The following is a 72,089-nucleotide window of genomic DNA, read 5'->3' as shown; positions in this document are numbered from 1 at the left end:
TCTTCTGTTGTGACTGTATACCCTGAGTGCTTTGAGAAATTTTTGCTTGCCGTTGTGAACGTTGGAAGCCTTGTTGGGTGAATTTCCTCTTTTGATTTGGCATGAATCCTCATTCCGAAGTTGAGGTTTTGGCAGCAAGATCTACTTCCATGAGTAAGGCCGACTCGAGGGCAAGGGCATACTCTTTATGTCGGAAAGCAGTAACAATGCCTCGAATGCCTTCTCTTAATCCCCAAATAAACCTTTCCACCTTCTTCTCTTCTGTATCCACTAGTCGAGGAACAGAGTGAGACAAGTGATCAAATTTTTGTTCATACTCTGCCACCGACATGTTCTCTTGACGAAGATTAAGAAATTCCACTTCCTTTTGACATCTCATTGTCAAAGAGAAATACTTGTTGTAAAAAGCTTGATTGAATTGTTGCCATGAGACTGTACCTTTGATTGTTCTTTGTGTGGATTCCCACCAGAACTTTGCATCATCTCTTAACATGGAGGTGGCATAATTTACTTTTTGTTCTTCTGGGATGTTCATGGTGGAAACTAGTTCTATTTCTATCCAATTCAATGTTATAGTTGGATGCACGGATGATTCGTCAAATATTGAAGGATGGAACGTCCTGTATTCTCAAATCATTTTTTTTTAACTCATACCTATGTTTACTAAATTATATGTTCAAAAATTCCACTTACCAGCGTATTTGGCATGGCTATGGGCATCACTTAACAGGCCGAACCATCAAACACCACGACTCTTCTAATGCAATAGAGCCTATTTGGCCCAAACGCTCTGATACCAAACTGTGACGACCGGATCCTTACACATTATGATCCAACCGCTACGACATGCATACTTAGACTTTTCTATCATGAGATGAGTTTGGTGAAAATTTCAAAGAACATATCTAAATTTTATTAATTAGATAGAAAACTATATAAAAGAAGTTTATTTATCAAAACACCAGGATCCATAAAACAATAGCATGGTGGTACAAAATGCATATGCCTATAATAGTGAGTTTGATGGTTGGCCATTTGAGCGACGACCAATTCTGCCATCTACGCTGTGTCCTTACCTACAAAGTCTGTAAAAATATAGGATGAGTATACAATATACCCAGTAAGTAGTTCTCACGTAGGGTAGTGACCAAATGCACAATCACAAGCAACATGTCATGAAAACATATGGTTGGGACCGAAAACATATAATAACATGTGGTGGTCGGTTATGCTTCCAACATAAATCTCTCCGCCCTGATAGGAAGATGGGGATCTAAGCAAAAACTAACCCATCTGATGATTAGTGGGTCATGCAGTCAGTAGGGCCAGAGTCGCATCCAACATCAACCATTAGCATAAACGTAATATTGGACTAAAGGGGTGCAACCATACATACCTTGCTAGTCCCTAGCGTAAACATAACGTAAGATTAAGCCTGGAGGGGTGCAACCATACATGCCCTACCAGCCCTGGAAGCATAAATTTCTCCGCCCTGATAGGAAGATGAGGACTTAAGCGGAAACTAACCCATCTGATGATTAGCGGGTCATGCAGTCAGTAGGGCCAAAGTCGCATCCAACATCAACCATTAACATAAACGTAAGGTTAGACTGGAAGCATAACTTACACCTAATTAAAACTTGATTTTAACTTAATCGTGAACAAACATAATGCATGGGGTCCCTTGTAGAGAAACGTGTTCTAAACATGTAATGCAATATAACCATTAACATAATCATGCAACATAATAAAGGTACACTAGCATAGAACACTTAAAGAGAGGGTGAGATAAACTACTTACCTTGACTGTGATCTAATTATTCCTTATTATTCTTTATGATTTGATCAGTAGAGCTTTCCCTTTTTTAAATCAAAAGAAGAAACTTGGGCAGAAATTTCGGCAGCACCTTACCCAAGCTTTTCTCTTTTAATCTAACAGAATTTCCTCACTCACACTTATTTTTTTACACGATTCTTTGTTACTGAGATTTGTTTGAGAAATCTTCGGCAAAGGGTCCTATTTATAGGAGTTTTCAGCTCTTCTTAGTGTGACAAATCATCCTACAGGTGGCTTCTTTAAAATTACTTAGGGTTTAAGGATTCCTCTCAATAAGGCACCTAATCTTGGCTAACATTTACCCTTACATCATCATTCTTTGTTTGTATTCAATTTTAGGGTTTTTCTATGTATAATCTATAATATCGTGGCCAAATTCAACGCATAATTCGCGCTTCTATCCAAATCTCGCTCACTCTGCTCTCAGAATCTCGCTCTCTAGTTTTCTCGCTAGGAATTCGCTCTATCCACTCTCGCTTTGTCCAAATCTTGCTCCATCCAAATCTCGCTCTCCCTGCTCTCAGAATCTCGCTCTCTTCAGCTTTCTCGCTGGGAATCCCACTCTCTCCACTCCCGCTCTCAAATTTTCTCTTCCGTCTCGCTCTCTCCAGCTTTCTCGCTACAATTCTCGCTCTCTCTGATTTTTCCTTCAATCTCACTCTCTCCAGGGATCTCGCTCTCTCTACTCTCGCCAGCCTCAATCTCGCTAGCCTCGCTCGCTGGGGTTTCTCGCTCTCCAATTCTCTCTTCGATCGCGCAACTCTCTTCTCAGTATCTCGCTCTCTCCAGTTTTCTCGCTGCAATTCTCGCTCTCTCCAATTTTCCTTCAATCTCGCTCTCTCTACTCTCGCTTTCTCCAATTTTCTCTTTAATCTCGCTCTCTCCAGGAATCTCGTTCTCTCCACTCTCGCTTTCTCTAATTTTCTCTTCAATCTCGCTTTCTCCATCTTTCTCTCTCTCTCTCCAATTTTCTTTTATTTACTTATTTATTTATTCATCATTCAATTAGAGTCTCGCTCTCTCCACCTTCGTTCTTTCCAATTTTATTTTATTTTTATTTATTTATTAATATTATTATTATTATTATTATTATTATTTTCTCTGCTTCCTAATTAAGGTTAGGGTATTTATTTTTATCATCCAATAAATTTCAATATTTAATTTCCTGTAGTGTATGCGTACAAATCTGGGTTGTTACATTTTGTCTCCAAAATGATAGGCATATTGAGTCTTCAAATTAGCCACTCTCACCCATACAGAGCAAAGGACAATCCTTCGTGGACAGGAGGTCATAATACACTCAAGATTAAGATTAAGTTGCCTAGGTCATCTTATTAAAATAGAAACCTAACTAGTCAACCGAGTTACATCTAGTGGTTACTATTTCACGATCCAGTCTTATGCAAACTCATTGCATAGAATACCACACTCGTATGTCAACTACATGAACGTGTTGGACCATTGAATTTGAATCAAATACAAAGTGGGTTGTATACATATTATCAATAGGATAAGGTACCCAACCTTATCCTTATATTATAGAACCTTTAGGCTGTATCTTGAACATTGATCCCCGTATGTCTCACATACAGTTTGAGATTCATAAGTTAGTCTAGGATATTAGTTTATTGGATTTAAGGTTATTAAGACAAAACAAATACAATACAATCAATAACACTTATTGAAATAACATTGATAACTCTTTATTGATGACAATCAATTATTTACATTTTTATCTATGAGTTTTAAGGCATAAAACCCAACAGTTTCTTCATAGTCCACTCCTTCGACCTGGTTATAACCTTTTGCCACTCATCTAGCCTTGCACCTACCGTCTACACATCGCTTTCTCTTTTAGATCCACTTACATCCTGTGGTTTTTACCCCCAGCAGGTTTATTTACAAGTGACTAAACAGAATTGAAGTCATATAGACTCAATTTCCTGATTCATGGTTTTAATCCATTCATCTTTGTCCACATCAACCATTTCCTGCTTGTAGGTCAATGAATCCTCAACGTCATCATTTGGTATGACGATTTGATTTTCTATTAAACTAAAATAACGAGCAAGTTGGGTTATGACCCTCCCACTACGTAGAGGCTCCCCCAACTTTTTGAGAAGGATGTGCATGACTAGATGAAGCAACATCAACAACTCTTGTTGAAGTGCTTACTTCTTCAACAATCCTTGTTGAAGATTCATTAGTTCCATTGGAAAGCTCATTTAGTACGATTTTTCTCCTTGGTTTATGCTCCCTAATGTGGTCTTTCTTCAAGAAAGTAGCATTTGTCAATACAAACACTTCGTTCTCTTCGGAACATAAAAGAGATCACCTCTAATTTCCTTTAAGTTGCCTACAAAGAAGCATAACTTTGAATGTGCCTCCAATTTCTTTGGATTAGCCACTAGCACAAGTGATGGATACCTCCAAATCTTGAGATGTCGTAAACTACTTTTACGACCACTCTATAGCTCAAAAGGTATTTCAGAAACACTTTTTTATGGAACTTGATTCAAGAGATATGTTGCAGTCTCCACTACATATCCCCATAACGAGTTAGGTAGAGAAACATAACTCTTCATTGACCGAACCAACCATGGATAACAGGGTTTTGTTTCTCCTTTCTGTATACCATTTTGTTGAAGTGTACCAAGTACTGAGAGTTGAGATGTGATTTCATGTTTTATCAAATAGTTATGGAATCTCATATCCATATACTTTCCACCTCGATCAGAACGAAGTGTTTTTATCTTTTTATCTAATAAATATTCAACTTTAGCCTTATACTCCTTGAACTCTTAAAGTGTATTAGACTTATGCTGCATTAGGTAAACATATCCATATCTAGAATAATTATCTGTAGAAGTGGTGAATTATTCATACCTTTTTCTTTCCTTAGCATTCATCAGATCACAAAGGCCTGAATGTACAAGTTCCAGGGGTTCTTTGGCGCTATAACCTTTTCTAGTAAAAGGTCATTTCATCATTCTACCTTAAGGACAAGATTCATATACAGGTAGTCCTTTTACCAACCTCTTAATCCTATTGAGATTTATGTGACACGATCTTAGATGCCAAACATGGGCATTTTTTTAGAAGCTTTTAATATTTTATTTTGTGTGGTTGCAGGGTTGAACATTTCAACGTTATGGAGCATATTAGATGCTAATCATCTTAGCACATAAGTTGTTTTCATTTATTGCGGAACAAATATTAATACCATTTCTTGAGATAAACGCTTTATCACAAACAAAAGATATATTATAACATTGTTCAAATATACATGATAAATAAATCAAATTCCTCTTGAAATAAGGAACAAAATAAACATTGTTTTAACAATATATATTTTAAATTGAGAAACAAATTCAATCTCTCTACTGTAATCACCGAGACTACTTGCCCTATTCCAACCCGTAGAGTCATGTCTCCAGCCTCCAGTTGTTGTTAGGAACCAATTTCCTGTAATGAAGAACAAACGTGGTTAGTAACTCCTGAATGAAGTATCCAGAAAAAGTCGTCATTTTCCACTAAACAAGTTTTTAGAACTAGTAAATCATATTTTCCTTCTTTTGCTTTATTTTTCTCGACCAAGTACTTTGGGTAGTTTCTTTTCCAGTGCCCATTTTGGTTACAATGAAACATGATCCCTTTGCAACTAGCCTTTTTACCCTTTTGGGCAGTAACTGGTGGGGTAGCTTTAATCCCCTTACCATATTTCTTCTTCTTCCATTTCTTGGAGCCTAAGGAAGAAGGCGTAGACTTAGTCCAAAGGTAGAACCCTTGTGGAAATTTTTGGAGGAGCTGGCAAAATTTGTCTCCCCATGGTGCCCTTTGAATTTCATCAAGGACTCGTAAATCTGCAGCTCGTTGAGAAGGGTGGTAAGATTCTATTCAATTATGTTCATGATGACATTGATGCAGAACTGAAGAAAACTCTTCGGAAGAGTCTCTAAAACTAAGCTTACTTGGCTGGATTCATCTATGATGGTTCCCTTCATCTCGGCCACGTTGAAATGGACCATCATGTTAAACACATGTTCCCTAACAAATGATCCCTCGTTCATTTTGGCGTTGAAGATGAACCTGAGAGATCATGCTTGAGATATGTGGATAGTTGCCCGTACATCTCATATGATTACTCCATAATCTTGCATGCTGCGTGTTGGGGTTGATGCCCTAAATCTCGTAGGGTCTTGTAGTTTGTAAACACGTGTATAAAAAAACATCTTTAATGTAATAATATGAGATATTTTCTTCACTATTGTCTATGAAATACGAGACATTTTAGTTGCATTAACCATAAACTAATAAACTAAGATCCCTAGTTATCGTTGTAACTTAAGCATGTATGTGGAGACATACAAGTGGATCATGCCTTACGTGATAACCTAAATGGTTTGTAGTATATGGACAAATGAGGGAAACCTTATCCTGGTGACACTACAGATATGGTCTGCTTTGTAGATGTTATAAGTGTTATAAAGTGCTACAGATGATCTGATCCTGATCATTCATGTGGAGATATATGAGCAAGGGTATCATATACAAAAGAGTTTATATAAGATCGGACCACGAAATGTTTAATCTTGATATATAACGCCGTTCATGACAGAGACTTTCATTTCATTAGGATGACCTAGGTAACATGACCTTAATCTTGAGTGAGTTGGGAACTCTTGCCTATGAGGGCGATTCTTTGATTTGCATAAGTGCGAGTGGCCAGATCGACGACTCAAACCTACCACTTCGAAGATTCGTCTGATTGGAAAGCTGGGAAGTCAGCTACACAAGACGAAATTCACTCCTTCCCCGAAGTAGGGGTAAGTGATAGATTGCTCCCTTAAGGGTTGATTCCAGGGCCTAAACAATGTGGCACCACACCTTCTCATGACCCAAGAAGTGTTCAATCATAGTAAGACTATGATGTATTGTTCATTAGAGGAATCAGTTGTACTTAAGAAGTTAGGTGTAACTACAGGGGTAAATGGGCAAATTGGCCTAATTATACTTACGAGCGATTTGTGAAGGGTTATCGTACTATTGATTGGTTATATCCAATGGACACAGAAATATATTTGTAGTGCGAAGAGTGCAACTGTCAGTCTTTAATGGAGTGCCCGACAGTTAACGGATGGTGGATATCGTGATTAAAGAGTTTAGTCAGTTATTCACGTACCGTTGGAGCTTCAAGCTACAGGTCCATAAGGTCCCTTTGGTAGCTCAATGGATTCAAGTTGAAGTTTTTGGGTTAGTTTGAAGTGTTCAAATTAACAAAAGCGAATTTGATTAAATATGATATAATTAATTCAATTATATGTGATATAATTTATTTGATGTATTACATACATTGATTTGAGGAATTAATATAAATATGAGTTATATTAAATGTCATAAAGTAAAAAAGAACTATGGTTTATATACTACATATGATGTGATATTAAAACTATAGGTTATAAATATAATATGATAAATTAGTTATTATATTTATTTATAATAAAACAATTATATGGTAATTGTTGGTGGTTATTCTTTTCTCCATCAATCAATTGCAAGTGGGAAGTTTCTTTCAGTTTTAATAACTAAAAAATAAAAGTGAAATTTGTTTTCATTTTTCATAATCGCAAGACATTCGATCGGGTGAATAGCAAAGCTATACGATAGCCTTTGAGAGATCAAACGACGAACGAGTTTACTAGATGGCTACCTCTCATTTACTAAATAATTGAGTATCCAACTCTATACGATAGAGGCTTCTCATTCTCTCACTTACTCGATCGTTTAATTCGATCGTATACTTCCTCCTTCCTTCTATCAAATCCACACAGAGCTCACACCTTCTGAATTCTCACACCGAGAATACAAAGGCAACCGAGTGGTAGTGTCGAGTGTTGTTGTTCGAGGGTCGAGGATCTAACAGTCGTGATTGTACTGGTTGTTTATCGCATTCATGCTCGTGATCGAGTTTACTGGAATGCCTGACTAGTGTAGATCGAGGGAATACTTGAAGAAGAGTTCTTCAAAGGTATATGACTCGATTCCCTTTGTTTTTAATTGAAAGCATGTTGTAATTTACTCGATGATGCATAACTGTTGTTGTATATTTGTAAATGCTTTATTCTTTCACAATGGGTTTGGAACGATCTTGCTTCCGCTCAATGGTTCTCTTATTTAAGAGTTCCTTCACTGCGACCATAGTCTCATGCTTTCTGGCAAAGACTTTAGTTAAGTTTGTCAAAATGTTGACTCAGGTATTGTCATTGGCCTTTGTCCACCTATCATGGCATCACAAACATTTTGAGATGCATTGAGTTGCAGGGCTGGAGGACATTCCTCTATTAGAAAAAAATTGAGGTTGTCGATGACCAAGACTGTATTTATCATATTTTTCTAGCTAGTGTAATTTTTGTCTGTTAACTTATCAGCACCAATTAAGGAAATTACAACGCTAGTTATGATTATAAGTTGTTGATACAAAATAAATTACTGAATGTAAAAACTCATGTAATCCAATCAATTTAACAAAACACTTAATGAACCCTAAAAACATTTGATTTTGCAATAATACTTCAAGATTTAGAATAAATGTCACTTAAGAAAGGTGTACAGTTATTCCTTCACTAAATTAAGACATTCTCAATTAAATATTACTCCAGAATATCTCTTATTCCTATAATATTTAACTAACACTGATTTGATCAAGAAATCATTAACTACTTATCGTTTTATTGTAAGTATTTTCTTGTAAGTGTAACACTTTATTTTCAACCCTATAGCCCCACCCACAACTAGTGTGCCTCAGGGAAGAACATAATTGGTACATTTGACTATACGATCTTATCCATTTTTAGAGTTCGCTCTCTCCCTTTCCATGTAAACACCTTCTTAAGGCAAATGTTCCCAGGGTGCCACGGGGCTGAGCATGGAAAAACATTACAAACTAATGAAGAAGGTCGTAGGATGTATTGACACATGTCTTTTTTCCACTTACTATAAACATTTTCTCTATTCACCTTGATATTGACTCATGCAAATACGCTCCTAAGGGAGGGTGCGCTTGGGACATCACAAGGCCAAGCATGGATCTCACAATGTGAACTTTTAGTGAGAACGTGAGTGAAAAAATGACATAACATATATTTTTTTCCTCCACTAAATATTTTAAAACTTATGATTTATTAACTTAGATAAATCCGCCTAAATAATTTACTAAATGCTTGTTAATTTGCTTAATATAACATTTATATTTAATAGTTTAACGATATATGATTTTATTTATTACACATTTTAATAAATCGAATCATTTATTGCATGCTTACAAAATATTTCTCTAATTCACCTTCTAGGTCGATTCCCAATAGGCATGATCCGTTTCCATCAGTTTAAATACCCCAGTCTTGACAGAACATTCCTTAGACAAAGATCTCTTATAGACAATTATTGTATAAATTTAATCTTTTATTAGTCAAATTAATCCTATTAAAGGGAAAAATAAAATATTAGTCTATTTCTAATCATATTAGAAATACTTGAACATAGGTCTAGGTAAATTAATTTTACACCATTTAAAATTAATTGAAACATATGTTTGCATGCAATTCTTGATTATAGATTTTAATTCCAATCATTAAACTTATAACGCTTATAAAATAATAAAGTAATTAATGCCTATGATCATGCATCCAGTGACATTCAAGAAATATAGCACTTATATTTACTAGTAATATCATGCTCAATGCAATTTCAATTTCATTATATAATATCCCTTATATTATAAACTAAGCAAATAAACACATCCATCATACAACCATATAATATAACTTTTATACTATAATATGATGCACGGACATGTTAATTACGCATGCAATCATATAATATAATAATTATATTCAATATGATGCATGAACATGCTTATTATATCATGCAACTATATATTATAACAATTACAATAAATATAATTTATTATAAAATGTTTATCCTATGGTGGGATTTTAACTATATGACATACATTATGCAATAAATATAAAGTTAATCACACATCACATGTAAAATTAATTAAACGGTAAAATTGGACAAAATATTGGCATTCATAAGAATTAATTAAATTAATATAACATTTATATTAATTTAATTAATTAAAACAAATAAAATTACATAAAACAAGAAAAAAAAACCTAAAAACTGCTCCAAGTTTCACGCTGGCCTTGAACCCATGATTTCCAATACGCAGGGCACGCGCGTGTGAATTTCTCAGAGCGCAGTGGTGCATGCTGTGAGACAATGCCATTGTGCTCTGGTTTTGATTTTGGAGATGACACTGCGACAAGAGCGTTGCAGTGCTCGACAGAATTTCATGGAGAGAAAAGAGAAAGAGTGGCTTGTGCATCTTTTCTTCTTTTAGACAAGTCTAGTAGCCTCTCATAAGGAATTGTTATAGCAAGCATGAGTAGCCCTTTCGCGACTCAAACAACTGGTACGCTTTTCAGCTCAGAACCACCGACTCAAACAGGCAAGGGCTCTTTATTTCTTGCAATGTCAGTTGTTCACCTTTAGTTAGAAGTAGAAGTAGAGGGTGTGACTTACAGAACGGTCTCGAGAGGTCTTCTTCGCATCGGTGAAATGAATCTCTGTGGACTGGAGGTGAAATAGAGAAGGAAAGGTAGTTAGGCGAATAAGGAGATCTCTGACTATAATTGAGAATACGATAGGCCTCCGCTAGGCAATCAGAGTACTACTATTATTCTATTATTCCACCAGGGCCTCCGCTGACACTTCCCCTAGCAGTTAGGCCCCTACTTTAGGTATAGACTTTCTCGAACAAAGGAGAATGAAAGCTAATATTTCACAGTTTTCATTATTTTGAAGCATAAGTGTTTGCACAAATGCTTTTGAATCAGCTCAAACAACAGCTGCTGCGCTCTATGACGAGTGCCACAACACTCTATGCGAATTTCTTCGAGCGCCACTGTGCTGCCAGAAACTATTGCTTTGCTTCAACTTTCACTAGAAATGCTTCAAATTCAAGCCTCCTTCACAACAAACTCTTCACCATGAATGACACATACTTACAGATCCATTAGTAAGAAGTCAAATGCCAAAAAGTAGCAAGCCCTTACAACTTTAAACGATTTAAAGCAGGAAATTTAAGTGCCAAATTTTTGTAAACATCCAATTCGCAATCCACAAAACCTTTCCAAAACACGTACACAATAGGGATGAATGCCACCACTTAGACACATTGTTATTATCTGGGAACAAGGAATTTGATGTGTGGGCTCGAAATTTGGTTTTGGTAGAAGGAATTTTACAGGGGAGGAAAAGTTCTGAGATGTGTGTGAGAGAGCTCTGTGTTTTCTCTTACAAAAACTTACCATCGGTAATTTTTAAAAACCATAGGATAAGAGAAGAGTGAGGGAGATAGAGTTACAATAACTCTTTTTCAAGTTCTGTAAATGTAATTCCCTTGTCATGGGGAGTTATAATTATATTATTAAATTAACATTAATACAATACATAGATTATGGTTAGTTATATAATCAACAAACCATATAATATGTATTATAATCATATTATAATGCAACTCTTTCTTATAACTTATAGTTTCAATACGAATTGTATTCAAATTAAATTTTAACTTATTGTTTATATTCAGATCTTATTTATATAATAATATTTGAATCTCATTCAAATATTTCTCTCTCACATATTATATAGTTTTAATTATAAATCATATTTATAATTAACTATATATTAAAATATATCGATATACATTATACATTATATCGATCGTATTAGTATAATTAATTACTTAAATTCTCATAAATGATTTGAACAATTCAAATTATTTCAAAAACAATTATTCTTTATTTTTATCCTTAGTGAGCTAACAATGGGACTTTATGGACCTACATATTAGAAGCTTTAATGATATGAGATTAATCCATTAAACTTTTTAATTAGATTAATAAACATTCATTAACAACCAGTCACTTCACTAAAGGCCGACAATTGCCCTCTTCGTACTGTACATATATTTATGTGTTCACGATTATAACCAATCATTAATGAGTTGACCCTTCACAAATTGTTCATAACTACAGTGGAGTCAAATTACCATTTTATCCCTGTAGTTACATATAATTCTTTAAATGTCACTCATTCCTTTAATGAACAACCAGTCTATCGTTCAACTATAAACTAATCTCTCTCGAGTCATGAGAGGGTGAGGCCTTATTATTCAAGACCTGGAATAGATTATTAAGGGAATAATTTATCTACTTACCCTAACTATGGGTATGAGTGAATTTCATCTTGTATAGCTGTGTTCCTAGCTCCTTACTCGAACAAATCTCCAAAATGGTAGACATATTTAGTCAACGAAACCGGCCACTCTCACCCATATAGGTCAAAGATTTGCCCTCATAGACAGAAGTTCACAACTCACTCAAGATTTAGATCAAATCACCTATGGTCATCCTAGTAAAATGTTAGTTTCTTCAAGTAACGATGTTATATAGAGAAACCAATCATTTTGCAGTCTGGTATGATATAAACTCTTTATACAGGATACCCCTAATCACATGTCTTCACATGAATAATATGGATCATATCGTATGTAGCGCTTATAACTCATGTAACAGTTACAAAGTTGGTTGTGTCCACAATATCACCAGGATAAGGCATCCAACCTTAATCATATATTACAAACTTATTAGGTTATTACTTGAACATGATCCACTTGCATATTTACCATATATACTGTTCAAGTTCCATTAAACAACCTTGAATCTTAGTTTATTGGATTAAGTTAATGCTATCTAAATGTCAAATAAAATAATTATTATTTTATTAAATAATTAATCTATATTTACATACTACAAACTTCAAGATTCATGAGATTTAGGACACTAAATCATCAATGAAAACTATCACGAAGGTGCCATGAAATTCCCTGAATACCCTATTCATCAGGTTCATAAATACTGCAAGAGCATTAGTAAAGCCAAACGACCTTACGATGAATTCATAATGCCCATATCTAGAACGAAAAGCAATCTTAGGAATGTACTTACAACTGATCGAACAAGTCATCAAGCCTAGGAAAAGAGTATTTGTTCTTGATGGTTACCTTATTCAACTCTCTATAGTCAATTTATAAGCGTAATGAACCATCCTTCTTTTTGACAAATAGTACTGATGCACTCCATGGCGACACATTCAGGCATATGAAACCCCTATTCAACAACTGAATCTCAAGCTCCTTCAATCCTACCAGTGCCATTCTATAAAGAGCCTTCGAGATGGAAGTGTACCTAGCTCCAACTTGATAGTAAAGCCTATCTCCTGATACGGTGACAAACCTAGGAGGTCCTCTAGAAAAACATCTGGATAACCTCTTACCACTAGCTTTGAAGTCAAGGCGACCTCAGTTTCTCTGTTGTCAACCACACTGGCCAAGATACTTCAAGTACTTTGATTAAGAAACTTGTTGGTTTTCATAGCTGAAATTACTTTGGGCAGGACCACGGTCCCAATCCCTTTAAACTTGAAACTGACTTCCGTAAGAGGATTGAAGGTCACCTCCTTGTGGGAGTAGTCTATACTGGCATGGTTAGTAGCCAACCAATCTATACCCAATATTTCGTCAAAATCACACATGTCCAAGACTATTAAGGTCACATCTAACGCATTGGATTATTGCGTTTGTATCAAATACAAATTGGGTCGTATCCATAATGTTACCAGAATAAGATACCCAGCCTTATCCCTACACTATAGACCCTTCATACTGTATTTTGAACATTGATCCCTATATGTCTCCACATACAGTTCAAGACTCATAAGGTAGCTTTGAATGTTAGTTTATTGAATTTAGGGTTATTCAGATGAAAATAGGCAAACAACACAAACAATAATGTTTATTGAATCAACATCTATAAATCTTTATTCATGATAGTCAATTAATAACATTTACTATCTATGAGTTTTAGAGCATAAAACCCAACATGCAGAACATAGCCTCATGTATGCCATGTTCTATACTAGGTCAGATATTGCCATGCAGTGGAAATAGTCAGTAGATATCAATCTAATCTAGGATTTGATCATTGGACGATGGTTAAAACTATTCTTAAGTATCTTAGAAGAACGAGAAACTATATGCTTGTATATGGAGCTAAAGATTTGGTCCTTATAGGATACACTAACTTTGATTTTCAGACTGATAAGGGTTATAAGAAATCCACATCAAGATCAGTGCTCACTCTTAACGAAGGGACTATAGTATGACATAACATCAAACAAGGCCGTATAGCTGACTCTACCATGGGGACAAAGTATGTAGTTGTTTATGAAGCTGCTAAAGAAGTTGTCTGGCTTAGGAATTTTTGATAGATTTGGAAGTTGTTCTAAACATGTCAATTCTTGTCACCCTATATTGTGATAATAGTGATAGTGATATTGTGCCAAACTCCAAGTAACCTCAAAGCCACAAACGAGGAAAGCACATCGAGTGTAAGTATCATCTCATTAGGAAGATTGTGCAGCCAGGTGATGTGATTGTCATGAAAATCGCTTCGAAGCACAACATTTCTGATCCATTTACAAAGTCTTTCATAGCTAAAGTTTTTTAGCATCACCTGGAGAATCTGGATCTACTGGATATGCACCATCTTGTCGCAAGTGAGAGAATTTTGGGGTATAGTGGATGCTCTAGTTTATTGTCTTGTACTTTATATTGCATCTTGTACTTTACACACCACTCAATTTAGAACGAGTGGGAGATTGTTGGATTTAGTATCCTAAATCTCATGGATCTTGTAATTTGTAGTATGTAAATACAAATTATTTATTTAATAAAAGAATAAGTATTTTTTTTTACATTTAAATAGTATTAACTCGATTCAATAAACTAATATTCAAAGTTGTTTAATGTAACTTGAACAATATGTGGTAGACATACATGTGGATAATGTTTAAGTAATATCCTAAAAGGTATGTAGTACATGGTTAAGGTTGGATGCCTTATCCTGGTGACACTGCAGATATGACCTACTTTGTAACTGTTACATGAGCTATAAGTGTTACAAATGATATGACCCATATTGTTCATGTGAAAACATGTGATTGAGGGTATCTTATATAAAGAGTTTACATAAGACTGGACCGTGAAATGATTGATTTCTCTATATAACACTGTTACTTGAAGAAACTAACATTTCACTTGGATGACCATATGTGACTTGACCTGAATCTGAGTGAGTTGTGAATGAGTCTATGAGGGTAATCCTTTGATTTGTATGGGTGAGAATTGTCAGTTTCACTGACTCAATATGCCTACCATTTTGGGGATTTGTCCGAGTACGGAGCTGGGAACACAATTACATAGGATGGAATTCACTTATTCTCATAATTAAATAGATAAATTTCTCCCTTAATTATTGATTCCGAGTCTTGAACAATGAGGCCCCACCCTCTCATTGGCCCAAGAGGGGTTAGTTTATAGTTGAACTATAAACAAGTTGTTTATTAGAGGAATCAGTAGCATTTAAAGAGTTAAATGTAACGAGTAAAACGGTGATGGGAGTTACATTTACAGAAAGTGAGAGGGATTTATTGTAACTCCCTCCCTCTCACTTTTCTCTTATCCCGTGGTTTTCAAAAATCACTGATGGCAAGTTTTTCTAAGAAAATCACAGAGCTCCCTCTCACACATCTCAAAATTTTACCTCACCCGTAAAATTTCCTCTACCAAAACCAAATTTGAAGCTCACACATTCAATTCCTTGTTCCCAAAGAATAACATGGTGTCCAAGTGGTGATGTTTATCTCTATTGTGTACGTGTTTTGGAAAGGTTTTCATTGTTTAAGCAAAGAGGTGTTGTTGTTCAGATCGGAAAGGATTTTTGTGAAGAAATGAAACTTCAAGGGTTAGTTTCCTCTCCTCTAAACATTTTGTAGATCGCATGCTTAGGCTTTACGAATGTTTATCCTGCATTTTAAATTTGTTAACTTCTACGTATTTTATTATTTATCAATTGAATTTCAAATTGTACGGCGTTCACACGCTTCTGCAAGGAATTCTATTCCTTCAATCTTGGTTTATTCCAAGACAGAGGCAGAAAGCATTTACAGAAAGTTTTGGGAACTTTGAGGTCGAATAAGTTATATGCTAAGTTTTCTAAATGTGAGTTTTGTTTTAGGCAAGTTTTCTTTCTAGGACATAGGGGTGTACATGGTCCGGGTTGGGCCTGATTGGAAGAATTTTGTGGATCAACCCAAAAATTCGAGTTGGCTAATAATGAATTCTTTTTTAGAGGGTCAACCCAACCCAACCCAACCCAAAAATTTCAGGTTAGGCCGGGTTAGGTCACCGGTTCTTTTTTTTTTTTTAATTTGACTATTTTTGTTTTAACTTTTATTGTATATATATATATATATTCGGGTCGGGTCAGGTTGACCCGACCCTGAAATAGGGTAACCCGGGACCCAACCCGAATTTAATATTTTTTAACATTTTTAACCCAACCCAACCCTTGCGGTTTGGGTTGAGTAGTCGGTCAGGTTACCGGGTTTTTTGAACACCCCTAAAACATGATCCTATATATATATTATTAATTAAATAACTCCATATTATTGTGAATTTGAAGACCACAATGGGAATATCGATATAGATAAAATATAATATATAATATATTTATATAATAATATTAAATATATATAATATAATATAATATAAAATAAAATAACTAAAATTATGAAATTGGATAATATGAAAATTAGTAGAATTTTGAAGTGGAATTCTCACCAATATATGTGTGATTTTAAGATCTATCAAATGCCACTATTTATAGGCAAAATTGGATTTATATGCACATGAAGCATGAATAATTCCAAAGCATATGGACAACATGAAGAGTGACACATGGTTTTTGGGACACTAAGCAATCTGCATCTATTTATTATTATAATATTCATAATACATATGACATTTTAATTTGTCTCACCTAAGAGGTTTAAGATTGTTTTTTTAAACGAGAAATTAACCATCGACCATTTAATCGAAGACTTTCCTAACACAAATTTTAATTGATTATTTTTTAAATATTAAACGGGGACTAGTTATTTCATGGAAAACATGATCCTTGCAAATCGTCAACAAAGAATCTCCACATGTATCCTCGTAGAAGTAATAAAAACGAAATTTTGTAGTGATGGGAGATGAAGAAGATGATAGGAAAGTCATCCCATCATCTCTTCGCCACCGGTGGATCCACATAGGAACCAGAAGCATGTGTCCTCTCTATTTATAGATTTTTGCATTTTTAATATAAATTTTAAATACGATTTAAAAAATATATATAAAAAAATCACTATGCTTACCGAAGTCGGTTGTACATCTTACACATAAAATTTAATATCATTTTAAAGTCAAATTCTGTGCAACTTCCATGTAGTAGTAGCTGCGCCCCATGCACTCAAAAAATTAATTTAGGATAATAATAAAAAAAAGAATTTCGGTTTTTTTTTTTTTTTAAAAAAAAGCTTAATTTAAATTTTCTAGTGATCACCTTAAATTTTACCATTTTTTTTTGTTGTTTAAAATTTTAAATACGCACATATAAATATGGGTTAGAAAAACTAAATTCTATTTTTATTTTCCCTGATAATGCTTAATTGTTTATACACAAATATTTTTTTAGTTTCAGGCGGGTTTAGTAATTATTTAATTATTTGTTTTAAATTTTTAAAAATTAAGACATATAAACACAATTTTTGCATATAAATATTTCTACTTTATTATTTATTCTACCATTATTTTAAAATTACATACATGTTAATATAAGTTTAATTCTTAGATTTTAATATTATGACTAATAGATAGGTAAACTTTTAATTTTAACTTTAATAAGCCTCTTAAAAATTTCTAATTAATATATTAACTTTCAATTATATAAAAATCTCATAAAATATAAAAAATACTTAAAAGTTAGCAATTATATTAGACAAAAAAATATTTTTGTTCTAACTAAACCTTCAATTTTCAATTTTATAGTCAATAGTTATATTATTTTCTTAGAAAAATATTCAGTACTATGTATTAGACACACAATAAGTTCAGGAACTACATATGACACAAATTGAAATGTCAATGGACTAAAATTTTAACATGTACTATGTCACTATCCATATGTTTGTTAGTTTTGCTCATTTTGACAATATTATATGATTTCAATGTTATGTTATTTATATGGACTTAGACTCCTTACATAAAATCCTGGATCCGCCGCTACCTCTCGTCCTAGACATTTCTATTACTCAATTCATCTTATGCTATTTTCAATGGTTGAAGAAAGAAGATTTGGACCATTTGCCTTTTTGATGTAATAGTTAATGCTTAAAACTCATAAAAGTTACAATAAAGCATTGGATTAATGGTATTTAAAAAAAAAAAAGTAATATTTGGATGTAGCTTTTTATATTTCATTTCAATCACACAATTAAAAAAATATATCATTTAAAAAAAGGAAAAAAAAGAAAGAGTTTGGCACGTGTAACACATGAAGTGCACCTATTTAATAATGTATGGAATAAGAGAATTGAGTTGACCCATGCATGCAAACCCATGCACGTAGGCTGATACATAGTCTGGGAGTGCGTAAAACAGAAGGACTTGCACAGGCACAGCCAGAATGATCATATTCTAAAAATGGTGTGACACATAATCCTATATATAGCTTATGCTGCTGCTGCTGCTGCTGCTGCATTGTGTTAGTAAAATTTTCATAGGCATTATTGTTTTGAACTACTGGCTGGCATTAATTGATAATTAATTATAATATTGGGTTAAGTTTTCAGCCCTACAACAGCAGCAAACTTCAAAGCTATCTGCAGAAATAACGTTTCAAGGGAGCTCCGAGCTACGCCTACTCTCTCTCGTACCTGCAAAACCCTACGCTACAACAATTTCTAACCTTTCCCCTATATTTCTATCTCATAACAATATCAAATCCGACTATAATAATTTGATTTTATTTTAAATTTTAAATATGAAAATTATATTGAAATTGTGTAATATTACGGAATAATAATTATTAACATAAAACATGTTTATTGATTATTTAGTAATACTTTATAGTAGTAACCTAATATTTCCCACCAGATAGACCCTTGTTTCTCCTTTATAATCTGAACAGACACTTTTCTTTTGTTTCAAAATAATTGTTTTTATTTTGAGAAAACAGCAAAAAAAAAATAATAATAATAAAATACACTTCATTTTTAATACATTGCGTTGGTGCAAATAAAAATTTACACACATATAATACCAACAGAAAATAAGGAGGAAATTGTTATGACAATTTTTTTTTCTTATCTAAAAGGGGTGAAATTAATTAGATATATTCATTATTGTTTGAATTTACAACATAAATGAACTTTAGTACTGTGTTTGAATTAATATTTTAAATGTTTAATTTTGAAAATAAGTTATTTTCAAAAAAAGTATACTATAATTTAAACCCATTTTTCATGAAAGAGTTTAAATGAAAAATACTTTTGAAAAACTTTTTTTTTTTCTCTAACTAAGAGTTATTTGAATATTAGTTGTCAGTTTCGAAAAAAAAAATATTGACTTTATTTCATGCGAAATTTCTTTTAGAGGTTTAAATTTATTGGTGCATCCACGGGAAAAAAAAAAAGAAGTTAAGAACGTAGGAAAGGGAAAAGGAGAGAAAAATAAAATAAATTGTAAATAACCCTCACTTTTTCCTTTTTATTCGAATTTCCATTTTAGGAACAATTGCAAATGATTAAAAATGTGAAAGCACACAAAACACATGAAATCTCTCCTCCACTTAAAAGAAGAAAAATCCGGCAACCGCCGCCCCGGCAACGGTGGCAGAGAATTTCACGGCAGAGGCACCACTCTTAGGAGATTCAGCAGGGACAAATCCAGCTGCTGCAGCATCAGGTCCGCCGATAGGGGCTTCAACCACGTCTTCGCTTCCTGCGGGAGCATCAGCCCCCTCGGTGTTTCCGATCTCGTTTTCGGCGCCGGGAGCCAATTGAGCTCCGACGTCGGCATTATCAGCAGAGGCCTTGGGAGATTCGGCGGGTGTTGCTGCACAGGCGAAGCCGATGACGGCGAAGAGGACGAGAGCAAAGACAACAAATTGGCGTGCCATTTTTGGTGCTTTTTAGCTTTTTTTTTTTTTTTTTTTTTAAGGTTATTGAAGGAAAATGCAGTTCTTTGAAATGAAGATGAAGAACTGCAAGAAATGTGAAGGCTTGATTTGAAAGTGGAGAGGAGAGGGGTTTATATATCTTGGAATCAACGGGATTTTCGCTTACGACTTAGAGTTTGTTAGCGTTTGGGCGAAACTGAAGGCTGCGTATTGTGAGCCAAGCCACATAATTCAATTCTTTGTTAAAAATAATCTCCTATTTTCAGTTCATTTCTATTTTAAATTTACATTTTACAACTCTTCTAACTAAATTTAAAAACACCCATACTGGCATCCATCTCTATACTTCTCATTATTATTATATTAAAAATATTTTTTGAAAAAATTAAAAAAAAATTGTTACGTAGTAAATTATGATGGAACAATTTATTAGATGTACAAAATAATTGCGGAGATGCAACTAAGTATTTTCTAATTTAAAAAACTAGAATAAAATCCTTGTTATTATTATTAACATGATGAAGATATTCTAAAAAAGCAAAAAGAAAAATTGAACAATCTAATTAGTTTTAAAATAATCATCACGTCAATTTGTGATTGGTCATTTGGATGGAAAGATGGAGTATCATTTATTTATTTATTTTGAGATAGATGAAGTACTATTTTTCTTTTAAAATAACATTAATAAATTAAAATATTGTATGACAAGGTATTGAAACTGTATTTAATTTAATTTTTTGTATGTAGCTAATGCCTTTTTTTTTTTTGAAACAAAAATATAATCCAATTATGTTCATTGATTTGTCGTCAATTTCAGTATAAATCTGTTTACATTCCATGTGATTTACCCCTCACATTTCTTGAATCAATAGAGAATGATTTACCCACTTTATTATTCCATTTATTTACCATATTCCATCTACTGTCATATCGAGCTAATTAAAAAAAAAAAAAAAAAAAACATAACAACAAATGCATTTGAAATATACTTTTATAACCATTAATCTTATAAACACTGCTTTGAATTTTGTTACCTCATTATTTATTTGTTACAAGTATTTCGAAGTCTAAGTCAAGACCATTGGGTTTGGCTTATTGCGATAAGCTTGATTCTTGAAATAGGTAAAGGTATCATCATTTTTTGGCAATGTGTGGGAGGCAAGGAATAAGATGGTCTTTCGTAGGCTCAAATTTTTACTCCACTAGTATATGTAATGACAATGTGCATATGAAAACTATAGAAGACATTGCTGAAAAAATTCACGTGAGGGTCCGAACTTTCAACCCCTCAAATAGACTCAACCGGTAGTTTCTTCCTTTAAGGAACACTTGGATGTTGAACTCGAATGTTGCATGCATAGAACCACTCCACTCATTTCAGGAGTTTAGGTTGAGTGATTCAGGATCATCTTGGGCGTGTTCATTGCGCTAATCGACAATACATCTCTAGCTGTCAGGAAATCAAAACTCCTTATGTGTATGCGCTATGTGAGGGGCTTATTGAGACCTTTGTAATTAATTTAAAATCCTATTTTACACCGAATTTGATTTTCTTGAGGTTGTCATTTTTGTAAACGGAAAAATGATGGATATTATTGAAGTTTCCTTTTGATTAATGTGGTTAAAGACATGACGAAGGCTTCGGGGGATATTTTTTTTCCACGTTCAATGGTCTCACAATGCTTTGGCTCATAACCTTGTATCCAAGGCCATGGACGAGAAAATTTACTCTACATTGTTCTCCTCTTACCTTGAATAGTTTTCTTTTGTCTCAAGATATAATTCTTCAAGTGATTGTTTTCTCCTTAAAAAAAATGGCAACATGCATCGCTAACATTTGGATTAGGAACACTCACTGATATAAAAAATTCAAAACCTTGAAAATTAGGAATTTTTTTGGTTATATGAACACGTGATTACCATATTCTAAAAACCACAAAATTAAATTGAATTCAATCTAAAGGAACAAACTAGATATATATTTTGATCGAAGATTAAGAAAAACTAGTTATCTATTTTAAGTTGGAACACTTTACAAACAAGTTGATTATACCTACTTGAATATCATTGACATGCAACACCTAACTTAACAATTGTAAAATGACGATGAAACCATGTCATTGACCCTAAAAAATTTCATTACAAATTTCAAAATTTTGTTTTGTACAACTTAATGACTAAAATTTAGATGGTCTCCCAAAATCTCAAATGTGCATGCCACAACATAGAACTTAATAAATACAAATTACCTCTACATAATGTATCAGAAATAGTGAAATTACTAAATAAAATATAAATAATAAAATTAAGTCATTAGCAATTCCCGACATGTTACTACTTAGTACTTTTGTTTCTCTTTCCTTTGATTTTTGTTTTGTTTGAAAAACTTTTCTCTGCAGTTTGCAATAATAATAATAGGAAGAAGAAGAAGGAGTAAATTAAAATCATAATTTTGTAAATAAGTCACAAATCATAGATCCTAATGAAATGAGGTTGGTAGAAATGGGCCGCTATTGGAGGCCCAAACTTGTAAAACACAAAAGGAAAGGGAGGCCCATAAGGAGGGGAAGGTGGATTCAATTAGGGCTCTCTGGAAGGAGGGAAACTCTAAAAACCCTCCCGCTACTCTCCCCCGGCCAGTTCCAGTCCGAGGAGCTTCTCTGATCTTTCTCTCTCTTTGTTGCTACTTCGCAGTCGGAGATCCATTTCATAGATATATACGATCTGCAACTCCTCAATCCGAGAGTTAAGCTGATATCCACCCAGTCATGGCGCTCGCTTTCGATGAGTTTGGAAGGCCATTTATAATCTTGAAGGAGCAGGAGCAGAAGACCAGGTTGAGGGGTCTCGATGCCCAGAAGGCTAACATTGCTTCTGGGAGAGCTGTTGCTCGTATCCTCAGGACATCGCTCGGTCCTAAGGGCATGGACAAGATGCTCCAGAGCCCTGATGGCGACGTTACAATAAGTTAGTTTCGCTCATTTCCTCTCCTTCTTACTTCTAGTCTCTTATTTTTCTTAATTCTCACTTTCTTTTATGGGATTTTAGAACGAAAAGCGTTGTTCTTTACTCCTTTGTTTGAATCTGGATGCCGCATCTTAATGAGTTGGTGGTACTTGAACGTGGGCATGTTATTATACTCGGCGTTTATATAAAATCTTTGATCTTCTATTGGTTTTTGTACTTGCTCTTGCTGGTTTATAACTTTGGGAAGTAGCATTTCTGAATTTTTGTGATTATAGGTTAGCTGACAATGTAGTTATCTAAGGTTTTTTAGATAATAAATGCAAGTTTGATGACAAAAGCACGAGTTGGACTGTGTAAACCAGCTAATGATCACTAGTGGAAGGGTATCATTCATGAAATGCTGTGGTTTTGACCACTGTATCGTGTTCGTTTTGTAGTGCTTAGTTGGAGACCCTACATCGCATCCCCTTTGATACTTCACATGCATACTATTCTTCTTTAAAAGAAAAAAGAAAGGTTGGAAAGGTTGGAAAAAACTTAGATTTAAGGAAAGCACTATGTCCTTTTTAAGGGCAGGAACCTGGACACTGTCGTGTTTTAGGAATTGCAAACATCTTTTTTTTCTTCTTCCCTTTTTGTGGTTTTATTTTGAGCCATAGGTGAATCCATGGGTGGTCTTTTTGGTTTTTGTTTTTGTTTATATTTATTTTTTAAGTTCTGTTTTTGTTAGTTTGAACATTGAAGTTTTGGGCTTAGGATGTAACTCCATTCATTTTCTTTTTAGATTTTGTATACCTGAGATCATGTACAAACATCTGCCCAATATATATATATTTTTTGGTATGGTATCAGAGATGTAGCTGAAAACAATACATGTTTACGTTATGTTCGATAATATTTTCTTAAAATATACATGATGTTTTTTTTTTGTTGTCCATTAAAACATTTCACTATTGTTGTAAATTGTTTCATTTATGCTGTTGAAGTTGAATTTTGTAGAAGTTTGGACTATTTTCTATTGTTGGTTTATTTTCCAGTAAATTCCACTTTTATGTCTTTTTCAGCAAATGATGGTGCAACAATCTTGGAGCAGATGGATGTTGACAATCAAATTGCAAAATTGATGGTTGAGTTGTCTCGAAGTCAGGACTATGAGATTGGTGATGGCACCACTGGGGTGGTTGTAATGGCTGGTGCACTCTTAGAAGAGGCTGAGCGATTGTTAGAACGTGGAATTCATCCCATTCGAATTGCAGAGGGTTATGAGCTGGCCTCCAGGATAGCTGTTGACCATCTGGAGCATATTGCACAAAAGTTTGAGTTTGGAGAGGCAAACTTAGAGCCTTTGGTTCAAACTTGCATGACCACTTTATCATCAAAGATGTACGGTGACACGAATCTATTCTTTCATGTTTATCTCAATGGCTGTCGTCGTTTCTATAAAAAAAAAAAGTCCAGTATACTTTGCTGTTTCATTATTGCATCAACATTCTTTATTTTTAGAATGATGGTTGGACAGATTAAATTCATTGGTGCATGTTTTGTTTAGGGGTATCTAGCATAACTATTGAAACCATTGTTTGATAATAGTTAATAAACATTGCATATTTTTTATATTAGTCTGGCATAAGTATCATTAATTTTGTTATCATAAATAGTTATTTAATTGATTGCTAAGTGTACTTGTTTGGTTATGTGTAACACGAACCGATGAAAACTATCAACACCATGGTTTCCTCCGAATTTTGTAGCATAATAAATGTTGTATCTGTGCAGATTATGAAATAGAGTTTTTTGTGTTACTGACAGTCAAGTAATCTTACAATATAATCTCACAGGCAAAAGAGAGATGGATGATGAATATTTATTATGACTTATTGTGACTTCGATGCCTTTTATAACCTTTTTCCTATCTTGCAGTGTGAATCGTTGTAAGCGTAGTCTAGCAGAAATTGCTGTTAAAGCAGTTGTTGCTGTGGCAGATCTTGAAAGAAGGGACGTTAACTTAGACCTGATAAAAGTTGAGGGGAAAGTCGGGGGGAAGTTAGAAGATACTGAACTTGTATATGGTATTATTGTTGACAAGGACATGAGTCACCCTCAGATGCCAAAGCAAATTGAAGATGCTAAGATTGCCATATTGACTTGCCCGTTTGAACCCCCTAAGCCCAAGACTAAGCATAAGGTTGATATTGATACAGTGGAGAAGTTCCAGACGTTGAGACTACAGGAACAGAAATACTTCGATGACATGGTGCAAAAATGCAAGGTAGTATGAAAAATACTAAATCTGGCTCTGACATTTTCTGATGGTGTAATACTAACATCTATTTTGTGGTCTTTTTGGCTTGAGATAGAGGTTAGTATAGAATAGAAAGGTTTCCTGGAAGAGAGAGTTCTGCCCTTCAACTTCAACGAATTTTTTGGACCCATACTTCTATTTTAAGGGATATTCACCTATGGTTCTTTTAATAATTTTCTTTAGCATTGTCTGGTCTCTGTTTCATTGACTTGGTTTTTTATTTTTTATTTTTTTTAATTTGGTATTTCCGCTGTTAACAATGTAAATTAGGTTTTTTTCCTTTTTGTTTTGTTTTTCCCCCTCTCATGAAAGATACATGTTTTGTTTCAGGATGTTGGCGCTACATTGGTCATTTGTCAATGGGGATTTGATGATGAGGCAAATCATCTGCTGATGCACCGAAATTTGCCAGCTGTGAGATGGGTTGGTGGTGTGGAGCTAGAGTTGATAGCGATAGCCACAGGTTTATCTCAATTATTTTATCAGCATATGAGATTACTCATGTTGGTGACCCATGGGGTTGGGCTTTGTGAAATCCATAATAATGTTGCCTTCTTGGGATATTACTTTTTCTTGAGCTTCGTAACTAAACATTTTAGGTATTGACCTTTTGTTTGTTAAAACAAGGAGTTTTAATTGTCACAAGTCAAGTGGCACCCATTCTTGACTAATTTGTTGATTCTCAAGTATTATGATGTTTTAATCATTGTTTTCAATCCAAATTGTTTAGGCCAAGAAACTGAATTAAACTAATGTTGGTTCTGTTTGAGTCATTAGTTTTTCAATTACTCTTGATCAAGAGTAATATTATATTCCGTTTTACTTATTTGTTCAAATTGTTGTTTCATCTATTTCTTAGGTGGGAGAATAGTCCCTAGGTTCCAAGAATTAACATCAGAAAAACTTGGGAAGGTATCGCTGATCAATCCTCATTTATCTTTAGCTTATTTTTAGTAATTTTAAGCATTTTGTAATTTTGTAATTTTGAATTTTATTCTTGCGTGCAAATTCAATGTAGAATACATATGTATATTTCATGGTTGATAGGCTTGGATTTGCTTTCAAAACCATATGGAGCTTATTTGGATGAAAAATATATTTTTTCTTGGTCTTATGAGTTAAATTATCATTCAATTTCTCTTTTGTGACTTATTGGGGATTTGTGAAATAATGAAGTATTAGTTGTAGCTTATATGTTTGTTGTTTTTCTGAACTCGAGCAACTTGATTTATGTGAGCTCATTTTTTGATATGACAAGCCGCTCTTACTCACAATGATATCTCCTTTTTCTTCTCTTTTAAAGGCTGGCTTGGTTCGAGAAAAATCATTTGGTACAACAAAAGATCGGATGCTATACATTGAACATTGTGCAAATTCAAGGGCTGTGACCATTTTTATTCGTGGAGGTAGGTAGATCCTTTGTTATTTTGTTCATTCTTCAAGTAATTTATTTAAGCACTTTTGTACTGATTGATAAATGATAGATTAGGCAGTAGAATTTGACTAGTTAGAGAAATGAAGTTAGAGTTGAATTTGACTTAAATCATTATAGCTATTGGCAAATAAGGGAATATGCCCTTGATAAAGGATTTAATATCCTACGAGTTTTTTTATACACAAATATTGTAGGGTTATGTGGATTGTCCTATGAGATTAGTCGAAATGTGCGTAAGCAGGCTTGGACACTTATAAATATTTTTTTTTTAAAAAAAAGAGTTGAATTTGACCTAGTAGTTGAGACTTCTCACTTCCAGTGGTGCCAAGTTTAGCATTATGGCTAAGAGTGAACCAAGTTCTGGACTGTATGGTTTTAATATATGCATAGTTACGGTATCCAGTTTCTTCACAAGTCGGTTGGCAGGCTGTTGTATATTAAAAAGCAGAAAAGATGAGAAAAATGTAAAATATGAAAGAGTCAATAAAATTTAGAAGATGGAAATGAAAGAACACAAATTAAAATCTGGATTCAAGTCCTTTGATGATTATAAGCTCACGAGTTCTATTGTGCGATGGTTTTAGGTAACAAAATGATGATAGAGGAGACAAAACGCAGTATCCACGATGCTTTGTGTGTTGCTAGGAATCTCATCCGCAATAACTCTATAGTATATGGTGGTGCCTCAGCTGAGATTTCTTGTTCAGTTGCTGTTGAGACAGCTGCTGATAAATACCCTGGAGTTGAGCAGGTATGAGGTTTCTGTCTTATCTGTAGCCTTTCTAAATGGACAAATGATGTTGAATATTTTCTCCCCGTGTTTGCAGTATGCTATCAGGGCATTTGCCGATGCTCTGGATGCTGTCCCAATGGCACTTGCGGAGAACAGTGGCTTACAACCCATTGAAACACTTTCTGCTGTAAAATCTCAGCAAATTAAGGTTACTGTGAACAATAACTATCTCAAATCACTGATTCAAACTTAATATTTGTGATTTTAAGCATTAACTTTGCACGAAGGGTTCATCATTAATTTGGATTTAATATGCAGGAGAACAATCCATATTGTGGAATAGACTGCAATGATATTGGCACAAATGACATGCGGGAGCAAAATGTATTCGAGACTTTGATTGGTAAGCAACAACAGATTTTATTGGCAACTCAGGTCGTGAAAATGATTCTGAAGATTGATGATGTCATTTCTCCGGCGGATTATTAGTGCAATTGTGCTTTTTGCTGCCTCACTCATGGCCATGGCTTTCTAATGGCATGGCTCAGTCGTCAGTGACGTGATAGACTCTTGTTTACGGTTAGCAACAGTAGGGATGTACCTTAAAATTTTGCTGGCATTATTTAAAATTTCTGAGTGTGGTTTTCTTTGGGATGATAGATTATTGTTTATGTGTGAATGTAAGGGATGAGCTCAATATTAGCCTTCTCCAGGTTTGTCTGGTCTATACTTGAGCAATGTGACATCATTCATCAACCTGTTTTGGTGCATCTTCATTTTTCTCGGATTCTGATATATTATCATCAATGGATGGAGGAATGTTTTGTACTATGAACCGACTTCATCGGCCATTCCCTTTGCCTTGTTTATCCTACTTTCTCAAAGTTCCTCAAAACAGTACAATTTTCTTCCTTATCCCTTTAGCTTAGATTTAGAGAATCTTGATGATAGGTTGTGTATAAAGGATTTGTGGGAGATTTGAATCTCTAATCCTTGGTCAAGAATATATATTAGATTGAGAGGTTGTGTTTAAGAAAGGTTTGGAAGATTTGAATATCTGATCTCTTGGTCGAGAGTATAGATTAGATTTAGATGTATTTAAGGGGAGAGTATATTCTGTTGACTTGTGTTCTGTTAGGCTTCTTTTCAAAAGAAGTAATGATGTTGTTTTGGGTATTTGGATAATAAATATTGTGGTTGAACATTTATAATTACGTTGTATTACTCGCGTAACACAAAATTCTGTTGAGGAGCCAGACATTTCAAAAATTTATTCTTAAGCAACAATTTTTTTTTTTTGACAAATGGAACCATTTATTTACACAAATATAAGTTTCATGCGATTAAAAATTTAAAAAGTAGAACATGAATTTGATGTTTAATTTATTTTTAAAATTTGGATCTTCGAAAATATAAGAAATGGCAATATTGTAAGTTCATAGAAAAGAATTTGCGAGGCCTTGGTATAAACTCCGTTTCCTCATGCTCCTTGCTCCAAGGAAATATAAATGGGAAAAAAATTGGTGTTATTGAAGTTTATTGTATATAAATTCTGTCAGGATAAATTTTCGAAACGCGGGCCACTGGAAAAGACAAGGATCTCATCGGTATGCAAGTCCTACGGTTCAGATTTACTACAAACAAATCATTTGAATTCTCTCCTCTGTCTTCAATTATTATTATTATTTTTTAAATACTATTCTAATTGTTTTATAAAATTGTGAAAATTGTTAATACCGTCAGGGTGTGTTAGCTAAAGCATAAACCTTTTGGTTAAAGTGAATTTGAATATTTGATTCTTTTAGTACTCTTTTTTAACCTTTTGAACTATGGAAAAGGAGAATCTAATCTATGATTTCGAAATTGACGTATATATTTTATGTCAATCGAATAATATTCATTTTAATCGTTTTTAGATGTTAAATTATAAATTTGGTCTTTATAGTCTGAAAAAAAATCAGAATTTAGTCTCTATATTTATGATTGGAATTTAATCCCTATGATTTGAGAAAATCCTAATAACTAGTTTCTAAGTAGGACTATTTATGAGGTTATATAAAATTATAGAGACTAAATTCTAACTTCTACAACCATAGAGATTAAACTAATAAATTCTAACTTTTTCTAAATAATTGGTATCAAATTTTCAATTTAGCCTTTTTGAGTACTCTAAGACTTACCATATTCAAATAAGACTTAGAATAGAATATAGAACTTCTTTTGAACATAGAACATAGAATATATTCACTCAAAAAACTTGAATTTGTCATGAAATCATTAAATAGAATCGGAGAAAAATGAATAAGATATTTCTATCATATGCCATTTACTATCATATAAGTAATAAATGAGGGTGTGACAGTGAATTATGAGGCATTGCATTTGCCTCAAAAGTCCACAGGCCAATGTGTGTTTCATCTGACAGGGAACAACATGCATCTATCTTCATTCATTGTGTTTGTCACTTATTCACTTCCCTATTGCTTTCCCCTTTATGCTTAAATTCTTTCTTCAAATTTAATCTCTCATTCTTCTTTTTTTAATTGCTCATCCAAACTTTACTTTTACCTTCTGAATTTTAATAACATGTTTGTAAGCTTTGGCATTATTATAGTTAAATCATATTGTTTACATTGGTATTAGTTTTATCGTATTGAACACCTTTTTCGTTGGATTTTTATATGCTTTTTGGGTGGCCTAAAATTTCAGTGTTTGATTTGTTTGTTGGATTTTAGGTAATTTACTAGTTTACTTTTAGATTGTTTTTAGTTTGATTCTAAAGAACATATTAAATTTTCCATTATCAGTTATAACATGGTTTGATAAAATATAAATTTTTTAAAAAAAAATCACCTTAGCAATATATATCAAACAAATTATAAGATCTCATTCTATTTTAATCGTTATACTTTTAAATGCTCAAATTATCATAACATTATTCTTTATCCAAATGGGTTAAATCATGATAATAATAATTTTTATACAAACATATTTAGAGAAAAGACTAACAAAAACTACTTTTCTTAAAAGAAAAGTTAACAATAAACTAATAATAATTTGAAAGTATAAAAATTAAGATTGAATAAATCTTTTTAATATGTGAACAAAAATGGTTTTATAACCACTGTTCTTTTTTCTTTTTCAATACTGTACCTTGGGGATGTCCCTTTTATGTACTTTATTTGGTACCACATAATTGATCAAAAGGTTCATAATTATATCATTGATCAAAATATTCATAATTTGAATTGAGACCTTATCTTATAATTATTGGGAATCATTGGTGGGTTTCCTGTTTTAAAAGAAAATACAATTTTTTTTTTTCACATAGCAATATTTATATTATATTGTAATTAGACAGAATTACAAATGGTGGGTCACTCACTCTGAAATACAACTTTTTCTTAAAAAAAAAAAAAAAAAAGAAAGCCTTTCAATTGTGACCAATCAAGTAAGACAAATGTAAAAATTAGTATACAAGAAGATCCTCAAATCTCTTCTTGCTAATATACTTCAATATACTGTCATTTTGGTCCATATATATCTTCGTCATTGTCTGACGATGGTTCGACTAACATCGAGAACCTTTTCGACACCGTAGCACCCCTGCTCCCGCTGTCATCGAACTCACTAGTGACGACGATTTTGCACTCAAGCTCGATGCTCTTGCGTAGCTAGATGACGCTCCAGCACCGGACCTTGTGAAGAATGCTCCGTTCAACATCAAATCTCCATCCGACCTCCAATTCCAGTTCTTCCATTTGCTTTGTGGTGCATCCTCTCGCTTTGTCACCTGAAACAACCATTAACTTAAGTTGATAAATTATTGTAAATTTGAAACTGTTTGTTTGAAATGACTTTTTAATTTGTTGTATCATCAACTTTAAAAGAAGAATTCAAACATAGTACTTCAATAATTTGATTTATATATCATTAAATTTTGACCTCTTTTCTATCTTTGTTATTGGGAGCAAGGTATCGATTTCCTTGACTATTGATAGTAGGAGATGCACTTCCACCAATTGCGTACATTATCCAATGAGTATAGTCATTATTCACCACATGGAAATACCCATGACGACATCTGTAGATCACACGCTAATTTATTTAAAAAATGATTTTGAAATTAAACACTTAAAAAAAGTCATTTAAAATCGAAGATCGGACTCACCGTGGCATTCTTTGCACAAGGCCTTCGCCAAAATGGTTAAAAGCAATGGTGACTTGCATGTTCTTGTCTTGAGTGTAGGAATCACTATGTCCTAAAAGCATAACTTTATTATGGTGGGTCATGTAATTGTTTGAAAGAGTTATAGCCGTCGATCCATGAATGGCATCAATCAACCCATCACGGCAATTAGACAAAGAGCAATGGTCAACCCAAATATGGCTGCCCCCAAATATCGAAACTCCATCGCCGTCCGACACAGTCCTCCAACCGTAATGCTCCGGCGAGTCTCTGACGTACGTATTCCCACCTTGCTTGCAATCGTGAATGTTGATGCCGTGGATTATAATGTTGGTCACAAATTGAATGGTAATACAAGGCCCGCCGGCGATGTGGACGGAGGCGCCACGGCCGTCGATGGTTTTGAAAGAGTTCATCAGAAGCTCTGCCTTCAATTTGATGACCATGTCGCGTTTGAAGATGATCCATAAGGGTTCTTTTTGGATTACGGCGTGGCGAAGAGTGCCGGGTTTTGGGTTCACCACGTCCTTGTCGGAGGGGTCGGTGACTACGTAGTATTTGCCGTTTTTGCCGCCGATGGCTCGTTTTCCAAACCCAATGGCGCAGTCGGCTAGCCGCTTCCGGTTGTTTTCCCAATTGGGATCGCACCGCCAGCAGTCGTCTATTGGGTTACCGGTTCCACAGGATAGGAACCCCAAATTCCTTCTTGCTGTTGCATTGTTGATGCTCCTGAAATTATCACCCGCAAACCAAACAAATCTTTTCAGGTTCCCTCAATTTTAAGGCCTAATTTCATAATCATGACTACTTAATTTTACGCTTTCACATTTTAAAAATCAATTTCAGTTAAAAATCTATTTTTATTTTTGAAATTTAACTTAAAATTTTAACCCAATCATTTAAGATAGATGAAATAACAGCAAGAAATGGAAAGGAAGCATATTTAATTTTAAAAGACAAAATAATTATTAATTAAGGTCATACTTTTTGAAAACTTTCGTAAAACACAAGAAATCATTAAAGAAATTGGAAAAATGTATCTAGAAGAGAAAATTTTAGACCCAATTTGATAAATATTTAATTATCAAAATTATGTTTATTTTCTCACCGTTGCTTTATAATAATCTTCCTTTAGAATTTTTGACATGAATTTTGAAAATGTAGTTAGAAAATGGATAATATAAGAAAGGACTTACGTTAGAACTTCTTGGACAACAACTTCTGGATCGGCTATTGGAGAAGATGAAACAGACCATATTTGGAGAAGAACACTGAAAAATGTTATTATTAAAAGAAAAATAATGGGATTTTCCATAGCTCTCTGTTTCTTCCCTCTTTTTGTGTGTGAAGAAGCAGAGAAAAGCAAAGACAGGATTCAGAGTTTGGTGATGGTGAAGAAAAAGGCTTCAAGAATCCTGGTTTTTATAAAGGCTTACAAATGTTGTGTTTATTTTTTAATTACTTTTATACAAATAAAATGCAAAAGATTGTTTTTTTTTTTTTTTTTTTTTTTAAAAAAAAAAAAAAAGGGCAAAATCTAAGGTAGCATTGATCCATGATTTCAGTTGGGCACAAAGTAGTTGGCCGTTAACTTAACTGGCTTCTGTCTAGAAAAAAGTCAATTTAAATAAACTCTTTTTTCTATATGATCTATATTCTTAACTTATTTTGACAAAAAATAACGTGTTATACTATAACAAACCGTTAAATCGATAGCTAACATGACCAAAATTTAGTTGTTATTGATATTTTATCTTTGTGCATGTTTAAAGTTCAAATCTCCATATTTCATACGATACAAATCAAGATGTTTTCACTTTACCTCTAGACCAAAACACACATACAAGTGACAAAAGTTTACATTTAGCTTCTAATTATCACATACAAGTAAAGATATTAAATGTAATTAAGGAGATTCAAAGAACAAAAATTGATTAGAAGTTATATACTAATGCTAAAAGATGAAACTGATAGAACTACGTATTAGAAAATTAACATTTGTAATTTTTGTAAATATGATTTTTATTTTAACTGTTATGTTTGGGACTATAATATGATTTAATTAGATTTTTTATGTTGTATTTTCAGTTAGGGGTAAAGTAGTCTTTAGTTAATAAGCTAAACAAATTAGGTTTAAAGGTTTTGAATGAGATATTTTTCAATAAGTCTTGATTTTTGCAATCTTTGTGTTTGATGGCCGAGCCTCATCTCCTTTGTAATTCTCGATCTAGAGTTACATGCTTGAATATTTAGACAAGTCTAATAAACTTGCTCGTAAACTAATTATTCTCTTTGTATTATAGACACGGTAGATTAGCATTTTATTAAGAATATCAATGGCATGATTAAAGAAAAAAATCTAGTATATAATTTACAAATTAAATATTTTTCTGAAATAAAATTTAACTGTTTCTTTAGCCTCTTATATCCAAAAGCCCCTCCTATAGTGTAATTCATCAAATAAAATTACAGCATAAATCTGCCGACACTTCTTCCCAGTTTTTAAAATGGATGTCGGCGTCATCCTCTATAAATCCAAATCCAAATTCTCTCTCATTTTTCATTTTCTTTTTTTTTTTTCTCTTTTAAATTTATCCAATATATCATAATTCATCTTCTAAAATGATTGGTTCGTTTAATATAAATAATTTATCGTACATTTTATGTGAATTAATAACCATTTCTCTGAATAATTTTTCTTTATTTGATGTCATATTAAAAAAAGGAAAAAAAAAACAATTAAAAATACGAAATGCCACATGGGATGTTCGTACCATCCGTCAAGAAGCTGACGTGGTCATGTTTTTTGTTTGAAAGCCATGTTCACCCATGTGGGTCTTGTTCAGACAACCCCACCCTTCATCAACGGCTCCGTTAAATCTCAGCCATCCGATGCTTTGACCTTTTGAATTCTGATTTGTTATCATCAGTGATGTAAGCCGTCAGATTCCATCATTCTCACCCAAACCAAACACCAGAATTTGAGGATTATTATAACCCCGGACGTGGATAAGATACTACAATTATAAATACATGCAACAAAAATATAATATATAATTTTTAATTATAGTTTCGTAGTACGAACAAATTGCGTGAATTAGCCTGCTGCTTGGGTTCCGGGAATTTCACTTATCCCAACTAGGGTTTACATTATTCCAACCCCGTTTTCATACTCCACACCCTTCTCATCCTCTCTATTATCATTCCACAAACATTCAACTCACATTATTCTCAAATTAAATTACTATTTTTTTTTCTTTATAATTTCCACCGACGCTTTCCACCATTAATATAAACCTAAACCTTCCTTAATACCAATTTTTCACCCATAAAAAAAGTCAAATTATTTATAAAAATAGTAAAAGAAAAAAAGAAAAACATCGATAGGTATCTATCAAAACCTCTATCGATCTCTGTTGACCTCTATTAAAGAAAATTAAAATTTCACTATATTATGTAAATATTTTTCCTTATTTTTTATTTATGAAAATTCTCCTAATTAATTCCTTCCAAAGATACCCATTTTTTACATCATAATAGTAAGAAATTTGATTTTTTTAATTCAATTCTTTAATGCTTGAATGTGAAATATAATGTCTTAACGAAATTGAATTATACTTGTTTGTGTTGACCTAAAAGTTACTACATCAATGTAGCAAACTTTCTCAATTATATTAGTTCATGAAAAATTGATAGATAATTTTGTTTAGAAAGCGTTAGATATATCATTAAATTATTGTTTTATCAATATACTTAGACACATTTGTATATGTATAATCACTTGGATATTATGCTATACTAATTACATATAGATTCCCAATTCGCTCATTATCAAATTTCATTTTTTTTCTTAGTGACATGTCAGTTTGTATCTAAATATGTGAATAAAACAATAATCTAAATAACACCTCAACCTTCCTTTTCTACGATATTTGAACATATTTTTTTAATTGAAGGACATAACTAAAAAAAATATATGTTAAACATATTAAACATAAACTTGTAAATTTTAATAAGGATGAAATTGATAAAAAAAAAAAAAACTTACTAAATAAATGGCCATTCGACGCATTCGGCCTTAAAAAAAAATTCCTTGTTAATTCGTTCTAAATTGGCTTTAAGATTTACTAATCCATATGGATTAACAAATTTGGAAACATTCATAGCATTCTTCATAACGAATATTGCTAAAACATTGATACTGGTCAAAATTTAATCGAAAACTATACGGATGATTGACAATACTTAATCACCATATACTTTATTATATAAAATATAACAAAGTTTCGTGATTAAAGTTGTAATGAAGCTATATATATAGTTGATAAATTACAATAATCGATGTAGCTCTACATATATGCGTTGGTCATTTACTCATTTAATTATGGGAGAGAGAGTATGGTGGGGAAGAAAAAAAGTATTTGATTGATTTATTTAATTATTAAAAAAGAAAAAAGAAAAAAGAAAAAAGAGTGGAATAAAGAGGTGGATGGGCTGCTCATTGCGGCTTATGAAGCAAACCCCATCTCCATTATTGTGTGGCCTTTGGTAGCTGTAGCCCACCGTTGATTGCCCTAATCAAGCACCCTGCCTCATTTTCTTTATATATATTTTTTTCTATTTTAATTTTTAAAATTATATCAATTTCGAAAATTAGTACATTCTTACTAGATATAGTTTTTTTTAAAAAAAATATATATATATATGTATTGAATCAACTTCTTCCTCAAGTCTATACAACAAAAATGATTGAAAATGTTTTTATATTGATCATAAAATCGTGTTTTTGAATTCAACAACATCTCACTTCCATTTTATATGATTCCAAGTTTTCATAATTTACTATTTTTAAAACATAATTTTGAAATCAATTTCTAAAATGTTGATATTCATTTGGGTTTTAATTTTTGTTTATAAAAATTAAGCTTATAGACATTACTTTTACCTCCGAATTTCTTTGTTTGTTATCTATTTCTTGCAATGATTTAAAAAACCAAATTAAATTTTAAAAACTAAAAAAAAAAAACTTTTAAATAGTTGTTTTTGTTTTTATTTTTTGAATTTGGTTAAGAATTCAACCATTGTACTTAAAAAAATACAAATCATCGTAGGAAATGTGGAGAAAATAAATATATATTTTTACCAGATTAGAAGACAGCTTCATTATTTAAAAAATGTTTTCAAAATTATTTAGTTTGAAGTCTACTACAAATTTTATTTTTTAAAAAAGAAAATTTTAAGTCAAACCACAAAATAATATGATTATCCTCCCCCCACATGCATCTAGAAGGTAGTAAAACACTCCTAATTTTGCTTCACATGCCTCAACGCTTATATCAAATGGTCTTAATTGGCTAATTAATATTTATTTAGCTTAATTACTTCCTTTTATATATATATATATATTTGGTTTTGTTTATCTAGAAATGAAATGTTCAAATAATTAAATTAAATATTTTACATGAAACTCAATGGAGAAATTGAAGCAAGTGGTATTCTATACTAAATAAATAGAAAAAAAAAAGTAAAAATATTAGTGAGAAAAAAAGTTGATAAATTGAAAACGTAAACAAAATTGAACTATATTTTTCAGTCTAAAAATGTTCTAATTTTTTATCATTTGTTTCTTGTTTCTTCACTTTCTTCTCTTTTATGATGAATAACAACATAATGACTGTTTGCTTATTATTTTTTTTCTTTAATTAAAAAAGAAACAAAAACTTATTTGTTAATATCATTCCTTATTTCTTCTTCTCTAAGATTTTAAATTAAAAGGTAAAAAAAGTGATATTTAAAATTAAATATTAAACAATGCTTTATATTTTTTTTAAATGTTTATTATACATTGTTTAAACCAACAATAATAAAACCATTGTTTTATGCATGTCTTGGAAATGATTGGAAATATGAACATATTCTTGAATTAATTCGTTACTTTTAAAGTTTTAAAATATGAATAATAAATATTTTATTATTTATGTAACATTTTACCTTAAAAAAAAAAAAATGAGAATATTAACAAACGACTTCTATAATACTATTTTAAAGATAGATGGTTAGATTTTAATCGTAATTATTAAATTTAAAATACAGTTAAAAAAAATCTGAAACTCAGAGAGAGTTGAAAAAGAATATTCCCAACATTCACATGGGAATATTGAGAGAGCCCATGTGCTCAAATTAAATCAATGATGATTAATGTTTCATAAATTCCTTATGATAGTGGAGTTTGGTCGTCATTAAATATCCCATACGGCTAAGTTTGGATTTATTTAAGGAAAAAAACTATTTTTTAAAAAAAATCTATTTTATTTAAATACTTTTGATAAAAACGGATTAAAATATTACACTATAAAAGTTATTTTAAGTGGTTGTGAAACATTATAATTTCTTCCTATATATATATTTTTTAAAATTAAACACTTGAAAATACATTCCAAATATACTTTAATTTGTTGTATTTCATGGGTACAAAACAATTTTTTTTCAATATGTTGATTTTGCATTCATATATCATATATTTCCATAAAATCACAAAAAAATGAATAATTAAACATTTTAAAAAAATAAATTATGAAAAAAGTATCATATTTATTAGTGAAAATAATTTACAAACACTTTGAAATAAAAAAACTTTTATTAAAGTTAATTATTTTAATTCTAGTTTATACTATTCTTTTGAAAAGAGAATGAGACAAAATTTAATTGTGTTTAGTGGAATAAATTGTGGTAGAGAGATTCAAACATATTAATTTATAGACGATAGTATATCATAAGTCCAAATTTGACACAAATTTAATCTTTCTAAATCACATAGATAATAAGTTCCATCATTTTTTAATTCTCTTTTTTAAGTGAAATCATCTAATTTACATTAATTATATCACTAATAATTTAATGACCCAAATTAGTGGACCTTATATTTCCTAAATGATGTTTTTACTAATAAAATGCTAAGATTAGTCAATAGTCACTCATAATCAACATTATCACTTATCTAACATAAATGTGAATATATATATATATATTTTATTAAACAATTGTCGATAAAAAAAAATCACTTGATTTCATTAATAATGTATGTATTATTTTCATGTGTAGGTTTTGAATTAAATGAACCTATAATTTGATCATATTTATTAACTAATTCCCACTTCAATATACATAAAATATTTTTTATATTCATAAAATAATATTCTAATTTGACTTATATAATTAATTAGGCACATAATACAAATATTCATTCTTGCTTCCGCTAGCAACTTCCATAATTTAAACTACAGAAGAATAATTTTGTTAACTAGCTATAAAATAACATTCTAATTAAACTAACTATGGAAAAAAACCATCTTATGCATTTTCATTATTTTTAATACCACCGTCGAAGTATTTGGGAACGATATCTAAAATTTGGAGATTTGGCAATGATGAGACGTATCAATTTTTATATCAATTTTTTTGTGAACATATATAAATGATCTTTAACTTTATATCTTTTCCATCAATATTATATTAATAGCAGATTTATAAAACTTAAACATGATGTTAAGAGAGCGGGAAGAGAATATGTGTATTTGAAGACAATGGAAAGTTTATCAATGTCGAGAAAAAAATTATTGTATTATATTACACAAACTTTATTTACAAGTTACCAACAACAACATGTAGCTAAGAATGGACTATTAATTAATAATATATGGTAAAGGATTAAGAAATGTAGTGAATGCATGTGCTTCACTAGTTTGCAAATTAAAAAAATTTAAACCAATGGATGAAAATTGCATTTTAGTGACCAAGACCCAATTGAAGAATTCCATATTTGCTTTAATAATAATAATAATAATAATAAAGGTTAAAAAAGGATGTGTTAATGATTGAATCATGTGCTTGGTAAGATGTGAAAAATAATAAAAATAGAGAAAGTCCTTTTCAAAATAAATAAAGATTTTTATTTTATTTTATTTTTTTTAAAAAAAGAAATGTTTAAAAAGTTTGTTATATTTTAATTTATAAAACTTTAAGTTTCCCACCTTATCGAATTCGACTAAAAAGTCCAACTTCCATTATTATCACGTGGCTCTCTCTCTCTCTCTCTCCATCCATCCAGAGCTTGCTTTTGTTCATTGGGGATCACAACGATTGTTTATGTTTTATTTCTAAGTTTAATAATAAAATAATAGCCCCATTTTAAATAATTTTATTACAGCTACATATCTTTCTTGTCATTACTCAGTTTTTTTAAAAAAAACTATAGAAATTCTAATGCTCCCCCAAATCAAACAGCAATGCCTAATGGGCCATTTGTAGGCTCAATTAGCCCACACAAAATGGCTCGGCCCACTCTGTTATTGGGCTGTGGGATTTACACTAAACAACATATGGGTTTTGTATCAATAATCTGGTCATTTTAGAAATTAAAAAAAAATTCAAAATAATACAACACTCATTTGAATTTAGTTTTATTACAAAATACCCCCCCCCCCCCCCCCCCTTTTTTTTTTTTTTTGTTCAACATCAGCGGATAGATTCGAACCTCCAGATTCTTGATTGGCAAACTAAGTAACTTTTGAAAGAGATTTAAAACTTCTAATTTCTTGATCAAAGACATGCATAAACCAATGACCGAACGGGACGGAGACAGAGAGAGCTCCCCATCCTTGTCCTCCAAGGGATCTATCCCCATTTTTTTATTGTACATTTTTTAGATAATTTTTTTTTTTAAAATTTGAATTCAGCCTCTTATATATATATATATGACAATCCCTTCCATTAGTGTTTTCCTTTTTATATAAAATATAATATATTTATAATCATAAAATATATATTTTAAAAATTAAACAGGATGGAATTGGAAACAGGGCAAGAATACCCTCTCCATCCCTGACCAAGGACCCATTTGTGTTCCCGATCAAATCAAGGATTTCCAATCTCAATTAGAGTAGGGACCCGTATAGATTTTTGCCAACCTTAGTTCAAAGTAATAAAAATTTTAATACTAAATTCTGGTTTCAGTCCACCAGTGAAAGTGAGAACAACCAAGAACTAATATGATGAAGAGAACATAAGAGCCCCTGCTAAAAGATGAGAGTTTCTGAAAGTGAGAAGAACCAAGAACCAAGATGATGAAGAGAACACAGATCTTTTATGTTAGAAGAATATGGGAAGCCTCCTCAAGAGCCTGTTCTTTGTAAATGGAATCATTCTTTTGAGGCTGCAGATGGTACAACTTCAAGAAAGAGAAATCCATCTATTTTTGGTGCTAAGACTATCGAATGTAGAAGAACCATAAAGAATCATGTTTTGGTGTTAAGGACAATTGGAAAACTGCTGAAATAGTAATTCCTTATTTTTTGTATTTAAGATCTAAGAAAAAAATCCAAGTACTCATCTACATTGTACAGATTACAGATTACATTCCATGTCATCAACAAAAGTACGCCAAAAATCCAAATCCCACGCCTTAATCAATCATGTATGAGTAAACGCTTAAACTGAAATGGCCATCAGGAAAAAGAAGTTAAACTTCAACGGTTTTCGTGATACCTCCGATGGAATTCTTCTCGGTATCAAGCTATGTGAATCAATTGGCTTTGATGCCATATCAACCATGTGAACTAACCTGCTGGCTTGTATAATCAAAACACTATCTCTAGCTTCCGTTTACCAGTTACTCTCTTTGTTCTTCTCCGTTTAGTTTGGCATCCTTGGCCACCATGGTGTATGTCTCGAGTACTCCCTGAAATATGTGTCAATGTTTGTCATTTAATGGTGAATTTCAAACAAGTACAATTGGAGAAATTATTTGATGATCCCAACACACTGTGGGTAGTAGGTTCTGCACCTTCAGATGTATGAGAGAAACAGTAAAAATACTCGTATTTATATCTAGTGATTATTAAGGGCATGTAATTTTTTTTTTTTTTCTTTTGATAAGAAACAAAAGGCATGTAGATTCATCTAATTATGAGATAACCACATTTTGATGGCCTCATTAAAAAATTACCCGTGCAATTGATATAACATGGAGAGAAGTGCAACGAGTTATACAACTAAAGAAGATTTACCTCCCCCTGAGTTGCACTTGGCTCGTTGTCCACATCGGTTCTTTGCATAGTAGTTGTGGTTGTGGAGTTTTGATCCTCCTTTACTTCCTGCCTAGAAAGACTGCCATTGACAACAACTCTAACAGTTGTGCTCTTGTCACTGTCATTTATTGTCAGAGATTCAACCTTGGCTGCCTCTTCAGCTTTCCTTTTTTCTTCTTCTCTCTGCTGTCTTAACCTAGCCTCTTGCTCCTTTAACTGTTTAAATCTGGAAATTATCAACACATCAAAAACCACAGTCATAACAAAATCAGACACTCGTTTTTCATAAGATATGACTTCTAAGTTCTAACCTTTCACCAGGCTTTAGCCCTTCTGCTGTCAGCTTCTCTTCCTGTCGGGATACTGTGCTACTTGAGATTGGGTTTAACTTGGGCGGTTCGCTCTGGACTCGGGCTTGTTCTTGTTTGATGATTTCATCAATGAACTGTTTGTCAGGGTTTTTTGCGCCGCCTAACTTTTGAAGCCATGCTTGTTGAGCTGTGCTCAAGATGTTATTGGTAAGCCTGAGTAACATCTGGGAGATATAAGAATTGCCGAACTTCTCAAGAAGACCATAGTAGAACAACTAATAGAACCAGAAATGAACAAGTGATTTTGTCTAGAGCTGGTTCTGATTAGAAAAAATTGCTTACCAATAAAGACTTAGACCAGAAGGAACTGAAAGTGCAAAATATCCAATCATTAACGGTAGGAACTTCGTTATCGCTTGAGAACTCTTCATGCTTGGATCATTATTCTGGATGACATGACTTTAAGATGCGTTAGATAAACAAAATGAATTGACTATACTTGTAGATTACAAATGTTTCTTAGACTGTGACATGATCTGAGATATAATGGCCTTAGCTATTAGAGATTTAAAACGGGAAGAATTCATGAGTCAAAGCTGCAAATTTGATATAGTAATACTGGCTGGCTGTAAAAGAAATCTAAATCTCACTATTAAATATTAGTTGAATTTCTTATACGACCGTTTACAATGTTAAATATTCTGAAGGAAGATTATGGTGTGATCTAAGAATATTTGAGAATTAACATAAATGAATGTTGATATAATGCTTTCCAGAACAGGCCAAGCTGCCTAGATAGACAGTAACACGCTATCAAATATTGAGAAAACTACTAACCTGCGATGATTGCATAATTTGAACAGAGATGTACTGCGAAACGACCAGCAACACAGGCAAGACAAGATACGCAAAGGTATCTGACCACCCAAGTGGTGGGTGACCATCCTGTTCAGAAGTCAATGCAACCATAACATAAGAATTGGCTCTAGATCCATGACTTATCATCCTTGACCAAACATTTCCCACATATCAAGCATTGCACTCGAGATAAAAGAGAAATCATGTAAAACAGCTTAGGTAATGTAGCTATAAAACTCATAAATCTATTAATGACATTCTAAAAGTATCTAAGACTGCTATAAAGGATATAACCAGCAGGTCCAGGACTGTACTAAGGTATATCAGAAAATACATGAAATTGGCTTTTGTGTAGGAGTACTGGGAACAATTACTTTCACAAGACAGAATGCCATGTAATACTAAAGTACTTACAACAAATGGAAAGAGCCAAGAAACACCACTTCCATTTTGTCGAGAGGTAATAGTAGTTGGACCAGCCAGAGAGGGTATCCAGAAAAAACCTTCCGTGAGGAGACCCTTAAATTTAGGCAATCAAATCAGATAGGGATATATGTTAGTGAGAAATCAAAAGCTCCAAACAAATTCAAAAGGCAATAATATTGCACCTCGTTGGCCACATTTGAAAGAGCTCTATATAGTCCAATCCATACAGGAATTGTTGCCAACGTGGGTAGGCATCCTGAAACCCACGACAACATTGACATATGAGATACCAAGCAAATGACAGGTTTTGACATATGAACTTGTGTACGTTTTAGGGCAAAATCCAAAAAGTAAATGATGCATATGAGTTGAAACTAATATCTGGACTTTTTTAGTAGCTTTGCTTCACTTCCGTTAGCATATCAAGATTATCTATGTGAAGGATCCACACAAATGCAAGAATAAGGAGGCAATGTCTAACTACCAAACATATCAGAGTAACTACGGCTCTAAAAACAGGCACAATTTGAATACCTGCCAATGGGTTTACACCAGCTAATTTGTACAGTCGAGCAGTCTCAAGTTGAATCCTCTCCTGCAGACAGATTAAAAAGCCCAAATTGATCATAAAATGTAGATACTTCAATTCAATCTTACTTGAATCGCTGCTGTTAAAAAAGAGAAGTTTTTAGAAGTGGTCGCCACTCTCATGACCATTAGATGTATGGTACAGAGTATTCTTCCGATTCTAGAAGGTAAGGCTACAACACCATAGATTACAAACCAGAACTATCATGTCAATATCATAATCACGATGCCCCAATTCCAGAAGACAATTCTAGCTTACAATAAGCATAGTTTCATTTCATAAAGTACATTGGTACTAGAAACAACTATGATGAGTAAACTCCTCCCCTGTCATTCCAAAGATACATATTCAGCGAGAGAGAAGTTTCAACCTGATCCCCAGCATAGCGTTGTTGAACAGCCTTCACTTGTGGTTGCAAAGAACGCATCGCCATTGCAGATTCTACCTGAGTTCAACAACAGAGGCAAGAAGTTACTTAACATACAAAACGGATTAATGACAAATATTCACTTAAAGTTCCAACTATTGAGTCAGCAAACAACCTGCTTCTTAGTCAAAGGAAACGTAGCAGCCTTAACAAGAACTGTAAGGAGTATAATGGCAAAACCATAGGCATATGGAACATGTAGAGCAGAAAGTCCATCCTTAAGAATCTGCAACAAAAAGTCAACAAGATTAAAATAAAAGTTCAATTCTAAAATTCCATCTACTTTATGTGAATCCAACCCAAAAGCGAGGCCACGCTACCACACCAATTCAAACAGAAAGTCACTCGTTTCTCTGTGCTTTCTAGTTCCAAGGAAACTAAAATCAACAATGATGTCCATAAGTGATAACTAGCTAAACATAACATACTTTAAGGATGCTCTCCATATAATTGGTAATTCCCGTAAACCAATCGTCAGTCTGCTTAGCGGTGGTAACATTCTCCGGCGAAGCAGACACGGCGGCGTCGGCAATCGTGTAAAGAACGCTCTCAGCTTTGCCAAATAGCTCTCTAACAAAGCCCTCGGCGTTATCCGGGTCAGGCAAGAACTCGGGTTTAAACCCAAATCTCGCCACAGCAAGGGAACCGCGAAGGAAAGGCTTATGGTGGGATAAACCTCGGAATTGGACTCCATGAAATAGAGGATTTGAGTTCGGAACACGACTCGGAAATGAAGAGAACACAAAGTTTGGGCGGTAAGATGATAAAGAAGCCATTTTTATGGAGTAAACAAGAAGAAATGAAGCTCAGAAGAACCCCAAAATTGAACAGGAAGAGAAAAGGGGTTTATGGGTCAAACTTCAAGCAGAAAAGCAGTGAATTTGCAGAGGTTCCATTAGAGTAACAGCTCGATTGGACAATGGGATGGAGAATTTCAGCGATGAAAGCTGAAGAATTTCCAGTGGGGTTCATAAAATTGGTTGTTTTTGTTGCTTCTTTGGTAAAAATTTCAAGTATCTACAGTGAAAATCGAAATCAGAGTTCGTATTGGGCAAGTTTTCTTCTTCTTTGATGTATTTCTCGCGTGATTAATGGCTTGTAGGCAACAGAAGGAAGCTGGGATTAGGAAAACGTGGAGGGCTGCCACAAAGTTAGAAAGTTCAGGACGGTGAAGTGCGTTTCAAGTCCCATTCATCACCGTTGGATCAATGCCCGACATTGCAATGGGAAATTGATGAACTCATGAAACTATAAAAATTTTCAACCATGAATATATATTATTATCATATGAAATTGGATATTCCATTCTTCCTCATCATGGGTATGTTTCTCTTCGTTTTAAAAAAAAAGGCTTTGATTTATGGTGGCTTTCTAAACTTGCCATGGTTGTATATATCTTATACGTTACATGTCACATTTTATTATATGACATATTTTGAACTTTTAACTCAAATCATGTTTAATATTATTTCTATTTGAAGTAAATACTAAAAAGTTGTTACAAGAACAAAAAAAAAAGTATAATTCAATTAACATATATGTCAACCTTGAGGTTAGGATTAGCATCCTCGCACTCCACATATTGTCAAGAAAAGAAAAAAAATTGTTAGAGAATCTTAACCGTTTAAGTTGTTTGGTAAATTTGATTATTTGTTACTTTATGTAAAACTCACTTTTCCATTTATTCTCATATTGAAGTGAAGTGCTCTTATTTTTCATTATAAATGTTCTAAAAATATAATTAATATAATTTTTATCGCTCTTTCTACAAAATTTAGGTATATTCTCAAAGTAGGTGGAGGTACCTTCTACTTGTGATGGTCAACATACAATTCTTCAACATTTCAAAAAGTATCCTAAGTATTTTTCTTTTCTTTTCTAATGAAGAAATTTGTTGAATCAAAGCGACCAACAAAATGCCACTAGGACTATCATTCATATGATAAGAAATTTGTAGAACAAACCATTGTAGGGAAAGATCCTTCTAAACCCTAATCCCATTATGCAAAACAACCATAAAAGTAAGATGATCAAAACCAAACTAACTCGAACTCATTTTGACCACATCAGAGTAAATTGTATGCGAAGTTCCACATTCCACAAATAACAAAGAGATCTCCAAATTTAAGCATTATTAGATTCTTGATAGATACATATTTGATTATAAATTATCATGTGGCCTTGGATGTTATGACAGATTTTATGTTTTAGTTTCATCGCATAGCTTTTAGTTGATAAATAATAAAATTATCTTATTATATTAGTTTTAAATTATGAACTAATTAGAGAAAAAAAAGGCATATATTTCTTCTAATTTATTAGAGAGAGCAATTTAAGATTGCAATGAATTCACGAGTGGACTGCACAAACTTTACTACATATATTCCACTAATTAAAGCATCGCCCAAGCATCAAATATCAATATTATGAAAATTTGAACCTTAGTAAAAAAAATTAAGGATTCAACTAATTGAACTATGCACAACTCGGTTCAATTTATGAGATTAAGGTTTAAATCTCTTACCCTTTGTAGATCAAATGTCAAATATCAATTTCTCAGAGTCTAGGTTCAAACCTCTTGATCCTTGATGTTCTTTATAAGTTGCAACAATTTTAAAAAGAAAAAGAAAAAGATAAAAAGAAAAGGAGAGAAACTTATTCAAGTGATAAGAAAACTAAAGTGGGGTAGGAAATAAGAAATCTATGACTCACAATCCCACCCATGGATAAGGAGAGAATCCACTCAGCACAATTTCATTGGTTGGCATTTCCATGACTTGGCTTTACCTCAGTCTTCCATCTCCTCATCTCAATCACTCCAAACATTTTTGCCAAAACCCAACCTTTCTTACTTCATTCTGCATATCCCCCCTACCTGCCAAAGGCCATCAAGAACTCAGTTCAACAGAAACAAGCAAGTCAACTTCAATGGCAGCTACCATGGCTACAATGGCAGTGCTCAGTGTCAAGTGCACAAGCATCAACTCCACCAAAAACCACAACACCCCAAAGCCAATCCCCAAACCCATCTCCCTCCTCTCTCTCCAAAACCTTCCCAAAGGACTAGTCTCATCAAAATCTAACCAAAATTCCAACTTATCAACCATCCTCTCCAGCACCGCCATCGCCGGAGCAGTCTTTTCAACCTTGAGCTCATCGGATCCTGCATTTGCAGCCCAACAAATTGCAGAGATTGCAGCCGATGGTGACAACCGTGGTTTAGCCCTTTTGCTACCACTTATTCCGGCCATAGCATGGGTTCTGTTCAACATATTACAGCCAGCACTCAACCAGATCAACAAAATGCGCAGTGACAAGGGGGTGATAATTGGGTTGGGATTAGGGGGGTTGACTGCATCAGGGTTTATGTACGCACCTGATGCTTCGGCCAGTGAAATCGCCATGATTGCTGACGCTTCTTCAAGTGATAGCAGGGGCCAGCTTCTGCTGTTTGTCGTAGCACCTGCCATTCTCTGGGTGTTGTACAACATTCTACAACCGGCTTTGAATCAGCTCAACAGGATGAGGTCCGAGTGATTCCAATTTTTTTGGAAATGTGATAGCAAAAATCACCTGTAATTGCAGATTATGTTAATGAATCTATTTCAAATAGCAGTCATTATTTCTTCTTCGTCTGGGCCATTGGCTGCATCTTTCCAATTTTCCATGTATATATGTATCTGAAGTTGGAGTCTCTTTCGTCTTCGTATTGGCTACCAGAGAGAGAGCTAGCTGCTTCACATTTTCACTTCAATAAATATCATGCTGTACGCAATAGGTCTAACATCTAACAACTTAACGTTCAAAAATTGCTAAAAGAAGTTTTCATAGACTATAGTTCAACTGATCCTTTACTTCAAAATAAGATTTTTGCTTACTACAGAAAAGACCAGCATGGAAACATCATGCAAGCATCCAAAGGGACCCAAGGATTTCATTTCCTTCAAAAATTATCTGATATCGTGACAATCTCCATTAACAAACTTAGACAAGCACAAGAACGTTTGGCGATGCAATGTGGAGTACTGGTCCTGGAGGAGGTACATGACAATAACGAACTAAGCATTAGTCTGACTGTCTGGAACAAAATCGACAGGCTGGCTTTCAGTATCATCTTGTTGTAATTGTGAAGCTGTGAGCTTTGCCTTCTTATATCTACTTGAACTTCGAAGGATTGTGTCAAGGGTCATATTCTCAGGGCTTGAAGGACTGTACAAAATCACCAAACAGTTACAGGTGCAGAATATAAACTACACTACAAAAGGCAAAATATTGCACTTCAAAAAAAAAAACTCCGAAAGAAAACCTTTCTTTTTTAGTTAAAAGTCAACAAGGAAAAGCTGACGGAAACTGAATATATTGGACCCAAAAAATTACAAACAAAACATCTCAATGTAGGGAGGAAGCAATTGGCATTTGTAATTTCCATTTTAGCATTTCTACAAGGACGAACACTAAATGCATGGAAAACATTTCTGTAACAATTTATAAATAGAAGCATAGATGAAGATCATTGTTTGTGTCTAAAGCAATAGCATGATGAATAAAGATATCTATCGTAAAGAACTAAGGATTAAAAAAAAATAATAAAACAAATAACTGGAGCTTCAAAAAATGTATCTGAGTAGAGAAATCAGCTTTTCATTCAGTTACTACTCAGATTATAGAGTGGTGGACCAACATAGTTTGTGAGGACAATAATGGGATACAACATCGTTAAGGCAAGGAAGGAAAAAAAAACGGTAAACAACTTCAAGGCAACGGATGCTCATATCATATTAAAGATATCTTCAATCAGGAAAGACAGGCAACTTCCATTTTCATCATAAACTTACTCTTTCTTTCTCACACTTCTGCTACGAATGTTTGTTCTTTCCAAGTCAACAGATCCTGAGACAAAATTCGTTCAAGAGCAAAATATTAGCAATAAGAAGCCAATAGCATGATTGCATAAAGAAACAACGTGGGGGAAAAGGAAAGAAAGAAAGAAAGAAAGGAAGCCCAAAAGTTTGATAGACTCGTCCAGTTATCTAAAAAGCAACAAGGAAGAAAGAAATGCAAAACAATATAATCTTGGTGTGGCATGATGATGAGTTGATGTTACCATTGCTTTCACCATCTGAGAAGTCGGATATTAGTGAATTATCTGGAGATCTGGTACTAGCATCTGAATGAACAATTCCAGCTTCATCCTCAGAACCATCACTGCTGCTAGCATCCTTAAATATGCCTCCTGATGTAAGCAACATGTTCCTTTGTTGAGATTGAGTAACATCTTTCTTTCCGGTCCCAGAAGATTTTCGTCCATCCTCAGGATGGTCAATACCAGTAGATTGGCGCCCCTTGTGCTTTTGATCATGGTGAACCATACTTGATGACCTTTTTGACTTTGGTTTTGTTTTTGGTAAAGAAGATTCACTGTATATCTCAGTGCTGTCCCGAGAAGAATCAACAAGGTTTTCCCTCACCCTAGCTGCTTTATTAGAGTCAGAAGTTTGCTGTTTATGCTCATTAGAAGATAGGGATTTTACCCCACCTCTTGAAATTTTCTTTAGCTTATTGTCAACATGAAGCATTGCATCACATTTATCCTTTGATAAAGATCCATGAAGTTTGAGAGCGCTACAGTTGCTAGTTTGACAATGTCCTTCAATCTCCGTGTTTTCATCTGACTTCTGTACATTCTGCATACTTAAGGAGGCCGCAGAAGAGCATGCACTTGGATCCTTCCTTTTTCTTTTAGCTTTGAGCAAAGTATTCACACTTTTCTCTCTACTCAATTTGTCAACATGCAATTTATCAGATTCATGTTGGAATCCGTCAGCATTTTCCTCCATGCCAACTTTATTGCTTTTAGAAGGAACTGCAACATCATCAACCTTATCAGTAGTACCATCTTTAGTGGTGTTACTGCATCTATTTGCTTCAATAGACCTCTCTTCACAGCCTTCAGATGGAGTTAGGAAGGAAGCAACTGTCTTAGACTTCTTGCAAATGCTTGGACTAGTTTCAACCTCAGAAAACAGCGTAGAGTCCAAATTTTCTTCATCAATCTCATTCCTCAAATTCTCTTTTGGAAATTTAGTTTTCTTTGCCGCTATAGACACAGGCTTTACTTCACTGTCACTTCTCTTTGAAAGGAATGAATCCTCCTTACTGATACTTTCTGCTTGGAGGCCTGGTGTATTGTTCAGTGAAGCCACAGGTCTCTTCTTAATTTTCTTCCTCACCTGTCCATCCATGTCTTTTGCTACTGCTTGAGTTTTGTTGATTTGCAGCAAAGGTTCCTCCTTACTTATATTGGGTTTATCTATATCTATGTTCCTAACATCAGGCAATATAGAAGTATTAGTTTCGTTTTCTCCTTTCATTAGAGAAACATTCCTTTCTCCAATCTCGGCTTTACTACAGGAATTATCACCTAAAGTAAAACTTTGCGTCTCAGTTGGAAGAATGTCTAGTGCAGAATCTCTAGCACCTGCTGTGATTAAATTAATCTGTCTTTCTTCTGTTGAATCCCTAGATTTTTTAATCTTCTTTTTCTTACAATGCTTGGCGTTTTCAGTAGTTCCCTTTAAATGTACTAATTCAGAAATATCAGTAGCTTTAATTTTAGCGTCAGTACCATCCCAGCTTGATGAGTGGCAGTTCTCTACCATTGAGGCCTTGGTATCAGCGATCTGTAGGGAATCTCTTTCCTCCCCAATTGCAACAATTTTGCCAGTTTTGCACGTCAGATGATTCCTTTGAACATTGTTGGCATCCTCAATTGTACCAACACTTCTCTGGAGTTCAGCAAGGTCCTTGCTTTTAGAGGCAAGATCCTTTGAATCTACCATTCCTCCTAACACAGCTTTATCAGACGCATCCATTATGCTTTGCACATCGGCAAGTTCAATGTTGTTCTTATCACCATCTACAAGAAGAATATGAATCAACATCAGAACCCAACATTTGTGGGACTAGTTTGTGAAGCTGTAAACATGATCTTTCATTTAACATACAACCACATTTTTAGGAAGACATACAACCCCATATACATTACAAATTATGCTACAAGAATGTTTGAAGAGAAACATACCAGACTCTCCAACAAGGGACGGTGCAAACTTTTCTGCAGTTTTGTCGATAGAATCATACTGCCTTTCCCTTGCAGATGCTTCGAGGAGGTTGGGAATTAATGCCTCCTCAATATCTTGACTGGGAACAGTTGTTATATCAGATTCTCGACTTGCATCCTGTTTATCCCCTACTCTGGATGAAATCAAACCAACATCCTGATTTGGACAACCTGACAACTTAGATTTCCTTTTCTTTTTCCTCTTCTTTACACCACTTGAACCAGTCTTGAGCAGGTGAGCATCAGGTTCAGTAGACGAACTACCTACGAAAACTTGTGCACTTTGTTTCTTATCTGAAAAGTACTCGGAAGTAACCTTACGTGTAGATGTCACTTTACTAGATTCAGAAACCAAATCCCTGTTTCCTTCCACCCCATTCGTTACTCCACTTGTCAATTCAGTCTTGTGCATTTTTTCTGCAATGGACCCAGCCTGCGCAGCAACTTCGAAAGAAGTATTGTCAGTCAGATAGTTGGATTTATCATTTTTGCCATCAACTTCAGCTTCCTCAGGTAAATTATGCTTTAGCTTCCTTCCATGTTCAGATTCATCACGTGTATTAGAAGATGAAATCTGACCAGGTTCATCTACATTGGATCTGCTTTCCATCATTGGATGATCAGAAACATCATTATGTGCATATTCCCTGGATTTTTCACTAGATCCAACTACTTGCTGCAATGGATTTTGATCATTATCATCACTGGTATGATTGACAACTTGGTGTTCATTAACCAATTTGGTTTTTCTCTTTTTACTTTTATGATTCGCCTTCACAGTAGGCAGAGATTCCAATGTTTCGTTGAAGCCTTCACAGCCATTCCTTGTCCTGCCCGATTGATGATCAGAAACATCATTATGTGCATATTCCCTGGATTTTTCACTAGATCCAACTACTTGCTGCAATGGATTTTGATCATTATCATCACTGGAATGATTGACAACTTGGTGTTCATTAATCAATTTGGTTTTTCTCTTTTTACTTTTATGATTCGCCTTCACAGTAGGCAGAGATTCCAATGTTTCGTTGAAGCCTTCACAGCCATTCCTTGTCCTGCCTGATTGATGTTTGCTGTGATTTTCAACAGAATGAGTAACTTCTGCCTTCTTAATCATGAAATCTCTTTTACTAGAATGACATGAATCAAAATAGATATCGGTAGGGGCTTTCACATTGACATATTGTTGAGCCACAATGTCTTGCAATTTTTGAGCATCATAGTTAGGTAACTGTCCATTATGATTATTTCTAGCAACATTGATTCTATCAACGGAGGTATCACCTGCCCTTTCAAAATAAGTTGAAAGATCACCACCAATATTACGGTCAGTTGAGTGACCATCAACAATAGAAGCATCAATAGAAAGAAACCAACTGTCGTCGTAGCCAACAAATGCACTTTTCAAATACATGGAGTCAGAAAGATGATAGAAGTACCCTCTGCGCATTACCTGTCATTTAAAATCCCCTGTGGTTGTAAATAAAAGAGATGTATAATGGATTCTGCTCACGCATACAGAAAAATAATTAAGCACCTTAATTGCATGAATTTTTATGGTCCCGAGATGAGGAAAACACAGTGGATGCTCCTTCTCTATCTTATCTGCGTGCAAAAGTATCAAGGAATCATTTCAAATGTAAAGGTTTAAGCCAGCGGAATTTAGGCTGTTAACTATTTGGTATTTGACAACTGTGCTTGTTCACCATTTCTTTATATTGGTATTATCTTCTCTAAGGAAATATTTGAATTCATAGCCGAATATTGAAAACAAAAGTTTTTAAAAAACCATTTTATTAAGTTTTCAAATTTAGCTTAGATTTTTTTAAAAAAATCCTAAAAAGTACATTACAAAACAATAATAATAACAAACAATTTCACTCATGTAAGATAGAAAGGTAGAATTTAGTGAAAATTCGACTCAATTTCACTTGAACTAAGAAAACAGGAAAAACAGTAAAGAAGAAGAATTAGTATAGAACTGTTGAAACTGAATGAAAGAGACAGACATAGAAATAAACTAAACATACAGAAATATAACAAAAATTCAATTAAGAAAATCCACTCTGTGTAATTTGTATTTTTAAACTCTATCTCTGAAAATATCTCTTTAGAAATGCCAGACATCATCAGAGAAAACTTAAAATAACCAATAACCAAAGGAAGAAAATCTCAGCTCTCATGCTTCTAAAACAGACATTACAAAACATCAAAGTCTTCGCAACCCAAAGACTTCAAATTACTTACGACGTTCGTGCATCAGCTTCAGCCCAAAATCAATAAACCAGATACAGCCATACTGATAAAGAATGCAATGATAAGCTCTACAGCAGTATACAGGCGGAAAGAAGGGGAAAAAACAAAAGGAGATAGCAGAAGTTCACCTTTGACATCAGAGACAGTATCACCGTCTGAGACGGCCATCGCCAAGTGAGTGTCAAGGTTAGTGTCGACGAAGACAGTATAGTGAGACGCAGCAGCGTTGACGAAACAGGTGGGAGAATCCGGTATCGTCATTTTATTCAATTAAATGAAGAACTGCAAGGGCAAAGCGACGAGAAGTGTTCTTCTAAAGGTTGATTTACAGTCCTCTCATGCCGCTGGTTGACATCAACACAGAAACAGTGAAGCAAAACCCCAAGAGGAGAGCCGCAATGAAGCGGCGAGTAAATGGGTGAAGCCAGAAAGAAAGTTTTGAGAGAAATTGATGGTCGGTACATGCCAGCTCTGGTCATTTGAAATGCGAATGTTGCGGCCTGCAGGAAGGAACACTACAGTACCAAAATTTTCCGACGGCCCAACTTGGCCCACTAATTTATATGGGCCGAAACGAATTCATAGCCCAAATTACGGTCTATATTGGCCATAAAGAAAGTTTTGGCCAATGTTGAAATACAAGATTGGTGCTCGTGTCTAAGATTTTGCTTTTCTTTGTCTAATTTTGAAGAGTAATTTTGAAAAATGTCTTAACCTAATTTTTATCCTAAAAATATCTTTACCTAAAATATTTGATTAAAATATACTATAATTATTTGAAGACGCAGACAAATATGCTCCTAACTAATCATCAATATATGGAAATAAAATCTAATGATCTAAAACTAATTAAATTAAAAACACATAATCATTGGCAAACAATATTTATTTAAATGAAATCAACTTTAATTCTAGAAACCAATATTTAAAATAATATCTCGCAAAACAATATCTTAAAAAAAGCAAAGTTACCCTTAAAAAATACAATTTTTTAAATTTATAAAACATAATTATACATTAGTTCATTGAAACTAGAAAAGTGGGTTAATTTTCAAATTTTTTATGTTAATAATCAAAATTTAAACATTAAAGATAGAGCTAGTTGCATAAATAGAATTCAAGTCCAAAATAATAGAATATGTAGTACACAAATAAAATAATTGCATATATAGATCAAAAAATTATAAAAGACTAAAAAACCCATGCCTAGCCATCATTTTGCTCACTTCTTCCCAGTTTTCTCAAACTAAAAGCTATCACTGATAGCAACTATTAGTGATAGCCACCGATAATTGCTATCAGCTGCTGTTGCTAATAGTTTTTATCAATTGTTATCGATGATAGTTGTGATCAGAGATAGCTTTCAATTTAAGAAAAATTAATACAATCTTAAAATATTAGCTTTTAATTTGCTATCAATTATCAGTAACTATCATTGATTCACTTTCATCAATTGAAATCAACCTCGAAATATTAATACTTAAGGATATCAGTGACCATAGATTTATAAATAGTGATCAACTTTGAAAGAAGACCAACAACTTTGATTACCACAATAGCTATCACTAATAATCTTTTATCATGGCTATCACTGATAGAAACTATCAGTCGCTATCATTGATAGACTTTCATCAATTAGAATCAACTTTAAAATATTAACACTTAAGGCTATCAATGATGGACTTTTATAACTGGTTATCACCTTTGAAAGAAACTCAATATATAAATATCACCTAAGTTTTATCATGATTTCACTAACATCACTCATATTGTGGTTATTAGTGATCGTTTCTTTCATTGATAACATCACTGATAAGATGCTATCAATGATCTCACTGATATCATGCTATTAGTGATAGTTTTCTATCACTGATGACGTGCTATCAGTGGGAACTTCTATCACTGATAACGTGCTATCAGTGGTAGCTTCTATCATCGATAACATGCTATCAGTATTAGCTTCTATCATTGGTAACATGCTATCAATAGTAGATTTGATCAATCATAGCCACTGAGTACCTTTTTGTCCATTTCTTATCCTTCCCAAACATTTAAAAGTCTCTTTTCTTTTCGATGATAGCTTCTATCACTGATAAACATGCTATTAGTGATAACTTCTAGGCATTCCACTTACATTTAGTTCGAGATTCAACTTTATTAATTAAATTCACTAAGTTGGCTATCAATGATAGATTTCTAGATTAAGCTATCGATGATAGAAAATATTAATGACTATCACTGATAGACTTTCATTTGCTGTTTATATTTATTATTTATTATGATAATCAAACTTGATGATTGCTTGTTGGTGTTAAGTCACTTATGAATTGAGTACTCTTAAGTCTTGGATACGAAACTCAGTCTCATAATTCTTGTGGAAAAAAAAGAAAGAAGAAAAAATTCAAATAAAGGAACGAAAATTTTTAAAAATAAGAGAAAGAGAAGAAACAAAAACTAAAGAAAGGAAAGAAAATTAAATAGAAGGGAAGAAGTAAAAAATTGGAGAAAGGAAAGAAAATTGGAAAGTAAAAAAAAAAATCAAAGCTTGATTAGTCAACTCATCCATATTCGCAAATATTTTAAAGATGTAATATATTTTTAGATTTTTTCTCTTACTCTACTATGTATTACAAATATCCTTAAAAATAAACAAATATTTATATTTTGTAACACCCCGAGTTTTAGGAAACCTTGAGTTAATTGTCTCAAATTATTGAGTTTAGTTTCCCTTTAACTTTTGGAATTTGGAATCAAATTGAGACAATTGAAAAGTTTTTTTGCTGATTTGAATTTAATTGATTAGAGACTTGAATTAATTATTTCAAAACTATTTAGTTTTATCGCTCTTAATTTTGGTTTTGGAGCCAAAATTAAGATAATTTCAAAGCTTAATTGATTGAAGTATATTTGTTATGCGTTTGGTTAAGTGAGGATTGGGAGAATTTGAATGATTCAAAATTTTAGCTTTGATAACAGATTTGGAGGTCTAATTTGGATTTAGTTTTAGTTTAATTAAGATGATTTGAGAATATGGATTTTAATTTAAGAAAAATGTAGATAATTATTAGGGAGATTTAAAATTTAGATTTTATTTGGATTTAAGTTGGTGGATTTAATTTTTTTTGGAAGAAAATTAATAAAGGTGAGACGAGGTGAAAAGATTTGAGATTGATATATATATAATTTATGCATTAGGGATTGTAAAAGGATCAACAATGTTGTGCTCCGACGCGATCTTCGTGACAATCACATCACCACGATACACAATCTCCAAACCAAATGATATTTTCGTTCTATGTGCTTGCCTCTTCGGTGACTATTAGGTTCCTTAGAATTTGTCATAACACCACTATTATCACAATAAAATGTGATGGACAAAGACATATTTGAAACAACTTCTAAATCAGTAAGGAACTTCTCAAGTCAAACAACTTCTTTAGCAGCTTCACAAGCAGCTACGTATTCAGCTTCCATAGTAGAGTCTGCGATACATTCTTGCTTGATGCTTTGCCATACTATAGCTCCTTCATTCAGAGTGAATACTGACCCAGATATGGATTTTTTAGAATCCCAATCAGACTGAAAGTCAGAGTATGTGTATCGTGTAAGGATTAAATCCTTATCTCCATACATGAGCATATAGTCCCTCGTTCTCCGAAGATACTTAAGGATTGTTTTGACTGTCATCCAGTGGTCTAATTCTGGATTGGACTAATATCAACTGACAATCCTTACTACATAGCAAATGTCAAGTCTAGTACATAACATTGCATACATAAGGCTACCAATAGTCGATGCATAGAGAATCTGTCTTATTTCCTCAACCTTTCGAGGAGTCTTAGGACACTGTTCCTTAGACAAAATAATTTCATGCCTGAAAGGTAATAAACCCTTCTTGGAATTGTGCATCGAATATCATCTTGTCAATATACGATGCTTAAGACAAGGCCAACCTTTTGTTATTACGATCCCTTATAATCTGGATTCCTAGAACAAACTGTGCCTCTTCCAAATCTTTCAGTTGGAATTGGGCGGCTAGCCATTTCTTAACATCAATCAGAAAACCTACATCATTCCCAATGAGTAGCATATCATCAACATATAGCACAAGGAAAGCTCCTAAGCAGTTGATGATTTTATTGTAAACACAAGGCTCATCAACATTCTAATCAAAGCCGTAAGATTTGATCACAGTATCAAATCTTATATTTCAAGATCGAGATGCTTGTTTCAGTCCATAAATAGACCAATTAAGCTTGCAAACTTTTTGCTTTTGATCTTGTTCAATGAATCCTTATAGTTGAATCATGTAGATGGTCTCTTCAAGATTACCATTCAAAAAGGCAGTCTTGACGTCCATTTTCCATATCTCATAGTCATAATGTGTGGCTATGGACAATAGAATCCTGATAGACTTTAACATGACAACAGGTGAGAAAGTTTCTTCATAGTCCACTCCCTCAACCTGGGTATAACCCTTTGCCACAAGTCTAGCTTTAAAGGTCTATACCTTTCCATCTATACCTCTTTTCCTCTTGCAAACCCATTTACAACTTATAGGTTTGACCCCATTAGGTTGATCTACAAGCTCCCAGAAAGAATTGAAGTACATGAACTCCATTTTTTGATTCATGGTTTTAATCCATTCATCTTTGTCAACATCTTCCATTGCTTGCTTATAAGATAATAGATCCTCAATACCATCAACAGTTATGATGTTTTGGGATTCTATTAAACCCATGTAGCGTACAAGTGGGTTCATAACCCTTCTACTACGTCGAGGCAATCTCAACTTTGAGATGGATGACTAGATAAACTGTCATCAACAACCCTTGTTGATCTATCAGCCTGTTTAACAACTCATGTTGAAGTCTCAGCAGTGTTATTAGAAATATCATTTAAAACAAGTTTACTTCGTGGTGTATGATCCCTCGTGTGGTCTTCTTCCAAGAAGGTAGCATTTCTCGATACAAACATTCTATTCTCACTTGGATCATAGAAGTATCAACCTCTTGTTTCCTTGGGGTAACCTACAAATAGGCACACTTTTGAACAAGGTTCCAACTTTTTGGGGTTGCCATTAGCATATGGGTCGGACATCCCCAAATCCTAAAGTGGCGTAAACTACCTTTACAACCTCTCCATAACTTAAAAGGTATTTCAGAAATACTCTTTGAGGGAACGTTGTTCAAAATATAAACTGCAGTCTCTACTGCATATCCTTAAAACAAGTCTGGAAGATGAGCATAACTCATTATAGACCAAACCATGTCCAACAAGGTTCTGTTTATTCTTTCTGATACACCATTCTGTTGCGGTGTACCTGGGGCTGAGAGTTGGGACGTGATTCCATGTTCTATCATATAGTTTTGGAATCTTAAGTCCATATACTCTCCACAACGATCGGATCTTAGTGTTTTTATCTTCTTACCTAACAAGTCTTCAACTTCAGTCTTGTACTCCTTTAACTTTTCAAGAGCTTCAGACTTATGTTGCATTAGGTATAGATATCCAAATCTAGAATAATCATCTATAAAAGAGATGAAATATTCATACCCACCTTATGCTCTTACATTCATCGGACCATAGAGGTCGGAATGTATAATCTCCAAGGTTTCCTTGACTCTATAACCTTTTCTAGTAAAAGGACGTTTGGTCATTTTGCCTTCAAGGCATGATTCACATACTGGTAAAGAGTTTTCTTCTAAACCATTTAGAAGTCCACTTTTGACCAACTTCTCAATCCTATTGAGATTGATGTGACCTAACTTAGATGCCAAAGATGGTCAATTTTTTAGGAGAAATTCTATGTCTTTTTACAGTTGTTGCTGTTTTGAACAATTCAGTATTGAGCACAACTTTTCTGACTAATGGCCTTAGTACATACAAGTTATTTTCTATTGAACCAAAACCCAACTCCATTCCTTAAAAGTAAACACTTTATTCTTAGAGAAGGAAATGGATTAATTTTGTTCAATCAGACATGAAACAGAAATTAGGTTCCTCTTGATATAAGGAACTACATATACATTATCTAATAACATATATCGTTTCTTGTCCAAAAATTGTTGGATTTTATGTCCTAAAACTCGTAGTTTGTAAATTAATAAATATATTCTGTTTTATTTTTTGATAAAGTTGTTATTGAAATAGTAATCTTGAATCCAATAAACTAAGGTCCTGAGGCTATTTAATGTAGTTTGAACTTTATGTAGTGACATAAATGTGGATCAATTCAAATATATAGCCAAAATGGTCTATAGTATATGAATAAGGTTGAGCGCCTTATTCTGGGGACACTATGGATGCGACCCACTTTGTAGTTAGTAAAAACGATGTGATCCTGAATCGTTCATATAGAGACATGAAAGTGAGGGCATCCTATGTAAAGAGTTTACATAAGATTGAACTATGAAATAGTCACTTTTTAGTTCTAAATGTCGTTTTATGTATAAAATTGGCTATTTCGTTAATTGATGACCTAGGTAACTTAATCTTAATCCTGAGCTAACTATGAACTCCTATTCACTTGGAATTATCCATAGATCTGCATAGGTGAGGGCAGTTCATCATCACTGGCCCAATAAGCCTCCCATTTCAAGGGTAAGATCAGGTAGATAGCTGGGAACATAAGGTGCAAGATGGAATTCACTCCTACCCATTATAGGGATAGTAGATAGGTTGTTCCCTTTAGTACTGAATCTAGGTCTTGAACAAGGGGCCTCAACCCTTCCTTGGCCCGAGAGGGGTTCAGTTTATAAGTTTGACCTTAAACCAATTGTTCATTAGAGGATCAGTAGAACTTAAGGAACAAGATGTAGTCTTGGGAGTAAAACGGTTTTTATGACCTAGCCGAGATTACGAACAACCTGTGAAGGATTAGCTTACTAATCATGGTTATATCAAATGGACACAAATATATCTATAGTGAGGGGAGTGCAACTATGGGACTATAGTGGAATGACCCGTTAGTTAACGAATGTTGATTAGCTTCGTCTAAAGAGTTTAACCAGCTAATCTCGGATCGTTGGAGCCCATGATCTATAGGTCCATTAGGTTCCCCTACTAGCTCATATGGAATAAACTTAGAACAATATGATAGAATAATTCGAATTGTTCGAATTAAGTGAAGAGAAAGAAACCGATAAGTATATGTGATATAGTAGTCGGTTTTCAGTTTAGAGATACAGCTTTAATATTTAAATGTGATTTAAATATTAAGAATATGAATACGTTCATATTCGGAAGCTCGGAAATAATGAAAATGGTCAAAGACGTAAAAAGTCAAAGAGTTGACTTATGACTTTAAAAAGTCAAACTTTGACCAACCTTATATTCAAATGTGATTTGAATTTCGAGAAAATGAATGCGGATTCATGCTCGGGAGGTCAAAATTAGTCAACACGGAAAAAATAATAAAAAGTCAAAATGTTGACTTTTTGGTCAAAGTTGACTTTGACCAAATGACTATTTTGCCCTTTGACTAAAGTTAGTGGGAAAATCCAAACTTTTGTTGGATAATTCCACTAACAAAATAGTGGGCTAGGTGTTGACTTATAGTAGAGACATTAAGCCCACTTAGATAGTGGATTCTAGGTGTTGGGTTTTTATGGATTTGTTTCATGCAAATGTTGCATGGTTTTTTCTATAAATGGGCTTTCAATTATGGATGAAAAACTTTCGGCCTTTTTTTCAAAATTTTTTTCTAAATTTGGGCTGGAAAAATCACTTTTCTTTGAGTGAAGTTCAAAAGAAAAAGCCCATACTAAACTCAAATTCATTCTTATTTTCCATCTCTTTTTTCTCTCTTTGGTGTCTTCATCCACTGGGTCCCATAATCCGGTTCTGAGTCCAAAGGATAGTAGGTCAACTCTAGTGGTGGTCCGGAAGAGTTTGGGTCGAGATTTAGCGAGAAAAAGTGGTTTTCGGGAGCTTCAAAGGTTGTATGCTGTCCATTTTAATTCACTGTTTTTCCTGCTTTTTGTAGCTATTTTCCTTTAAATTAAAAGCAATTAGAGTGTAATTAGATCCTTTTTTCGCTGCGTATATCTCGTGTTCCATCATGTGGTATCAGAGCATGCTTTAATTATGCTCAATTACTTTTGGTGGGTGTTTTTTTTCCTTTCTATTCAAAGGTTGAATGAAATATGGACTAAAGTGGATTTATTATGATTTTGACATTGTTTTAATTTAAATTTCTTGTGAAAATTTGTAATTGCTCATCTACTTATGAGCATTAATGTGTGAAAAAGGGTCTGTAAATTTGTTGGATTCATTAGAGTTGAAATTAGGCTGTAATTTCGTGATTCCGGGAGAGAAGACAGTAGCAAAATTGAAGGAATTTTGATCACAGACCTGAATTCTGCTCCCAGACCCGTCCCGCCATCCCGAGCGCTCCGACTCGGATTTCTCGCAAGCGCGCTTGGCTCCACGCTGCCCCACCCGAATCCAACTATCGCGACCCATGCGCCCTGCCCGCTCCGCTCGTGACCCACACGCCGTGTGCCGACCCTATTTGCTGCCCGCTCCGCCTCCGTGGACTCGCCGACCAGCCGATCTGGACCGGTCTGTTTGACCTGGTCGAGCCGATTTGACCGATTCAACTTGGTTTTTGGAGTTTTTGGGCCGGTTCAAGAGTTTTCTGAGCGATTCCCGATGGTTCAAAGTGTTTGAAGCCAGTTTGGGGAAGATGGTTGCTATTTTTTTGTAATAAATTAGTTATTTGTTTGTTTTTAATGCCAAAATCGGTCCACTTTAGTGTTGTTTACCTATTATGCATGTGATGTATAATGTTGTATGATTATGTATGCATATAGTATGCCATATAGTTTTAAAACTCCACTATAGGAAAAACATGTGACATGCATTTGTTATATCTTATAAGTGTTATAAAATATATACTACGCATGCTTAGTTTTAATATAAGTGTTATATTAAAGTATGTTTGATTGAAGGAAACATGTTATAGATGAATGCTCTAGGGTTATAATTGTTATAATTTATTTTATAATTGTTATAAAATATCCTAGACTTCTAAAATCTATAACAAAGATAAGATGCATGCTCATTTAGGGTTAACCATCTAGCAATCCCAATTTTCATAGAAAATAGGTCGATATCTTGTAAAACCCAAGTTACAAGAAAACTCACCCAGTAAGATCTTGGCAAAAAGTCAGATAAGATGACTAAGGTTGAAGGTTTTTAAGTTGACGGTTCACGGAACACCTACTACCTGGAGATCAAGCCGGCGTCTAAGTTAGGTTAAACCGATTTTATAAGCATGCGTGAGCAGTGTGAGGTAATAAAATTTGTTTATCACTTAGACATCGTAGGTTAAAAATTCAGTATAAAAGTTATACTCGGATGAATCACCTAGACTTAGGATATGTTTAGTTAGCCGAAATGTATCGCTAAGTATTTTATACCCTAACCGTCTAGAACACTTCAGCTGGAGAGAAGTAATGTACTTTTAGCTCTAGCGTCCCTAAGAGTTCACACCGTGAGATTCATGCTTGGCTTTGGGCCGCCCTGGGAGCGGACTCCATTCGGAGAGTGTTTGCATGAGTCAATACCAAGGTGAATAGGGGAAGTTGTTCATAGTAAGTGGGAGAAGGAAGTGTGTCAACACATCCTACGGTCTCGTCCATTAGGTCACACCGTGAGATTCCTATAATGCGCCTGCATGTCTGCTCTAGAGCGACCTGACCAATCGGAGGGCTGTATTATAGGATTCGGAACTCCACAAACTCTAGAAATTGATAGGGTCTCTTAGGTCCGTTTTCCTTCTTGTCTTTCCAACTTCGGGAGCATAATGATTCCGATCTTTGAGGTATGAAAATGAGGGTCACACTTACAAGAATTACTAAGTGTTAGTAATTCTAGACCAAAGTAGCGATAACTGAGTTACTATAGGAATAAGAGTTATTCTGGTGATAGTATCTAGTCAAGATAGTCTTGGTTCAACGGAGGAATAGTCGATCACCCCTCGGTGAAGGTTATTCTAAACCATTGAAATATCATTGCAAAATATAATAATGAAAGGTACATTATTAGTTTTTTTGCTAAACTTGATTGGATTTAAAAGATTAATGTTTTTTTACTAAAAAGGATATGTTTTTCTTTTCAGCATGACTAGCTCTTTAGATCAACTATTAGCTTCTGAAAAACTTAACGGCGACAACTACTCAACATGGAAAACAAATCTGAATTCAACACTAGTAATAGATGACCTGAGATTTGTCTTAACTAAGGAATGTCCTCAGGCCCCTGCCTCGAAAGAGGCACAAGGTAAATATAATTTACTAGTTGTTGAAACATGTTTAGTGGAGTATGATACCTCAACCTGGATATTGGATTCAGGAGCCACTAATCATATTTTCTTCTCTTTTCAGTAAACTAGTTCCTAGAAAAAGCTTGAAGAAGGCGAGATCACCCTCAAAGTTGGAACAGGAGAGGTTATCTCGATCGAAGTAGTGGAAGACTTGAAGTTATTTTTCAACGATAGATATATCATACTTAAAGATGTTTTGTATGCTTCTAAAATGAGACGAAATTTAATATCTATCACATGTATATTGGAACAAATGTATAAAATATCTTTTGAAGTTAATGAAGCGTTCATTTTCAGAAAAGGTATTCAAATTTGTTTTGCTATACTTGAAAACAACTTATATAAGTTAAGACCAACTAAAGCAAAATTTGTCTTAAATACTGAGATGTTTAGAACAGTCGAAACTCAGAATAAAAGACAAAAAGTTTCTTCTAATGCCTATCTATGGCACCTAAGACTTGGCCACATAAATCTCAAAAGGATTGAGAGATTGGTTAAGAATGGACTCCTAAATCAGTTAGAAGACAATTCTTTACCTCCATGTGAGTCTTGCCTTGAGGGAAAAATGACTAAGAGATCTTTTACTGGAAAAGGTCTCAGAGCCACAATACCCTTAGAGCTCGTACATTCGAACCTCTGTGGACCGATGAATGTCAAAGCTCGAGGTGGGTATGGATATTTCATTAGTTTTATTGATGATTATTCAAGGTATGTTCATATTTACCTAATACATCATAAGTCTGATTCTTTTGAAAAGTTCAAAGAATATAAGGCTGAGGTTGAAAACCAGTTAGGTAAAACAATTAAGACACTATGATCAGATCGAGGTGGGGAGTACATGGACTTAAGATTCCAGGACTATATGATAGAACACGAAATCAAGTCACAACTCTCTGCACCTAATATGCCTCAGCAGAAAGGTGTATCTGAAAGAAGAAACAAAACCTTGTTGGACATAGTTCGCTCAATGATGAACTTTGCTAAGTTGCCTGATTCCTTTTGGGGACATGCATTAGAGACTGTTGTCTATATTTTGAATAACGTTCCCTCTAAAAGTGTTTCAGAAACACCTTATGAGCTATTGAAAGGGCGTAAAGGAAGTTTACGTTACTTTAGGATTTGGGGATGCCTGGCACACATGTTGGTGCAAAATCCTAAAAAATTGGAACATCGTTCAAAACTATGCCTATTTGTAGGTTATCCAAAATAAACAAAAGGTGGTCTATTTTACGATCCTTAAGAGAATAAGGTATTTGTATCGATAAATGCCACATTCTTAGAGGAAGACCACATAAGAAGTCATCAACCTCGCAGTAGACTAGTATTAAATGAAATTTCCAAAGACGCTACAGATAGAACTAGTTCATCTACTAAAGTAGTAGATAAAACTAGTACATCTGGTCGGTCACATCCTTCTCAAGAGTTTAGAATGCCTCGACGTAGTGGGAGGGTTGTTCATCAGCCCGACTATTACTTGGGTTTAACAAAAACACAAGTCGTTATACCTAATGACGGCATAAAGAATCCATTGACCTATAAACAGGGGATAAAAGATGTGGACCATGATCAGTGGGTCAAAGCCATGGACCTCGAAATGGAGTCTATGTACTTCAATTCTGTCTGGGAACTTGTAGATCAACCAAATGATGTAAAACCAATTGGTTGTAAGTGGATCTACAAGAGAAAACGAGACCAAGCCGGTAAACTATAGAATTTTAAGGCTCAACTTGTGGCAAGGGGTTATACCCAGAGAGAGGGAGTAGACTATGAAGAAACTTTCTCTCCCGTTGCCATGCTTAAGTCGATTAGAATACTCTTATCCATTGCCACTTTTTATGACTATGAAATTTGGCAGATGGATGTCAAGACAGGTTTTTAAACGGCGATCTTGAGGAGAGTATCTATATGGCTTAACCAGAGGGGTTTATTGCAAAGAGTCAAGAACAAAAGGTTTGTAAGCTTCAAAAATCCATTTATGGGTTGAAACAAGCTTCTAAATCTTGTAATATAAGATTTGATACTGCGATCAAATCTTATGGCTTTGAATAGAATGTTGACGAGCCTTATGTTTACAAGAAGATCGTCAATTCTACTATAGTGTTCTTAGTTTTATATGTTGACGATATTCTACTCATTGGGAATGAAGTAGGTTACCTAACTGACATCAAAAAATGGCTAGCAACACAGTTCCAAATGAAAGATTTAGGAAATGCGCAGTATGTTCTAGGGATTCAGATTATTCGAAACCACAAGAACAGAACACTAGCCATGTCTCAAGCAACTTATATAGACAAAATGTTGTCTAGGTATAAGATGCAGAATTCCAAAAGAGGTTTGTTACCTTACAGATATGGAATTCATTTGTCAAAGGATCAATGTCCTAAGACACCTCAAGAGGTTGAGGATATGAGATGCATTCCCTATGCTTCCGCAGTAGGGAGCCTGATGTATGTAATGTTATGTACTAGACCTGACATATGCTATGCAGTAGGGATAGTCAGTAGGTATCAGTCTAATCCTGGATATAATCATTGGACTACCGTTAAAAATATCCTCAAGTATCTTAGGAGAACGAGGAACTACATGCTCGTGTATGATACTAAGGATTTGATCCTTATTGGATACACTGACTCTGATTTTCAAACCGATAAAGATGCAAGAAAATCTACATCGGGATTAGTGTTCATTCTGAATGGAGGAGCAGTAGTGTGGAGAAGTGTGAAGCAAAATTGTATTGCGGACTCCACAATGGAAGCTGAATACGTAGCTACATGTGAAGCAGCAAAGGAAGCAATATGGTCGAGGAAATTCTTGACAAATTTGAAAGTTGTTCCAAATATGCATATGCCTATCACCCTATATTGTGATAATAGTGGTGCAGTTGCAAATTCAAGAGAACCAAGAAGCCACAAGCACGACAAGCATATTGAGTGCAAATACCATCTGATCCGGGAGATTGTACATCGTGGAGACGTTGTAGTAACCCAGATATCTTCTAAGCAAAACATTGCTGATCGTTTTACAAAGGCCCTCACGGCTAAAGTGTTTGAAGGTCACCTACAGAGTCTAGGTCTACGAAGTTTGTAAACTAGGACAAGTGGGAGAACTTTTGGGTATATGCCCTAGTTTATTGTATTCATATGTTTATTTTACTCATATGTTTCTCACTTAAATTCAACATTGTGATACTCCACTAGGAGTTTTAGTCCAAGTGGGAGTTTGTTGGATTTTATGTCCTAAAACTCGTAGTTTGTAAATTAATAAACATATTCTGTTTTGTTTTTCGATAAAGTTGTTATTGAAATAGTAATCTTGAATCCAATAAACTAAGGTCCTGAGGCTATTTAATGTAGTTTGAACTTTATGTAGTGACATAAATGTGGATCAAGTTCAAATATATAGCCAAAATAGTCTATAGTATATAAATAAGGTTGGGCGCCTTATTCTGGGGACACTATGGATGCGGCCCACTTTGTAGTTAGTACAAACGATGTGATCCTGAATCGTTCATATAGAGACATGAAAGTGGAGGCATCCTATGTAAAGAGTTTACATAAGACTAAACCATGAAATAGTCATTTTTTACATTCTAAATGTCGTTTTATGTATAAAATTGACTATTTCGTTAATTGATGACCAAGGTAACTTAATCTTAATCCTGAGGTAACTTTGAACTTATGTTCACTCGGAATTATCCTTAGATCTGCATAGGTGAGGGCAGCTCATCATCGCTAGCCCAATAAGCCTCCCATTTCAGGGGTAAGATCAGGTGGATAGCTAGGAACATAAGGTGTTTAAGCCTGCCTACAACAACAGCTGAAACGACCTCACCAGTACCAACTCTAAGAGTCATCTCTCAAGCTTCCAATTGTTTCTAGGAATTAAATCCTTAATGGGAAGAACACACGTGGTTAGTAGCCCCTGAATCAATTATCCAAGCAGAATCAACATTCTCTACTAAGCACGACTCCAAGACAAATAAACCATATTTATCATCTTTGGAGTTCTTTCTTTTCTGGAGAGTAGTGGGATCAGTACCAGAACCCAAATCATAACCTCTAAGTTTCATCTCAAAGGACAATCCTCATCGATGAACTTCCTCAGAGTTGGCAACAATTGCTTTCTCTGTTAGTCCCTTGACATTTAATATGGATTGGAGATTATCTTGGAAACTAACACTACTGGTTTCATTGTCATCAATCCCATTGCTTGAACAGTGTGAACTTACGTTCAAACAATTCTCACATTGATTCCATGATCTCATGTGCAATGACCATGTTCTCAAACCTTTTAGCCAATGCATCAGGTATGCTTGCCCAAAAGTGAACTCGGGCCCTTGAATTAACCTTCATCCACACCTCATATGCATTACAAATATTTCGTGGTGCATCAGGGGTTGAGACTTAAGGACAATCCTCATTCATGACAACTTCGAGGTAGTTTACCATGAAAAATGTTTTGATGGATTCTTTCCACGTCATGTAATTAAAACCGGTCAAACTTGAAAAAGCAACTGACGAAAAATCACCATTTGACATTTTGCTGAAAAAATAAACATATTAATCTACATTAAATTTTAGCATAACTCTTTAGAAAAAAGCTAATAAGTTTTAGCAAAATCTAAATGAACCCCATAAAAAATCTAATTTTGCAATGACGCTTCAATGATTTAGGACAAAAGCCACCGAAGGGTAGTCAATTTCTCCCTTCACTGAATTAAGACACTCTCAACTAATCATTACACCAGAATAACTCTTATTCCTATAATGATCAGTCATCATTTATTTGGTCAAGAAATCATTAACTTACTTAATAATTTTCCATAAGTATGACCCTTCATTTTAGATCCTAGAGTTCTACCCCAATGAGCCAACCGAAGGGAAAAATCGATTGGGACAAAAACTAAAGCGACCCTATCTATTACTGGAGTTTGCCTTGATATTCACCAACTGCACAAACCATCTGAAGGAGGATGCTCCCAGGGTGCCTCGAGGTAGTGCAAGAAAGTCTCACGGTGCAAACCAATGAAAGAGACCGTAGGACATGTTGCTACACATCCCTCCCCCACTTACTATAAATACTCTTTTTATTCACTTTGATATTGATCTATGCAAACACCATCCGAAGGGGGACGCTCCCAGGGCATCTCAAGCTAAGCATGAGTCTCACAGTGTGAATATTAAGGGAGAAACGTGAGTGAAAAATGACATATCATACACATCTTTTCCTCCTACTGAGTATCTTAACAACCTAGGGTTTAATTTTACTTAGGAAAAATATGGCTAATTATTTTTACTAAGTGATTATTTAAGTTTGCCCAAAAGTAACACATACTTTGGGAAGTTAAACAATTTTAATTAATATTCGTTAAACACTTTAACAAATGTTAATCAACAATTGTATGCTTGTAGCAAACTATCTAATTCACCTTTCCAAGTAGGTTCCCAGGTAGGGGTGTTACGTTTCCATCAGTTTAACTACCCCAGCCTAACCAGAACTCGCCTTAAACAAAAGGTCCCTTATAGATATATTTGCTATAAATTTAATCTTTTATTGAAATCAATTTAATCCTATTAAACCGATTTCAAATATTAATCTAATTTCTAATCTCATTAGAAAATTGTGAACTTAGGCCTATCTCAATCATATTTTAAAAAATGATTTTACCTGAGTTTGCATGCAACTATTGGTTATTGATTTTAATTCTAATTTCATTTATTATAACAATTATAAGAAACGAAACAATTAAAACTAATCGTTATATGAATGACATATATGAGTTATTTATAACATTTATAAATTAACCTAAGGTAGTGTCATGCTTCATGCAATATTCATTCATTACTAATATATAACATTTATATAACTAAGTAATGAACTATGCTGTAGCATATACTCCATACAACCATTCAACCTTATATTATAACATTTATAATATAAATGATGCATGGATATGCTATAACGCATGCATACATATACTATAACTCTTATATTATATGATGCATGAGCATGCTTTATGTAATTTAAATCATGCATACTAATATATTATAACACTTATAATATAAAATGATGCATGAAAATAAATGCATAACCTATGGTGGGTTTTAAAGTTATATGACATACATTATGACATATAATAAATAAACGTACATCACATGTATATTAATCCTAAAGTTGATGGACTGGGATAGAAAATCTCTAAACAAGGAAATAAAAGGCTAATTTATTACAAATATGAGTCTATTGATTCAGAACAAATGAACCGGGTCTTAAACCACTCTCCACGAAACGATCCACAAAGAACCCTTGCAGCTGACTGTGTAGCAAACGCCTGATCGTCGAGCAACGAGGCATCGAGCATAGTCGATCGTTTATATGCAATCACGTAGCTCATAACTATGTGATGAGCATGAAAGTCTATGTGATTGTGTAGTAAACATCCATGTATCGAGTATCACATACTATGCGATCATGTAGCTAATGACTATGCGATGAGTATGATAGTCTACACAATCGTTTAGTAAACAACCATGCGTCGAGTATCATATACTGCGCGATCATGTAGCTAATGACTATGCGATAAGCATGATAGTCTACACAATCATTACCATGCAAGGATGCATTGAGTATCATATACCGCGCGATCGTCTACCAAGCCAATGCCTACGCGATCATGCAGCCAACGCAACACGATCGTGTAGCAAACTCTACACGATCACGTAGCATTAGCTATGCGATTGTTTAGCAAATTCTACACGATCGCATAACAAAATCTAAATTATCGTTTAGCTCTAGCTATACGATGCGATGTCCTCCGTTTGAAGCCTCACGAGCGACTCAAAAACTTAACAAATATAGACTTGATTGCAATTTACTGCCCAAAAACGCAGGGGCCCTTACAAATTAACTTTGTAAATTAAACAGAAAGCCATAAAACGAGAATTCTATCTCGAAACATCCATAAACAATTCATCCACAAACATTTATCACATAAACGCAATGTAGATTATAAAACACACCAATACTTTAAACGAATTCAATACAAGAATGGAATTTGGAGTCAGAAACAACCAACCTGGCTCTGATACCAATTGAAGGGAACTCCATTAATTATTGAATACAAAATTTTTAGTAAAAATACAAAAGATATGCATTTAAATTAAATTACAACATGCTTTTACATAGAAAACAGGTTTCAAGAAACCTCACCTTTGAAGAACCTTTCTTTAAGTAATTCCTCGTACTAGCCACGAACATAACTCCTTCTTTGTGAATCTCCTTCTTCACACATGGACACTACCAAGCGAGAACCCTTTGTATTCTCTTTTGGGATTAAAGGATTCAAATAAGAGTTGTGGGCTTTGCTTGAATCCTTGGAAGAGGGAAGGAGAATGAGGGGATGAGAGGGAAGTTTCTCAGACAACTTTTCTCTGTGTGAACGTGAATGCCTGAAAAAGATGATCTCTTAATTTCTTTTATCACTTGTTAGTTTTCTTTGAGAGAATGTAAGGAAGGAGTGATAACAGGCAGAAATGCACGTTATCATAGTGCCAAATTATTAAACAATGTTGGATTGCATTGATGAAAAATGATAAATTACGTTCATTAAGCATAAAATCTATAATACTGCTGTCGCGTGCGTCAACGCATTAGAACTATTGATTTTTGTATTTTTTGTGCAGAATATGCGTAAACGCATTACAGAGATTGTGATCATAGGAATTCATCGGTCGAGCGCAACTTCACCGCAAGACTTTGCGTTGATCGTGCTCGCAAATATTCACCCAAGAAGAATCACCGCAACATGGTGGGCGCATCCGAACGAAAGGACAATTAAGATCGATGGGACAGAAAGCTGACAGCAGTCGGATCCAAATTAAGTTGATAGTCGATAACGGTCACAAAGTACATCCAGCTTTATCGGTGACAATTATCCGGCGCATCAGTCAGGAGTTAAAGCTGTCCCATCTGTACAACTGGGAAAGAGAAGCCGTCTTTCACCTTTTGATGCCCTATAAATACCAGTGCATTCTTCA

The 72,089-nt window shown here is 33.9% G+C and overlaps 6 protein-coding genes across 8 annotated transcripts; 2 read left to right on the top strand and 4 right to left on the bottom strand.

The window, feature by feature from the left end:
- Positions 1–19,603: 19,603 nt before the first annotated feature.
- On the bottom strand, positions 19,604–20,108 carry BCP1 (homolog of Brassica campestris pollen protein 1). The gene has a single exon (XM_039029868.2). The coding sequence runs from the start codon at positions 20,023–20,025 to the stop codon at positions 19,696–19,698; it is 330 nt and encodes a 109-aa protein (XP_038885796.1). The 5' UTR covers positions 20,026–20,108; the 3' UTR covers positions 19,604–19,695.
- Positions 20,109–22,588: 2,480 nt separating this feature from the next.
- LOC120075805 (T-complex protein 1 subunit epsilon) lies at positions 22,589–28,293 on the top strand. The gene is made up of 9 exons (XM_039029481.2): positions 22,589–22,992; positions 24,057–24,375; positions 24,913–25,261; positions 25,625–25,757; positions 26,154–26,206; positions 26,598–26,700; positions 27,314–27,480; positions 27,557–27,670; positions 27,781–28,293. The coding sequence occupies exons 1-9, from the start codon at positions 22,794–22,796 to the stop codon at positions 27,949–27,951; spliced, it is 1,608 nt and encodes a 535-aa protein (XP_038885409.1). The 5' UTR covers positions 22,589–22,793; the 3' UTR covers positions 27,952–28,293.
- A 2,464-nt stretch (positions 28,294–30,757) lies between these two features.
- On the bottom strand, positions 30,758–33,082 carry LOC120075965 (Pectate lyase family protein). The gene is made up of 4 exons (XM_039029729.2): positions 32,848–33,082; positions 31,634–32,380; positions 31,408–31,546; positions 30,758–31,255 (listed from the first exon to the last, which is right to left on the bottom strand). The coding sequence occupies exons 1-4, from the start codon at positions 32,964–32,966 to the stop codon at positions 31,034–31,036; spliced, it is 1,227 nt and encodes a 408-aa protein (XP_038885657.1). The 5' UTR covers positions 32,967–33,082; the 3' UTR covers positions 30,758–31,033.
- A 7,897-nt stretch (positions 33,083–40,979) lies between these two features.
- On the bottom strand, positions 40,980–45,713 carry ALB4 (OxaA/YidC-like membrane insertion protein). Its single transcript, XM_039030299.2, has 11 exons — positions 44,776–45,713; positions 44,463–44,573; positions 44,291–44,365; positions 43,866–43,926; positions 43,514–43,587; positions 43,320–43,424; positions 42,885–42,992; positions 42,390–42,493; positions 42,048–42,260; positions 41,716–41,962; positions 40,980–41,387 (listed from the first exon to the last, which is right to left on the bottom strand). The coding sequence occupies exons 1-11, from the start codon at positions 45,121–45,123 to the stop codon at positions 41,319–41,321; spliced, it is 1,515 nt and encodes a 504-aa protein (XP_038886227.1). The 5' UTR covers positions 45,124–45,713; the 3' UTR covers positions 40,980–41,318.
- A 1,406-nt stretch (positions 45,714–47,119) lies between these two features.
- On the top strand, positions 47,120–47,978 carry LOC120076341 (photosystem II reaction center proteins PsbY, chloroplastic-like). Its single transcript, XM_039030150.2, has one exon. The coding sequence runs from the start codon at positions 47,120–47,122 to the stop codon at positions 47,882–47,884; it is 765 nt and encodes a 254-aa protein (XP_038886078.2). The 3' UTR covers positions 47,885–47,978.
- LOC120076340 (uncharacterized) lies at positions 47,154–54,215 on the bottom strand. Of its 3 annotated transcripts, none has more exons than XR_016529244.1 (7): positions 53,852–54,215; positions 53,005–53,072; positions 51,429–52,920; positions 49,452–51,263; positions 49,183–49,237; positions 47,724–48,556; positions 47,154–47,608 (listed from the first exon to the last, which is right to left on the bottom strand). XR_016529244.1 is itself a non-coding variant. In XM_039030147.2 (7 exons), exons 1-7 carry the CDS (start codon positions 53,858–53,860, stop codon positions 48,406–48,408), a joined length of 3,639 nt encoding a protein of 1,212 aa, XP_038886075.2. In that variant the 5' UTR covers positions 53,861–54,176; the 3' UTR covers positions 47,154–48,405. The 3 variants fall into 3 exon arrangements, 2 of the variants coding, with proteins under 2 accessions (XP_038886075.2, XP_038886074.2); XM_039030147.2 differs by adding an exon at positions 53,715–53,766 and having other exon boundaries at positions 47,154–48,556; positions 53,852–54,176; XM_039030146.2 differs by having other exon boundaries at positions 47,154–48,556.
- Between the last annotated feature and the right edge of the window lie 17,874 nt (positions 54,216–72,089).

Source organism: Benincasa hispida, chromosome 4 (assembly GCF_027475165.1).
Source record: "Benincasa hispida cultivar pf3 chromosome 4, pf3_genome.v1.1, whole genome shotgun sequence".
Lineage (NCBI taxonomy): Eukaryota > Viridiplantae > Streptophyta > Magnoliopsida > Cucurbitales > Cucurbitaceae > Benincasa > Benincasa hispida.
The sequence above is the reverse complement of the archived record's forward strand: the minus strand, read 5'-3'. Positions and strand labels throughout refer to the sequence as shown.

Bases quoted from the DNA above. Each gene is read 5' to 3' on its own strand.
- BCP1 (XM_039029868.2), bottom strand. From the start codon at position 20,025: ATGGCACGCCAATTTGTTGTCTTTGCTCTCGTCCTCTTCGCCGTCATC.
- LOC120075805 (XM_039029481.2), top strand. From the start codon at position 22,794: ATGGCGCTCGCTTTCGATGAGTTTGGAAGGCCATTTATAATCTTGAAG. The intron at 26,207-26,597 runs GTATCGCTGATC...TCTCTTTTAAAG, and splicing joins CATCAGAAAAACTTGGGAAG to GCTGGCTTGGTTCGAGAAAA. The intron at 26,701-27,313 runs GTAGGTAGATCC...CGATGGTTTTAG, and splicing joins GACCATTTTTATTCGTGGAG to GTAACAAAATGATGATAGAG.
- LOC120075965 (XM_039029729.2), bottom strand. From the start codon at position 32,966: ATGGAAAATCCCATTATTTTTCTTTTAATAATAACATTTTTCAGTGTT. The intron at 32,381-32,847 runs GTAAGTCCTTTC...TGATAATTTCAG, and splicing joins GTTGTCCAAGAAGTTCTAAC to GAGCATCAACAATGCAACAG. The intron at 31,547-31,633 runs GTGAGTCCGATC...TGTGATCTACAG, and splicing joins CTTGTGCAAAGAATGCCACG to ATGTCGTCATGGGTATTTCC.
- ALB4 (XM_039030299.2), bottom strand. From the start codon at position 45,123: ATGGCTTCTTTATCATCTTACCGCCCAAACTTTGTGTTCTCTTCATTT. The intron at 43,588-43,865 runs GTATTCAAATTG...CGTGGGTTTCAG, and splicing joins TGGTGTAAACCCATTGGCAG to GATGCCTACCCACGTTGGCA. The intron at 42,494-42,884 runs GTTAGTAGTTTT...CATGTCATCCAG, and splicing joins AAATTATGCAATCATCGCAG to AATAATGATCCAAGCATGAA.
- LOC120076341 (XM_039030150.2), top strand. From the start codon at position 47,120: ATGACTTGGCTTTACCTCAGTCTTCCATCTCCTCATCTCAATCACTCC.
- LOC120076340 (XM_039030146.2), bottom strand. From the start codon at position 53,984: ATGACGATACCGGATTCTCCCACCTGTTTCGTCAACGCTGCTGCGTCT. The intron at 53,073-53,851 runs GTGAACTTCTGC...TTTTGCACGCAG, and splicing joins TACTGTCTCTGATGTCAAAG to ATAAGATAGAGAAGGAGCAT. The intron at 51,264-51,428 runs GTATGTTTCTCT...TTCTTCTTGTAG, and splicing joins GTCCCTTGTTGGAGAGTCTG to ATGGTGATAAGAACAACATT.